This window comes from Dasypus novemcinctus, chromosome 11 (assembly GCF_030445035.2).
Source record: "Dasypus novemcinctus isolate mDasNov1 chromosome 11, mDasNov1.1.hap2, whole genome shotgun sequence".
Classification (NCBI taxonomy): Eukaryota; Metazoa; Chordata; class Mammalia; order Cingulata; family Dasypodidae; genus Dasypus; species Dasypus novemcinctus.
This window is the reverse complement of record NC_080683.1, coordinates 100,322,012-100,394,100: the sequence shown is the minus strand read 5'-3', so window position 1 is coordinate 100,394,100 and position 72,089 is coordinate 100,322,012. Positions and strand designations below refer to the sequence as shown.

Sequence of the window (72,089 nt, the reverse complement as noted above, 5' to 3'; positions counted from 1 at the left end):
TCCAGTCCTAAGAGCCCCCGACAAGGGCCTGGCCTCCCTTGTCCCCAGTTCCGCCTGCTTCTCTGGGTGACCCCCTCGTCGCCGGCTTCGCCGGGCGACCCCATCAGCCATACCGCGCAACCCCTGTGAGACCGACCCCTTGTCTGCTGCCGGACCGACCCCTCGTCCCAAGCGGGACCGACCCCTCGTCCGCAGCCAGACCCCACCTCTACCGACTGAGCAAACCGTCGCAACATTTATGTAATCTAAATCCTTAAAAATAAAGAAAAACTGTGCTTGTTCATTTTTCACTTACACTTTTATGTATGTCTTTGTCCATGAATATGGTTTTAGAAGACAATGACCTTGCATCAGAGGTTGGGAAATTGAAGGGAAAAAGTGAAAGAGAGACTTAATTTTTGGTAACCAACAATTACTGCCATGCTAAAAGAAAAAGGCCAATTATAGGGCAATATCCAAATGTTGTGCTGAATCACCAATCAAGCACAGTCATTGCTATTTCACCGAAAGGAGACATCAGCAGATGCAGTTTATTCAATCCTCAGACATTCTTCAATCTGCTAATAATTTCTGTCACCACCCTTGAGGTCATAAATCTGAATGTCTTCATCTTCTGCTCTATTACTACTGCCTTTTATGTTTTTGCTGTTAAGCTAGCAATCCTTATCTGACTCTGCTCTCTTCTTGCTTTGACTTGGAAATGAGTTTCCCACTCTTTTGTTCTTTAATTTATTTCCTGTTTGCTATGTGCCCTTCCTTAGGATCCCATTTTCTGTATTCTGGTCATAGTCTATGAATATATCCTGACTCCTAATTTATCCATCTGAGAAATTAATGTTGTTTGTATTGCTGATATATCTGACTTTTACCTAAAGCATGATGCTCGTTTACTGCCTTAGTTTGCTCTAATATTTGAACTCACAAATCCCAAAATAAATACTTTATGATAACTATCTAAATTAGTCAGCCAAGGAGGTGCTGATGCAAAATACCAGAAACTGGTTGGTTTTTATAAAGCGTATTTACTTGGGGTTGGAGCTTACAGAGCCAGGCCATAAAGCATAAGTTACTTCCCTCACCAAAGTCTATTTTCACGTGTTGGAGCAAGATGGCTGCCAGTGTCTGCAAGGGATCAGGCTTTCTGGGTTCCTCTGGGCTCAGCTCCTGTTTTCTCCACAAGGTCAGCTGTAGACTATCAGGCGAATGGCTCTGTCTCTTTCCCTGGGGCTCCAGCTTAAGACTTCAGCATCAAACACCAGCATCAAAATTCCAACATTAAGAACCCCCAACTCTTCCTTTTCATGCCTTTTATCTGTGAGTACCCATCCCCCAAGGGGTGAGGACTCAATGCCCTAATGATGTGGCCCAATTAAAGCCCTAATCATAACTCAGTCAGGCCCAGGTACAGATCAGATTACAAACATAATCCAATATCTATTTTTGGAATTCATAACCATACCAAACTGCTACACTATCTGAACTAATTTTTAAATGAAACTATAACCCTCCTTTAGGAAATAATGTCAGTGTATAAATTTTTACTTAGATATCTTTTTTACAGCCCATGAAATAGATTGATCCAGCTTTCCTATTTTGCAATGAAAATGTTGAACACCTGGCTACTACATTCTGAATAACAGTATATTTTAACAGTGTTTCCCCAAGTATGATATATGGGATGTGATATATGTTAATTGTTTTGTTTTATTTCAGGGTATAGAAAGTTTTGAGATCATTTAAATTTGAGAAACTTTGGTTTAAACAATGTTAAAAATGTCTTTTTATCACAGGGTTTCTCAGAGCATTTAAAATATAAGTTGTGTTATGAATCTCTAATAAGGAAAGTATAAAACCTATTTGAAAAAGATTCCTTTACTTTAGGACTGCCCCTTTTTATTTCAGGATTTTCTTCTTTTAACAGAGAAAAATAGCCCTGTCTCTTGTAACAGTTCTTCACAAAATATATTTTCAAAAATTTAAATCAAATTTATTCTTTATGGTTGCCTAGGTACTAAGAGTTGTTGCAAATGAATCAGTTAAGATATAAAATGGACTCATTTCTATGGCAAAACCCACTTCTTTTAAAGAAACATAATAAACTAAGTAGTTAAAATTATTTTATATGTTTGAGTTTGTGTTTATATTGTTTTCTTCACTTTATGTTTTAGATATTTGATAAAGGCAAATAATCTTAGAAATTTATTTAAAAGTGTGCATGTATATTTGCTGCTGAAAATCATATGAAAAATGTTCAATGCATGAGCAAATGCATTAATGCATTCAGAATTGTTCATTGAGCCCCTCTTTGGTTTCATGCACTGGGCTAGAAAATGGCAGTAAAATAGTGCACAAATTAATTTGGCCTCTGCCCTCATGGATCTTCTTATGCAGATGCATTCTATTGCAGCTATATACCCAAAAATTTGTCTGAGGCATCAAGGTATTTGACAGATCATTACAAAAAATGATTTTTTCCCTTTTTAGTCATGTTGAATCTAAAGCATTCATGGGATGTTTCAACCTGTATTTAAGCATTATTAATCTCCCACAATTAAAAGTTATATGGAAAGTAATATATTTATATTTTTGTAAATGTTTTTTCAAATTGTTTGCAATTTGGGAGTTGAACATAATCATCATAATTTGTTAATTATATGACCATAAATGCTAAATGGTCATTTTCTATCTGGTTTTACTTTAAAAATGAAGAACTACAAACCAAAAAGAAATAACTTCTTGAAAATTTAATAATTCAGTCAATAATCATTTCATTCTTTTAGATAATGTGTAAGTTCTGGTGTATTGGGAAGAGTTAAGATACAATAATTCATTTAATTCTCATTTCTTTTCTTCTTAATTTTCTTTAAATTGTTACATTCAAAAAATACGAGGTCCCCATATACCCCCTACCCCCCTCACCCCACTCCTCCCACATCAACAACCTCTTCCATCATCATGGCCCATTCATTGCACCTGGTGAATACATTTTGGAGCACTGCTGTACCATACGGGTAGTGGTCTACATTGTAGTCTACACTCTTCCCCAGTCCACCCAGTGGGCCATGGCAGGACACACGATGTCCAGCATCTGTCCCCACAGCACCACCCAGGACAACTCCAAGTCCTGAAAATGCCCCCACATCATATCTCTTCTTCCCTCTCCCTACCATCAACAACTACCGTGGCCATTTTCTCCACATCAGTGCTACAATTTCTTCCATTACTAATCACAATAGTTCCACAGCAGAATACTAGTAAGTAATTCTCATATTTTTTATACCAGTTGACTATGGTTACAATATGAAACCACAGCAATATTTTTTCAATTTTCTTTTGAACTAATTTCAGACTTGTAGAAAGTTACAAATGCCACACAAAGATTTTATATATATCCTTTGTTTATTATTCCCCAAATATTAACATTTTACTGTGTTTGCTTTTATTTTTTATTTTTTTTACTTATTTAAAATTTTATTCTTTAATCAGCAACCTTGGGAACAAAATATTCATATGAGGATTCACAGAGGCAACAGTAGAAGCCCCCAAACAGTTGTTTTTTTCACTTACTTTGTCAGCCTGGAACAGCATTTAAACCAGGCCTGACCCACTCCACAACCTACTCTACTTCCTGGTATCAGTCGCTTTGGCTGGAACTTGGCTTTACTGTGTCCACGGGCCTAGTTCGAGGGCATTCATGGCTTCCTCAAGTCTGAGCATCCCTTGCCGCTGGCTGTGCCGTTTGGCCAGGGACTGGAGCTTCCACTTGTTCCGAAGCTTGTACAAGTAGTTGCCTTAAACCACCACCTCAGTGAGATCAGAGGATTCCAGAACCTTCACCTCAAGCATGGTCTTGCTGACTTGCTCAATGTACGGGATTCGAGATCCATGTGGGCCAAACACGGCTTCCAGCAGCTGCATCTGGACCTGGAATACCTTGGGATCTTTCAGGTCTTTGGGAACTTTCACCCACAGTGGGATATCTTTCCGTTCTGGGAGCATCCCCATCTTGAGTTGCTGGAAACCACCATGCTGGCTGAAGAGAGGCCTAACCACACCATCGGGTGGCACCGTGCGGTGGTAAGTCTAACACCTGGGAGACCCTGCCCCCCGGGCCGCCCTGCCTCTATGTTTGCTTTTATACTCTGCATATGTGTGTATGTGTGTGTCTCGGTTTGCCAGGCTGCTATGACAGACCATATAATGGGTTGGCTGAACCAACAGGAATTTATTTGCTCATGGTTTCAGAGACTAGGAGGCTTGTTCCCTCCAGGAGTCACTAGCATTCTGGCTGGCTGGCAATCCTTGGGTTCCTTGGCTTTTCCATCACCTTGCAATGACCTTTCCTTTTTCTTCTGGTGCCATTGATCCAGCTTCCAGCTCCTCTCCGTGGTTTTCTTTTTATAAGGCTTCCAGTAATCCAGTTAAGACCTACCCTCAGGGAAGCAGACTTGGCCCAGTGGATAGGGCGTCCGTCTACCATATGGGAGGTCCACGGTTCAAACCCCGGGCCTCCCTGACCCATGTGGAGCTGGCCTATGCGCAGAGCTGATGCGCACAAGGAGTGCCATGCCATGCACAGGTGTCCCCCGTGTAGGGGAGCCCCACACACAAGGAGTGCACCCCATAAGGAGAGCTGCCCAGCGCGAAAGAAATTTCAGCCTGTTGAGGAATGGCGCTGCACACACGGAGAGCTGACGCGTCAAGATGACATAACAAAAAGAGACACAGATTCCCGTGCCGCTGACAACAACAGAAGTGGACAAAAGAACACACAGCAAATAGACAAAGAACAGACAACCGGGGGAGGGGGAAGGGGAGAGAAATAATAAATAAAATAAATCTTTACAAAAAAAAAAGATCAACCACCTACCCTCATTCGGTTGGAGCACACCTTAACCAAAGCCAACGTCTTCAAGAGGACTTATTTACAATGGTTCACAAGCACAGCACAAGGATGCAGATTAAGGTTAAGAACATGTCTCATTGCAGTACATAATTCAATCTACCACAATGTGTGTTATATATACATATACATATGTACGTATTATTGTTTTCTAAACCAATCACATAAATTCCAAATGTGATACCTCTGATTTCTAAATACTTCTTTGTAGGTGACAATATTCTACCCAATCACAGTACAACAATCAAAGTCAGGAAATCAGTGGGGCTAGCTACTAGTGATCCTTTGGTTCATGGCTCCTCTTGTCTCATCATCATGTCCTCTCCTTTCTCTTTCAGGTTCCATTGTCTTCCAGCTACTCCTCCATGTGGCTTTGTCTTACTATTACTAAATTTCTTCTACTTATAAAGGACTCTAGTAATCCAGATTAAGAGACATCCTGTTTCAGTTGGACGCATCATAACTAAAATAACTTATTTAAACAACCCCATTTATAGTGGGTTCACACCCACAGATATGGATTAAGATTAAATATGTTTTTCCAGATTATGTAATTCAGCCTAATACCACCCCTTAGATCAGGAATAAGAGAAGGATACCTGCTGTCACTACTTTTATTCAACATTTTCCTGAAACTTCTAGCCAGAGCAATCAGGCAAGAAAAAGAAATAAATAGCATCCAAATTGAAAGTCCCAAATAAGCCACAATAAATCTACTTGAACTAATAAATGACTGCAGCAAAGTTGCATGGTACAAGATTAACATGCAAAAATCATTGTGTTTCTATACACCAGTAATAAACAACCAGAAAAGAAAGCATTTCCATTTACAATAGCATCTAAAATAATAAAATATCTGTTAATAAATTTAACCAAGGAGATGAAGGACTTTACACTGAAAACTATAACACATTGCTGAAAGAAATTAAAGACCTGAATAAATAGAAAGACATCCTGTGCTCATGAATCAGAAAACTTAATATTGTTAAGATGTTAACACCACCAAAAGCAATACATAGATTCCAGGAAATCCCTATCAAAATTCCAGCAGCTTTTTTTACAGAAATGGAAAATTCATATGGAAGGGCAAGGGACCCTGTATAGCGAAAACAATCTTGAAAATGAAGAGTGAAATTGAAGGGCTCACACTTTCTGATTTAAAAATCTTACTACAAAGTGACAGTAATAAAAACAGTGTAGGGAAGCAAACTTGGCCCAGTGGTTAGGGCATCCGTCTACCACACGGGAGGTCCGCGGTTCAAACCCAGACCTCCTTGACCCATGTGGAGCTGGCCCATGCACAGTGCTGATGCGCGCAAGAAGTGCCATACCACGCAGGGGTGTCCCCTACATAGGGGAGCCCCACGTACAAGGAGTGTGCCCCATAAGGAGAGTTGCCCAGTGCGAAAGGAAGTTCAGCCTGCCCAGGAATGGCCCGCACTCACAGAGAGCTGATGCAGCAAGATGACATAACAAAAAGAGTCATAGATTCCCATGCTGCTGACAAGAACAGAAGCACATGAAGAAGTACACGGAGCAAATGGACAGGGAGAACAGACAACTGGGGCGGGGGTAGGGGGAAGGGGAGAGAAATAAAAAAATAAATAAATCTTTAAACAAACAAACAAACAAAAAAAAAAACAGTGTAGTTCTAGCATAAGTTTAGACACATAGACCAATGGAGTAGAACTGACAGTCCAGAAATAAATCCACACATTTAGGGTGTGATAAGTTGAATTAAGTACCCCAAAAACCACATGTTCCTACTCTGTGTTCCTGTGGGTGTGAATCCATTGTAAATAAGACCTTTTAAAATATTATTATTAGTTAAGATGTAGTCAACTGAATTGAGGTAGGTCTCAATCCACATTACTGGAGGCCTTATAAAGAGAAGAAATTGGGAGCCAGAAGTCAGAGAAACATAAAAGGGGTGAGTAGCCAGCAGAAGAGTGGAAGAAAGGAGAGGACACCACCATGTAACTGGAGGGAGTTATACAAGTCAAGGAACTCCAAGGATTGCTGGCAGCCAACATAGGATGCTAGACATTAGGAGAAGGCAAATTTTGTTTATATCTTGATTTGGGACTTCTTCTAACCTTAAAACTGTGAGCCAATAAATTCTGATGGTTAAGTCAGCCCATCGTGTGGTACTTGTTATAGCAGCTGGCAAACTAAAATACATGGTCAGCTGATTATTAACAAGGGTGCCAAAACCACTCAATGGAGAAAGAAAAGTCTCTTTAACAAATGGTAATTCACATGAAAAAGAATGAATGTGAACCCCATACTCTCTACATATAAAAATTTTAATTCAAAATTGATCAACAACCTAAATATAAGAGCTGATACTATAAAGCATTTATTAAAAAATAGGGAAATAGCATTTCTCTATTTTTATATTAGGCAGCAGTCTCTTAAATTTTGCACTAAAACACAAGGAACAAAAGAAAATATATATACATTGTGTTTCCTCTAAATTAAAAACTTTTGTGCATCAAAAGATATTTTCATCAAAGTAAAAAGATAGCCTACAGAATGTAAGAAGATATTTGGAAACCATTTATGTGATAAGGTTTTAATAATCAGGATTTGGGAAGTCCTACAACTCAACAACAAAATGTGGCCCAATTAAAAAATGGGCAAAAGACTTAAATAGACATTTCTCTAAAGAAGATATACAAATAGCCAATAAGCACATGAAAAGATGCTTAATATCATTAGCTGTTAGGGAAATGCAAATCAAAATCACAATGAAATACCCCCTCACAACCACTAAAATGGCCATTATTTTTTAAATGAAAATTATAAGTATTGATAAGGATTTAGAGAAGTAGGAACCCTCATACCTTGTTGGTGGCAATGTAAAATGGTATAGCCACTGTTGAAAACAGTTTGGTGGTTCCTAAAAAAGTTAAACTAAAAGTAGCATATGGTGTGGCAATCCCGCTTTTAAGCATATACTCAAAAAAATTGAAAGCTATGCCTTGAACAATATTTGCACATCGATATTCATAGGAATATTGTTCACAAACAGCAAAAGATGTAAGCAACCCAAGTGTCCATCAGCTGATGGACAAATGGGTAAACAAAATGTGGTATATGTATACAGTGGAATATTATTCAAGTGTAAAAAGGATTAAGTTCTGATGCATTCTACAGCATGGATGAAACATGAAGATGTGATGTCGAGTAAAATAAGCCAGACACAGATATAGTATATAATCTCTCTTATATTAAATACTTAGGATAAGCAAATTCATAAAGACAGAAAGCAAAATAGTATTTCCAGGGGCTGGGGGAAGGAGGGAATGGGTAAGATTGCTTAATGGGTATGAGTTTCCATTTGGGATGATAAAAATGTTCTGGAACTAGTGATGAGGTTATGCAATATTGTCAATGTCCTTAATGTCATAGTACACTTCAAAATCGTTAATATATTTTTATGTTATGTTTATTTTGCCATAATAACAAAAAGAAAAAAATCAAAGGTATTCTTTAAAGAGAAAAGGAGCACAGAAGGGAAATCTGAAGGTTGTGCAAGTGACAAGAACAGGAAATGACTGGATTTGCATGACCCTCAGATGCTTTTTAGGCTCCCTCTGTATGTAACCATCCTTTCTGCATTCATTCCTCCACAGCTTCCCTAATTTTATTCCTACCAGCTATATTTAAGGCTCACTTTTTGAGTCAGGATTTGGCTGTGTATAACAGAAAGCATTGGAGCTATTTTAAGGAAGCAGGCATTTAACACAAGAATAGTGGTCCTTTAAAAATCACTGGGAAGCTTAGAGTGATATTATAACAATAGCTCCCAGAATACTACCCCAGAGCTGGCCCCTAAGGCAACTGCTACTGCTGGCACTATCAGGAAGCAGAAGGGTTAGAACTACTTCCCTGCTGCTGCCTCCACGATCACACCTCCTTTTTTGTCATTTGCGATCAGAAAGTTACTGTAACAACTATTAGTTTCAGGAACACCAAGTCTTAGCTCTGCTGTGGGGCTCAAGAAGCTGCAGCTAGAACTGGTAGTTCCTGGAATACATCTTGGCTGCAGTTGGGGGAAGAGGAAGGTGTCACCAGAACTCTTGGTGTTAGGGCCACACTGCGCCTGCTTAATAGGCACGAATAAAGCAGATGCCTTCCAGGTTGCACCTCCCCTGCCACGTGAATGAGTTCTGAATTCAGGGCTAAGGAGAGTACATCAGAATGGTAAAACCTCTGACCTCTCTAGAACAATAGTGTATTAGTCAGCCAAAGGGGTGCTGATGCAAAATACCAGAAATTGGTTGGTTTTTATAAAGGGTATTTATTTGGGGTAGGATCTTACAGTTACCAGACCATAAAGCATAAGTTACTTCCTTCACCAAAGTCTACTTTCACGTGTTGGAGCAAGATGGCTGCTGACGTCTGCAAGGGTTCGGGCTTCCTGGGTTCCTCTGGGCTCAGCGCCTCTGTTTTCTCCACAAGGTCAGCTGTAGACTACGAGGCTCTCTAGGTCAGCTGTAGACTATCAGGCGAATGGCTCCGTCCCTTTCCCTGGGACTCCAGCTTAAGACTTCAACATCAAACTCCAATATCAAAATTCCAATATTAAAAGCCCCCAACTCTGTCCTTTGCCATGCCCCACCCTTTGGTGCGTGGGGACTCAATGCCCTACTGGCACAAGAGGTTTACATAATTACTTAGTCAAATAAACCTATGAATCCAATATAATCTAACATGCCCAGAGGAAAAGATCAGTTTACAAACATAATCCAATATTTCTTTTTGGAATTCATCAATAATATCAAACTGCTACAATAGCTTTGCGATTCTTTGGAAAATATGGTTTTCGGTTTTCCAATCTTTGTATTAATAGTATAGGAAGACCCATTAGAAGGACACTGGAATAGATGGTAAGCAAGGCAATAAACTATATCCTCTGCAGCATATTATAACCTAAAATTGTTATACTTTGAAGGTGATGTATAATAATGAAAATGATGCTCACCTTTCCTTTTTCCTCAGATTCATATTTTTAAAAATTAAATGGTTAGTATTTTATTTCATTTTGAAATTGTTTTCAAACAAATATTCAGTAAGTTGGTGACTGTATCCTTCAGCAACATCAGTTCTATTTAGGAAAATACAAGTAATTGGCAAAGTAATGGCATGACTGGCTATCCTGATAAGTTTTAGGCAATGGAGTTTTCAGCAATGGGTCTCTACTAGTAGTTTCACATTAGCTTATTTAACTAAGACAGAAATCAATCCCCCCAAAAATTACATTTTTTTTTACACACTCAGATGTCTATAAAGTTAATATAAATGTGTGACTTGGCTTAGATGCAAGAAAAACAAAGTACCAAAAATAAAATCAAAATGTGTTTTATTTTACTGTTATTTCATCTTAGCAGATAACATAATATAAACATATATGGTATTAAAAGTTTACATTTTAAATTTCAAACTCAGGAAGCAGATGTGGCTCAAGTGATTGGGCTCCTGCCTACCACATAGTAGGTTCCTGGTTGGGTTCCCAGTGCCTCCCAAGGAAGACTGTGGACTGGTATGATGGGCAGATGCGGCAAGCTCATGCAACAAGATAATGCAACAAGAGACACAAGAAGAAAAACATAATGAGAGACACAAGAAAAGCAGGGAACAGAGGTGGCTCAAGTGATTAGGAGCCTCCCTCCCACATCAGAGACCAAGAGTTTGGTTCCTGGAGCCTCCTAAAGAAACAGGTAAGACGAATGGACACAGAAAGTACAAATGATGAGGGGATGGGGAGAAATAAATAATTTCAAACTCAGAAGTGAAAAATAACGGGAATATTGTGTTAAATTTTTTCTTTCAAAATTTGTTACTCGACATATTTAGAGCACTCATCTAATACTTCCATATGAGGATGTCGATGACAGGTCTTCAATTTTCTATTATAAAATGTAGTACAAATTCAAATATGAATTTTTATATAGAGAAAGATACTTTGCTTTATGCAATTTCATAGAAGAAAATATTTACAAATATGACTACTTCCATGAATGGATAGAAATGTTACATGGTCATTTTTATATGGAGAGCATATTTGAGGCAAAAATGTTTGCTAAATTCTGGTATTCCAATTGTAGTCACATTTAATTTTCCCTTCTATGATGCACTGCAGTTCAGTAAAATTCCATTTTGGTTTTTCAGCATGCTATCATTATTAATTGAGAGAAATAACATGAACAATATTTATTCGAGAATGTTCTTAGGAATTCAATCTTCAACTTTAAAATCAGGAAATTGTTTTGAACATAGAAAAATGGGCAGGATTATTCATTGTAAAATAAGTTTAACAAAGGCTGTATCAAAAATAATTACATGTAGAATTATTTGTGAATGCCTATATATGAAAATAAATTGGGAAGCCAAGAGTAGGCAAAAGAATGAGAAAGAGTCAGTTGCAGGTTCAGCAAATAAAAATACAGGACATCCAGTTAAATCTGAATGTCAAGCAATGGATTATTGTTTAATATATATCAAATATTGCATGGGACATTGACTAAAACTTATTCATTGTTTATCTGACATTCAAATTTAACTGGGAATCCTATATTTTATTTGGCAACACTCATCAGGAAGAATAAGGAAGAAAGAAGATCCAGAAGAGGGTATGTGTGTGTGTACAGGAGGAGGGAGTCAGTTAGAGGAAGAAAGCATCTTCTAAGATGAGTGAGAAATTGGAAAGATGGAAAGGTGGTGAGGAACTTAGAATCATTGCTTCGTGCTGTTCCATGTCATTTCCCCTTTGTCATCTCCTCAAGAAAGCTGCAGTAAAAGCCTACACATGACTTTTCAATGCCTTTTGAAGTTGAATTTGTATTCTTTTGGATTGGTCATGTTTCTCAGATGGGATTAAGAATTCCCAACATAAGAACATTATACAACCAATATCCATCGAATTCCTGTTATGTCAGACACCAGGAATGCAACAATGAAAAAAGCAGATGTGATGGTGTGGTCCTAAGCTCAAGGAGCTTATAGTTTGGAAATAGGGTATACAATAAAACAAATAATTATGCAAATAATCAGACAATTATCATTGTGACCTGCAACCCATTCCAATAAAATTTGCATCCTAAAACAAGCAAGGAGAAGAGGTGTGCTTGGAAGAGAAGAGAAAAGGCCCTAGACAGGAAAGAGTTCAGCATCCCAGAAGAACTAGAAAATATTAATGAATAGAAGAGTGTCATGTTTGGAGGGATGGGGGGGATAAAAGGGTTAAAGTGAAGTCATAAGTCATGGTACAGCCCACCTTCATCATCATTTCTGTTTAAATCATACCTAAATATTTACATCTTGCCTAAGAATGGCAACATCCACAGGTTTGTTTTTTTTAACTTTCAGACCTTAAATGCCTGTATTAGACCAGGAGCTCCTTGAAGGCAGGGATAATTTCCTACCAATTTTTTAATTCCCCTGAGTATTTGGCACATCTGAATCAAAGCCTTTGAACATTCAGGAAATTGTTTCAAATACATCTTCAATAGCCTAGGCACACATCCTTCTTGGCATATTAATGTATGCCGTGGGTAGAACTTACCCAAAATTACATATTTCAGGGTTAATCATAATCAGTGTAACATGTCTCATACAAACACAGTCATCCACCAGGAAAATACATAAGATCAAATTCTCAAAATAACAACACAGGGTTTACTAGCAGGCGGTCATTAGGCGTGGGCACTCTGGAGTCAGGCTACCTGAGGTTCTGCCACTAACTGGCTGGGTGGCCTTGGAAAGTCACTTGATTTCTCCAGGCTTCAGATTCCTCATCCAATATTAGTATAAATACTAATAATATTTTCCTCATAGAATTGTTACATGGATTGAACGAGTTAAAATACGTAAGTACTTATAACAATGGCTGGCATATAGTACATGTACATGTGTTGGATTTATATATATATATATATGTATATATATATATTTAGAATTATACTTCATCCTACATAGTGTTTCCTTTACAAAGGCTTTATCCCAGGTAATGTACCTAGGAGCATTTGTGTTTCTTCTTTTTTTTTTTTTTAAGATTTATTCTTTTATTTATTTTTCTCCCCCTCCACCCTCCCCCGCAGTTGTCCACTCTCTGTGTCCATTCACTGTGTGTTCTTCTGTGACCGTTTCTATCCTTATCACCAGCACCAGGAATCTGTGTTTCTTTTTGTTGCATCATCTTGCTGTGTCAGCTCTCCGTGTGTGCAGTGCCATTCTTAGGCAGGCTGCACTTTATTTCACACTGGGCGGCTCTCCTTATGAGGTGCACTCCTTGCGCGTGGGGCTCCCCTACGCGGGGGACACACCTGCGTGGCAGGGCACTCCTTGCACGCATCAGCACTGCGCATGGGCCAGCTCCACACGGGTCAAGGAGGCCAGGGTTTGAACCGCGGACCTCCCATGTGGTGGGCGGACGCCCTATCCATTGGGCCAAGTCCACTTCCGGATTAATATAATAAGTATCATGAGTATGTTAAAAGTCAGATGGAGGAAGAGGGGCTAGATGATTCCTTTCCTTCCTTTCCCTTCCCTGGAATAAATGTCTGTGCCTCCAAATTAAATGCAAGACCAGAAGAGATACTTGGAAGATGGATAAATAGCTTATTAAAATATTCTTATTTGCTTTTGCTTCTGAAAGGGAGTATCACCCAGGACTATCAGTTTTCTTAATTTGATATTCATGTTTGAAAAATAAATATATGAAAAGAGTCACTAATAGGAAAAAAACCCCACACCATTAATTAAAGCACTACCTAGATAGAGTAATCAGAAGAAAACCAAGCTGGTTATCATATAAAGCCATGATTCATGTCTAATTGCCTTGGGTAGAACGAAATCTCACTACCACAAAAATAATATATAAGAGAGACAGCAAGATGTCAGCGGAGTAAGGAGTTCCTAGAGTCAGCTCCTGATGCAGGGCAGTTAGCAAACTTCAGGAGGCCAGAAGGGCATCCTGCAACATCCTTGAAGGAGTGGAAGAAGGAGACTGCCCATCTGCAGAGAAAACTCCTAAGTAGAGTGCTCCACGCCGCAGAGGCCAGTGTCCATCCTCCACTGGAGGCACAAGCCGCTTGGGAGCTGTTCCGCGGCTGGAATTGAAAGCTCCACATCCCAAAAATGGGGGACAAAGAGACAGTTGGGCACTAACTTCAACTAATGATGAGTAAAATTCAGTGGGCTAAAGTATAATCCTGAGAACAGTTGAAGTTTGAGCCTGTCCAAGTCAGAAAGAGGCCAGGAACCGCCATCTTATCTCCATGCCTGGCACAAGGGGAAGCAGGGCGGACTGAAAATCCCAGTGCTGGTGGGGACGGACTTCTTTCCATCCAGGTCAGACTGCAGGTCTCGCCTAGGCCCCAGTGCCACTTCCGGCAGGGAGGAAGCTGCAGGAACCTGCACCAGCCTCTCTCGGAAATTTCCAGACAAGCTGTGGAGGCCGGTGATTGTCCTACTCTGGTGTCACGAGCCACCGCAGGAGCTATTCTGTAACCAAAATTGGAAGCTCCATTTCCCAAAAACAGGGGAGGAGGAGACGGTTGGCTGCTGATTTCAGATACTGATTGGTAGACTTGGATGGCTAAGGAATAACCCTGGGAACAGCTGGGGTGTGAATTTGTCCAAATCAGAAAGGGGCTCGTTGCTGCCATTTTAACTCCACTCCCAGTCTAAGGGGAAGCCAGCCTGACCAAATATCACAGTGAAGGTAGGAACCAGTTTCTTTCACCTCAATCAGCCTGTAGCCCTAGCCTAGGCTTCAATCCCACCTTGGCAGGGAGGAGGCTGGCTGGCTCAGTACCACTCTATCCAAGGTAACTGAGGGTACCTTTGGCTGGCACAATCTGAATAATTTAAAGTCTACTGGGGCAACTGCCGTCACCTTGGACCCACACTACATAGATTGCTGCCCACACCTACAGCTCCATCCATGCCCCAGGCAGGGGAGAAAGGGGCATGAAGCTTCATCAGTCTCTCTGGGCAACTACAGTCTAGGCCTGCATGACTTGGATTGTTCCATACAACTGTGACTCTGTCCCTACCTCTGGGAAAGGAGAAAGTTGGGAGAAGCTTCTTGTGTCCCTGGGGCAATGAGGGCAGCTTGAGCCTCCACAGTTTATAGCACCAATTACATCCTTGGCTCCTACTTTACAACCAGCAAGGGAGAAAGGGCAGAAAGCCCTAAACTAAAGAGAAAAACTGCACCCGAATAAATTCTCTAGTAAGCCAGATGCCAAGACACTAAACAAAAAACTACAATCCTCCCCAAGAAAGAAGAAGCTATGACCCAGTTAAAGGAACAAGATAAACCCCCAGATGACATAAAGGAGTTGAGACAATTAATCATAAATGTTCAACCAAATTTCCTTAATAAATTCAATGAGATGGCTAAAGAGATTAAGGAGGGAAACGGACTTGGCCCAGTGGTTAGGGTGTCCGTCTACCACATGGGAGATCCGCAGTTCAAACCCCGGGCCTCCTTGACCCGTGTGGAGCTGGCCCATGCGCAGTGCTGATGCGCGCAAGGAGTGCCGCGACACGCAGGGGTGTCCCCCGCGTAGGGGAGCCCCGTCCAAGGAGTGCGCCCCATAAGGAGAGCCGCCCAGCGTGAAAGAAAGTGCAGCCTGCCGAGGAATGGCGCCGCCCACACTTCCCGTGCTGCTGAAGACAACAGAAGCTGACAAAGAAACAAGATGCAGCAAATAGACACAGAGAACAGACAACCGGGGGGGGGGGGGGGGGGAATTAAATAAATTAATAAATCTTAAAAAAAAAAGAGAGAGATTAAGGATATTAAGAAGACACTGAATCAGCACAAAGAAGAGTTTGAAAGCATGCATAGAAAAATTGCAGATCTATGGGAATGAAAGGTGCAATCAATGAATTAAATAAACGTTGGAATCATAATAGCAGATTTGAGGAGGCAGAGGAAAGGATTGGTGAGCTTGAAAAAAATGGCCTCTGAAAGCGAACATACAAAAGAACAGGTGAATAAAAGAATGGAAAAATTGGACAAGGTCTCAGGGAATTAAATGACAGCCAGAGATGTTCAAACATACGTGTCATGGGTATCCCAGAAGGAGAAGAGAAGGGAAAAGGGGCAGAAGAAGTATTTAAAGAAATAATGTTAGAAAATTTCCCAACCCTATTGAAGGACATAGATATCCTTGTCCAAGAAGCACAACATATTCCTATCCAAAAAAATTCAAATAGACCAACTCCAAGACACATACTCATCAGAATGTCAAATGCCAAAGACAAAGAGAATTCTGAGAGCGGCAAGAGAAAAGCAATGCATAACATATAAGGGATTCCTAATAAGATTAAGTGCTGATTTCTCACCAGAAACCATGGAGGCAAGAAGACAGTGGTCTGATATATTTAGGATACTATGAGAGAAAAACGTCTAGCCAAGAATTTTATATCCAGCAAGACTGCCTTTCAAAAATGAGGGCAAGAGTAGAATATCACAGATAAACAGAAACTGTGAGAATTTCTAAGCAAGAGACCAGATTTTCAGGAATACTAAAGGGTGTGCCTGAACCTGAAAAGAAAAGACAGGAGAGAGAGTCCTGGAAGAGAGTCTAGAAATGAAGATTATATCAATAAAAGCAATTAAAAGTGTCAAAAGAGTGGCGAAAATAAAATATGACAGGTAAAACTCAAGTAGTCAGGAATAAAGTTAACCAATGATGTAAAGCACTTGTATTCAGAAAACTGCAACCCAGTGTTGAAAGAAATCAAGAAAGTCCTAAATAATTGAAAGAACATTCCATGCTCATGGATTGGAAGACTAAATATCATTAAGATGTCAATTCTACTCAAATTGATATACAGATTCAAAGCAACCATGATAAAAATTCCACCAGCATTTAAAAAAAAATTGAAAACACAATTAGCAAATTTATTTGGAAGGGTAAGGGGTACTAAATAGCCAGAAACATCATAAAAGGAAAAACGAACCCTTATCTCTGAACTTTAAATCATACTACCAAGCTACAGCGGTAAAAACAGCATGGTACTGGCATAAAGACTGATACATAAACCAATGGAACCAAACTGATGGCTCAGAAACAGACCCTCACATGTATGGTCAAGTGATTTTTGGCTAGCCTGTCAAACCCACACAGCTAGGCAGAACAGTCCATTCAGCAAAATGGTGCTGAAAGAACTGGATATCTATAGCCAAAAGAAGGAAAGAGGACCTCTGTCTCACACCTTATCCAAAAATTAACTCAAAATGGATCAAAAACCAAAAAATAAAAGCAATAACCATAAAACTTCTAGAAGAAATTGTAGGGAAATATCTTCAAGAACTGGTGGTGGGTGATGGATTCTTAATGGAGATAAGAGAAGGACTGAGATGGACTACTGTTGTTTAATATATGTAGAAGTGTTAATCAGCTTTACTGTAAAAGTGTGGAAATGTATAGAATGGATGGTAAAAATAGTTATAGCTAGTTTATAAATAGGGATGTGACTGAAAATGGTAGTCTAGGGATGTTAATGCCAATTGACAGAATGCTAGAGAATAATCTAGGAACTGAATAGCACAGTAAACCAAGAGGTGTTTGAGAATTGTGATTGATGGTACAGCTGCAAGAGTGTCCTTTGTGAGCCAGAGCAAATGTATATCACTACTTCAGAGTGTTGGGAATGCATGGGAAAAATACAACTGGAATGACCTATGGACTGTGGTTAGCAGTAATAAAATAATATTCTTGCATCTATGCCAAACATGTACTGTGCTGATGATAGGGCAGTATGGAAAATGTGAGCCAGATGTATACTATTGACATGGTAACAATCAGTTGATATCGTCTTATCTGTAACAAATGTTCCACCACAGTGTGGTGTGTTGATAGAGGGGTATTGCTTGGGAGTTCTGCATATGTGCATGATTGCTTTATAAGTTTATAACTTCTGTCATAAAAAAAACATTTAAAAAATAATAATAAGGTATGTTGGGGGGAAAACACACCAATGTAAGATAAGGACTATAATTAGTAGTAAGATTTTGACAATATTCTTTTGAAATTTGTAACAAACATCTCACGACAATACGAGGTGTTGGTTGTATGATGTTATGCATGTTTGCTTTTAAGTTCACAACTTTTACTATATACTTTTTTTTTTTTAATTTTTTTATTTTTTATTGACTTTGTAATAATATTACATTAAAAATATATATGTGAGGTCCCATTCAACCCCACCCCCCCATCCCCCCTCTCCCCCCCCCCCAACAACACTCGTTCCCATCATCTTGACACATCCATTGGATTTGGTAAGTACATCTTTGGGCACCTCTGCACCTCATATACATTGGTTCACATCATGGCCCATACTCTCCTCTATTCCATCATGTAGGCCCTGTGAGGATTTACAATGTCCGGTGATTACCTCTGAAGCACCATCCAGGGCAGCTCCATGTCCCGAAGACGCCTCCACCTCTCATCTCTTCCTGCCTTTCCCCATACCCTTTGTCCATTATGTCCACTTTTCCCAATCCAATGCCACCTCTTCTATGTGGACACTGGATTGGTTGTGTCCATTGCACCTTTATGTCAAGAGGAGGCTCAGATTCCACCTGGATGCTGGATGCAATCCTCCCATTTTCAGTTGTAATCACTCTAGGCTCCATGGTGTGGTGGTTGTCCTTCTTCACCTCCATCTTAGCTGAGTGTGGTAAGTCCAATAAATCAGATTGTAGGTGCTGGAGTCTGTTGAGGCTCAGGATCTGGCTATCACATTGTCAGTCCAGAGATTCAAATCCCCTAAATATATCTTAAACCCCAACATTAACTGCACCTCCAGCACATTAGCTACTATATACTTTATTGTTTACATATGTTCATATATAAATGACATAAAGATAATAATAATAGGGAAGGTTGGGGGAAAATACTTTCATTGTAGTAATGCTTTGACAATGCTCTTTAATCATTAGTTAAAAAGGTTTAACAGCAATGTAAGGTGTTGTTGGTAGGGTGAGTTATGAGAGTCCTGCATGGCGTTACATATGTTTGTTTTATAAGTTCATAACTCTTACTATACACTTGTTTTTTATGCATGTTTGTGTGTGGTTGATATGTTTCAATAAATTAATTTTAAAAATAATAATATATACAAACTTTACACAATCTCTTTTAAATGCAGGAGTCTTAGACTTAAACATTCTGACCCAATTTCCAAGTATTTAAATGTGTAGTTTCAAGACAAAATTTGAACATCTTTGTCAAATAAAACTCTTACTTGGAACTGAACAATTCATTCAAAGATAAAGATATACAGATCGATGACCTATTTTTAGAAGAGATTGTTAACTGTTCTACTTTCTCAGACAAAACATTGATTTTATTTATACAAAAGCTACCATATTTATTGGTCAGCATAAACAATGCCTACACAAATCTCTCAAACATTATAATGCCTCCTTTTTATGAAGCCTATATTCTGGCTTTAAATGCAAGACGAAAGTCAAACTGTGAAAGTCAAAAGAACTGATGACATTGTTCCAAGACCAGGGCATAAAAAGAGGGTTATGAAAGAAATATTTAAAAGTTGTTAAAGAATAAAAATTTGATCAGTTTTCAACTAATATTAGCTGCAGGCACCTTTGGAAGAGGTTTCAAATACACTAGAAATATTTTAGTTTTTCTTATAAGTAAATACAAAATTAAAATTCCTCTGAGAGTTTGGGAACAACAAATGACAAATGAAGGTGCCTATCATGATATAATTATTTGCAATCAGGTAAGATGTTTCATTTTTTATTCATTTAATTAATATTCACAACCAAGCTTTCAGTTCAATTTATTTTTCTGCTTCTCTCCTCGAGACTGCAAGTGTAGATGAGTTTTGTTGTTAAAAACATCCATACTTTCTACAAGACTTTCTTCCTTCTTCATCTCTTTAGTCCCAACTTTTTCAAGTAAAAACTGATACCGTGTACAGGATGATTTATATGCTGGAAATGCTAAAATTAAGCTTGATGGATATTTTTAAAAGAGGAAAAACATTTTTAAGTGTTTCAAGGCTGCAAGATATTTCTTACAATCTAAGATAAACCACAGATTCATGTTTGGTTTCTAGGACAGTCACTTGTTCTACCCACTCATGTACAAAAAAGGGCAAATGTTTTCAGAACCCATTCATTAGACAGGTGGGGTTTTGTTGAGGTATTTGCATCATACTGTACCTTTTAATATTTATATAACCATACTTATTACTCTTTCTATCACTGAGGAAGAAAAAATAGAAAAATGACATTTTGCTTGGTGAAATATAGTTCAGTTTAATATTGTTTTGCACTAAAGCCCTTCTATTTTGCTGGAATTGGAGGACAGCAGGATGGAGGTAGGAATGAAATCATCAGACAATTTCTCAATAGATAATGTTACAGATTGCTTTTCTCTAGACTTAATGAGTTTAAATAATAGCTACTCATTTGGGACTATCGAAACACCTGCTGGGGATTTTTTCATAGAAAATAATAGTCAATCTAAGCAAAAATAAAACTGATTTTCAGATTTTGGTATTTTAGACTATTGCAGAGAAAATAGCTTTGAAAGCGGTAAGAGCTTCTGAGTTTTCTAATTCTTCATCACCAGGATCAAGAAAAGGTTAAAAAGTGACTCTGTGGGGAAACGGATGCAGCTCAAACAATTGGGCTCCCATTTACCATATAGGAGGTCCAGGGTTTGATGCCCAGGGACTCCTGGAGAAGGCAAGCTGGCCCTCATGGTGAGCTGACCCACACAGAGTGCCAGCCCATGAGAGAGTGCCACTTCATGTGGAAGTGCCACCCTGTGTAGGAGTGCCAGTCGACATGGAGAGCTGGTGCAGCAAGATAACACAACAAGAGACACAGAGGAGAGACAATAAGTGACATAGCAGAACAGGGAGCTGAGGTGGTGCAAGAGAATGATCACCTCTTTCCCACTCCAGAAGGTCCCAGGATGGGTTCCCAGAGCCGCCTAATGAGAATACAAGAGGACACAGAAAAACATACAGAGAATGGACACAGAGAGCAGACAATGAGGGGTGGAGGGGAGAGAAATAAATAAATCTTAAAAAAGAAAAGTGACTCTGTGGTGGTTTGAAGCTGTATGTACCCCAGAAAAACATGTCTGTAAGTGTAATTCATTCCTGTGGGTGTAACCCATTATAAGTAGGGCCTTTTGATGATGCTACTTCAGTTAAGGTGTGACCCACCCCAACTAGGATGGGTCTTAATCCTCTTACTAGAATCTTTTTTAAGCAGAATGGAATTCATACAGAGAGACAGAGAAAGCCACAGGAAGCAAGAAGCTGAAATAGAACCTGGAAGAGAAGGAAGAAACCAGGAGACACCCCATATGCCTTGCCATATGGCAGCAGAACCAAGGGTCACTGGCAGCCTGCCCCAGAATGCTGCAGTCTTCAGGTAGAGAGTATCGTCTTGATGATGCATTCGTTTGGACATTTTCCCCGACCTCAAAACTGTAAATGAATAAATTCCCATTGTTTAAGTTGAATCATATCATGATATTCGCTTGAGCAAACTAGGAAACTGAAACAGACTCTAAGTAACTAATCATTGTCCTCCAGCTCCTCCCTCATTTATTTCCCCCTCCCATCAAATTCACTCTTACATTCATTCATTTATAAATACTTGTTGACTGTAGATTATGTGCAAAGGCATGCTCAATACTAGCAGAGCATAAAAAATAATCCTTATGGAATAACTTCATAGAATTTACACTGTAGATGGAGATTAAAGCAAGGATAATTCATGGAAATAGAACCAAAAGGGATGGTAAAGCTCTTCCAGACCAGCTCCATAACTCACTAATTAATTTAATAGACCTTATAAAATTTAATAAACACCTACTATGTAAAGGGCATGTTTTCATTTTGCAAATGCAGTAATCCTATAAGTATGATGTATTTAACGTTGAGTATAGCGTTTTGGGCTTGGTGGGGACCATACATTAATCACGTGCGGTAGCAGTATGCTTCTCCAAAGTAGGCCTTAAGAAAAGAAACCAGGCACTGGCCATTTTATCCAGGTCGTGCCCGTTCTTGCAAGATCATTAATAAAATTCTTTTCTCCACCACAAAAAAAAAGAAAAAAGAAAGAAAAAAAGAAACCAAACATGTCATTAAAAATTTCAGATAAATACCTTTCAATTAGTTATTTATCTTTGAATAATATTGATATTTTTTTCTTAAAAGATCATGTGATTTTCCACAGACAAAAATTAGAGAGATTAAAAGAGTCAAAATTCCATTACCAAGCAATGATGAACTCTGTAATTGTTGTAAAAAATCACAGAACTTTAACAGACTGAATAATGGTCCCCCAAAGATGTCATGTCCTAATCCATGGAACTTGTGAATGTGTCACCTTATTCTGGACAGTCAGAGTGGACCCAATACAATCACAGGGAAAGAGGGAAACAAGAGAAAGAGCATGACTATGAAGAAGTCAGAGTGATATGGGGCCACAAGGCAAGTGATGAGGGAAGCTTCTAGAAACTAGAAAAGGCAAGGAAATAGATTCTTCTCCCAAAGGAACACAGCCCTGCAAATTACTTGATTTTAATCTAGTGAATTCTGTTTTGGACTTCTGATCTCTGGAACTGTGAGATAACAAATCTGTGTTGCTTTAAGCCACTAAATTTATGGTAATTCATTACAGCAGTAATAAAACAATTTACCATCTTTCTGGGCATTTTCTGTGTGTCACTACACATTTTAAATGTATTATCTCATTTAATCATCTTTAAAACCCTATGAAATACATACTATTATCTAATATAATTATTATTCCTATTTCTCAAATGAAAAAATTGAGGCAAAACCATTTAAGCAATTTTCTCAAGAGACTTGTCTTCTTGTCAAGGCTGCTATAACAAAGATCTATAGACTAGTTGGCTTAAATAACGGGGAGTAGTTCATTGTCCCAGTTTTGGAGGCTAGAAGCTGAAAATGAAGGTATCAACAGAATCATTCTTTCTCTGAAGTCTGTAGTGGCTGACAATCTATAACTCAATCTCTATTTCCATCACATGCCATCTGTCTCCTTCTGTCTCCTATTACTGTGTCCAAATGTCTTCTGTTTCTAAGGACTCCTGTTCTATTGGATTAAGGCCCACTGTGGCAATTTGAGATTATTTATGAATTCCAAAAAGAGAAAGATTATGTTTGTAAACTAATCTATTCCTCTGGGTGCAATACTCTGTGACTGTATTAAATTCAAAGGATTTAAGTTTACTTGATAAAATCAGTTTAGGACTTTTGATTCGACCACGTCAGTAAGGCGTGACTCAGGTTGAGTCCCCGCCCCCTTGGTGGGCCTATATAATGGACAGTCACTCAGGAAAACAAAAGAAGAGAGAGAGAGAGAGAGAGAGAGATGGCTTTGTCCTATTTGATCCTGGGGCACTGGGAAGAGATGAGTCATTTGCATTTTAGTTTGCAGCTTAAGAGAGCAGAGCCCTGAGCGGCTGAGAAGGCCAGTAAAGAAACAAGCCCTGTGCCAGAGACTGATACTGGAAGCCCTGAGAGACCAGGCAGAAATCAGCGACTATGTAGCTTCAGCATGTGGCAAATGACTTTGGTGAGAAAGCAACCTGATTTGGACTCTTTACGGCCTTGTGACTGTGAGATTTTACCCCGAATAATTACCCTTTATAAAAGCGAACAGATTTCTGGTACTTTGCATCAGCACCTCTCTAAAATACACCCACCCTGATTCAATTTGTCCTCAATTAATAGGATTGAAGATCCTATTTACAGATGAGTTCATTCACAGGACCAGGGAGACATGATGCAGTCCATAACGGGACTGAACTCTTAATCACCACTAGAATGCTTCATGAACAAGCAAGTTAATGTGGACACATGAAACAGGAGAACATTAACGAGGGAGTGATTTTGTTGTTGAAGAGTTCTACCAAAGTGCTCACAGCTTTCCTTGGATTTTATTTTCTATCTTGATAAAAAAAGGCTGTAAGTCCACACTATTGTCGATTTCAATGATAGCTTGCATTTCACAAGTGCTGTAGTTGCTTTGCTTTCTTTTTGATGGCTGTATCCCATTTCAGGCTATTTTTTATTTGTTCTACTTCTGGGAATTTGGTGGGATATCTGCCCACCATCTCCCCCCCTCTCTGAATTGTCTCAAGACCACCAAGTATCACCATATACATGCCATATTTAAACAACTTAAGGTGAAATGATTTATTTACTCAAGGTAGAGCTGGTACTGTTTAAAAATAGAAATATTGAAGCAGAATATATACACCAATTTTATGGTAAAGTAGAAGCTTTAACTCAATCTTTGCTCTAAACTCAATCTTTCTCTAGGAGTGAAATATGGAAAATTATTTTCCAGCATATATACCAGCAAATTCCTGTTTAGGCACCATATGTATTTGGCAAAACATGTAAAACCTACAAATTTAGCTTCTATTAGTCTACACATAAATGAAGATAAAGGAGGCACTTGTAAACATATTAGAACTTCTTACTATGTAATTATCATGCAACCTAATTTTGGCTACTCAATAGCTAGGTTTTGGTATATGTTTTATTTAGTTAAATATTAAAATGTGTTCTTTTTATTTACTGTTTACATTATACAGTACTACCTTCTTCTCAAAACAAAGCAAAACAAAAAATGAAAGATTATATGATCGTCTTTTTCACATACCTGCCTTTATTTCCAAAGGGTTTATAGAACACAGTTCAGTGCAGTTTTGCTCGTGCACTACTAAGAAAGCTACACATCAGGGATATGTATTCCAAGAGATTAAAAGGGAAATGCTGTACCCTTAAACTTGACATTAAGATATCAGTCTATTCTATATGACAGTAATACTTGCTTTTTTTTGCTTGAAAACTTTTTCCAGTTTATTGCAGAAAGAATAATAGACTATTTCTCATATGCTGCAGAATAAGAATCATCAGCTAAGAGCCAATTGCAGTAATTATTAGTGATGAGGATGCAAAAGACAGAAATAGTACTACTTACTGGCATATCACAGGTGGAGCATGAGTTACTGGCAGCTACAAAAATCACATCTCAACTCGTAAAGCAAACCAACTTTCTATGGAAATCTCTGACAAATAAATAGACCTACTCATTGGATTCTCTTGCACCACCTCAGCTCTCTATTCATTAGATTCTTATTTATGCAAACCTATATACTTCTTGAGCCGAATCACTAAAGTTTTTTTATAGTTATATCTATTTAATACACAAAATTTTTCTAAAAACCTTATATTACAATTAACATTTTATGTTCAAGAATGTGATGTTACTGATTTCCAGTGCACCAATATTTTAAGTGTTTTTAAATTTTCATTTATTTATTTAGTTAGCATTACTGATCATCTATCAAAGACTTAGCATTTTTCTATCCCAAGAACACAGAAGTCTACAGGGACAAGACACTGTCTAGTTTTGGAGACAGAAACACAACTGAATACAATACAGTGAAGTGCAGTGATAGAAAACTGCACTGGGCACACAGAAAGTGGATATGCAATGGCATTTCATTTTAGTGGAGAGCCAAGGGAAGAGGGGAGGTTGTTAAGGAAGTTTCTTAAAAGAGAAGCACCTAAGCTGAGTTTTCATGGATGAGAAGGTATCAGCTAGATAAAAGAAGTTATGGGGGTTTGTCCTGGGAATATTTCAGGTAGAAATTCATACTTGAACAAAGGAAGATAAGGAAGTTCATGAAATATTAGGCAAAACCCAAGACGTGTGCAATAGTTGAAGCCTAAAACTAAAGGTAATTTACCACAATGGGGTTCCAGTTTCAAGATGGATGTGGAAGTTATCATTTTCCCCATTTTGTTCCTGGAAGTCATTCCATAGAATGAGGAGGAAGAAAAATAAGACCACACAATCTCATTTCCAGTAAAATTAGGAGACAGATGAAATTGCAGAAGGACTGAAAAAAATTATTGGGCAGGAAGTAAAGGTCCATTCAGGAGAAAGCAAAAGGGAGAATTCCTGGGCTACAGATCTCAGAATGAAACTGCAAAATCTATTTCTCAAGGGGAGAGGGCATGCCTTGGGAAGGAAACCTAAATTCCTCACTTGGAACAGGGAAATCCTAATAGTAAGCTTCTCTGGATCTGATTTGAATGTGAAAAGCAGAAGTAGGATTAATAGAAGTATTATGCAAACAATCCATATATGAAAGAGAGAAGCTGTTATCTCTATGTTAGCAGAAGAAAGAGAAACTTTGGAAGGGTGGTGATAGATGGGGATGGGTACATTCTGCACTGGCTAAGGAGAAATAATCTAAATTAATCTCCACCCAAAATTAAAAACCCTAGGTCAAAGAGAAGCTTCAGATAGGGTGGAATGTGGTCCTGGCCATTTCTCTCTATTAATCTCCTTTAATTTCGAAGACCAGGAAAATATCATTATTTAAAAGTAGGTAAATAAAAAAATTATGAGTACAGAATCTATATAAAATATTATAAGGAATACATAAGAAAAAGAAAAAGAAATGGCAGGTGTTGATCATGTATCAGAAAAACAGTGCCATGGAAGAGAGAAAAATGTCAACTATGACCTTAAACAAATAAATTAACTTCTATGAAGCAAGAGCACAAAGCAAAGTTGGATACAATAACTTAGTGAAAATATGGGGAAATAACAGGAAGAAAGGATGTGTGAATTAGAAGAGGCACTAAGTAGAAGAAAGCTGTGTAAAATAAAAGGTAATTAAGGAATTAAAAAGCATTATTAAGAAGATACTACAATATAGAAAACAGTCAAGTGAGATCTAAAAGGCAAAAAGAAAATCATGGAAAATGGCAAATAATTAAAAATACAATTCAAGGCAACTTTCCTGAAAAAAAAAATCTTTGAATCTACCCATAAAAGGTCAACATGCTGCCAGGAAAGTTGGATATGCAATAATAAGATATATCTTAGTAAAGTTACTGGACTTCAAATTAATAAAATCATTATTTAGAGACAAAGGTAAGAAAGATTAGGTCACTTAAAGGGATAAAAATCAGACTGACCTCAGACTGCTTCGCAGAAACATTCCCTTAGAAAAAGACTTAAGAAACACCTAAAAATTCCTTGAGAAAAGAGAAGGCAGTGCAGTAATTTCATTTCATTCAAGTATAATATTCTTGAAATATTGCATTATTTATATAGCACTCCTCTCAAATACTTTTATAGCTTTTAGAATATATTTAGCTGTGACAATATTATCTGTCAGTGGAAAAAGGAGCTTCTTGAAAATAAAACTTATTAGCAACTAAGGTATACAATATCACAAGGAAGACAGTTAAATCTGGCAATCATTTCTGCAGAAAATAAGAAATTTGTAAGCTTTAACACTGTCAAAAGTACTTAATTTTCCTAGAAAGGAAGATGAGTAGTGGTTTTATAATAATTTAATGAGTTCTAGTGACTTGAGTTCTTAGTTATTTTAAAGAAAAAAATTCAAATTTTCTTTTTATTGTTTAACATTTTGATTCATATAATCTATAAAGAATGACACTTTTATAGTAACTTTTTATATTGAGAAATAGATAATACCCCAAATTTCAAAATGTCTTGGAAGGAGTGCCTTCTAGAATTGAGGAGCCGCAGTAACAGAATTTGAATTTAGTTCAGGTATGACTCAAGACTTTTTCCTTCAGGGGCCTGTGAGAGAACACCAATGAGAAAGTCATAATGATTGTTGCTCTCCCCCTCCCATGGGGAGGACACAATTCTTTCAATGAGGCTGAAGATGAGACTGCTGGGGGAGGGGGAAACTTCTGGGAAACATTTTCTTCATTAAGGAAAAGAAATAACCACTCTTGCTCTCTCAAAATCATCATGCTTAAAGTAACTAACCCCAAACTTCTGTCCTTCCAGGACAGATTCTGTATACCATCATCCTCACAAAATCCTGAGATGGTGTCTTTGGTAAGATAAATAAACAAAAGAAACAGATTTTCTTAACAAGACAACTCATTGACGTTGTACTTTCATAACGAACAAAAGAAAGTGTTTTGATATTGTAACTGCGTCACTTAGAGGTAAAACCCAAAGCCCCACTCTGTTACATCGTACATTCCATCTAGGAGAAAATTAGATATAACCATTTGACTTAGAGCCGGATATAGGTTTTACAAGATTAAGAGAATGGGGGAAGGAGAGGCAGATTAAAGAACAAAGACATCAAAAAGAAAGAAGTCTCTAGATTTATCAAAAAGTAGTAACTAATATTTGTTGGAGACTTACCATGGGCCAGGCACTGTTTTGTGTACTTGGCTTATTTTCATTTAATCTTTACCGCAACATTATGAAGAAAGCTGAGGAAGCTGAAGCATGGAAAATAGAACTTGCCCAAGATTGTTACACAGCTTGGGGTGGATCTAGCATTTAAACTGTGGCAGACTGTTTCCAGATTTAAGCTTGTCTCTAAGACACTAACCTCTATTGACATCTAGCCCAAGTGTCTGTATGGAGATAGAATGGAAAAAATCCATACTCTGGACTCATTGCATATGTGATTACATTAAACGACTTTGTTTATATATATATAAATACAGATCCATATGTGTATATATATATTCATATGTATATATATCCATATACATATATACACACACACACACACACACACAGATCCATAGAGGATTCACAAACTAAACTAGTCTACTGGAAAGACTGGACTCTGCTATACGATAAAAATCAGGCAGACCAGTTGAGGCAGAAAATTCCCTGCAGGTTCATACACAAGCTTCATCTGACACTAAATATTAAAAGTAGGTAGTGGGGGAGGGAGTAGGGCATATGGGAATCCTCTACATTTTTTATGTAACATTTATGTAATCTGAAGTTTCTTTTGTAAACAAATAAATAGAGTAAAAGATAAATAAATAAGCAGGCAGGTAGGATTGTTTCAGGAGTAGAAGCATAGATCCATGAGAAGTATGGTAGAACTAGGGGATGCCACATTGAGCTAGCTACACCAGGATTCCAAATGAAACCTTGAGAAAATCAATAGAACAAATGGCATAGCTGGATGCTGTTATATTCAGTGGCTAAGACTAGAAGTTTTACAGGTAGTGCAGAATGGATTCGAGAATATGCAGATCTTAATACTAGGAAATTTCGGCTCATTATGGAGAAATTAAGACCCTACCAGTTAGTGCTTGGGTTGGATAAAATCTGGAAGCCTTTCTAAATTTCTGTTTTAATCATTGTTGAATATAAGCAAATCTTCTACAGGATAAAAGTGGTGAAGAAAGAGTACTCTAAAGTTTTGATCACTCAGTAGAAGAAGAATGAAAGTATCTCAGTTTTATGGAAAAACGTGCAGAGGTTTTATATGCTCTAGTGGAGAATGAAGGCAGTGGAATGAGGTGAAGAGAACTGGGTGAGAACCAACAAGCACTGGCTAGAGTCAATTGAGATCAGGCTGCATAAAATATCGAAGGCCTCCCAAGATCACCCTGTAGTAACAATTGATTTGGAAAGAAAGAAAACTAAGACAACAAAGCTCAAGTGAAGAAAAGGATTAGGATAAATTGACTAAAACTGAATTGTGGAATATTTGGGTATCTTTAAAATAAAATAAATCTGGCAAATTTCACACATATAAAATAGCAGTATGGAAGACTAAAAATTATAAGAACGTACCTCATACAATTATTTGTAACATACATTTGCCCTTCTTATAAAACTTTTAGATTTGATTTTTATATAAAAATCAATTGAGATAAAGCATTTTAGATACCTGAAGTAACTGTCACAAGCTTAAAACTTCTTTATCCTGAAATATATAAATAATGAATGTAAATAAAAAATGTTTACTTGTTTGTTTAGCTTGGATCATCTGGAGAATTGCCGTGATTTTCTCCTTCAGCATTTAGACCAGTGCTGCCCAACACAGCAGCCACTAACTGGCCATCTATGGCTACTGAGCACTTGCAAAGCAGTTGGTCAAAATTGAGATGTGCTATAAGTGCAAAATATATACCAGATTTCATATGAAAAAAAAAGAATGAAAAGAATCTCATTAATTTTTATAATAATGTCATGTTGAAATGTTAATATTTTAGACGTGTTGGGTTAAATTTGATATACTATTAAAATTAATTTCACGTGTTTCTTTTTCTTTTTTTTAATGTGGTTACCAGAAAATTTTAAACTACATATGTGGCTCACCTTGTATTTCTCCTGGAAAGTGCTCATGTAGATATTGTCTTAATAACATGTTTAGGCGGGGGACTTGGCCTAGTGGTTAAAGCATCCGTCTACCACATTGGAGGTCCGCGGTTCAAACCCCGGGCCTCCTTGACCCGTGTGGAGCTGGCCTATGCGCAGTGCTGATGTGCACAAGGAATGCCCTGCCACGCAGGGGTGTCCCCGCGTAGGGGAGCCCCACGTGCAAGGAGTGCACCCCATAAGGAGAGCCGCCCAGCGTGAAAGAAAGCGCAGCCTGCCCAGGAATGGCACCGCACACAAGGAGAACTGACACACAAGATGACGCAACAAAAAGAAACACAGATTCCCATGCCGCTGACAACAACAGAAGCGGACAAAGAAGACGCAGCAAATAGACACAGAGAACAGACAACCAGGGTGGGGGGGAAGGGGTGAGAAATAAATACATAAATAAATGTTTTTTTAAAAAAAAAATATTTAATAAGAATTCCAAAATCTAGTGTCAAAACAGAAGTAGTTGGCTTTCTGTAGCATAATAAATAACATTTTTGACAAATGAATGCTTTAATAGAAGTTCTTTAATATATGACCCTATTACATTTTAACAACTCCTAAGTGAGGCCAATATCTTTTTTATTATTATTAAATTGTCTTTTTTTTTTTAGAGATACATAGATCACAAAAAGTTTTACATTAAAAAATATAAGAGGTTCCCACATATCCCACCCCCGCACTCCTCCCACACCAACAACCTCTTTCACAATTGTGTGAGGCCAATATCTTAACAAATATATTTTAGCTTACTGCCCTTGAGATGCAAAGTTTTACCAATGCCATTAATATTTCTTCAAGTAGTCACTCCCTTCTCAGTGATTAAAAAACAATATATTAAACGTTAGAAATACATCTGAATTTTCTAACCATTTTCATTATTTAAAAATGAATATTTGCTTTTTTTTCCTTAAATTTATAACTGTTCTTCCTGAAATAAATATATTCTTTCAGTCATTTACTTTACCAGCATAAACATTGGTGGTTGTCATGGGGAGCTTAGACTTCATGGACAAAAAAAAAAAAAAAAGAAAATTTGTGTGGAAAGAAAATTGTTTACTTGCTAACTTAATAGTAAGGTAAATAGTTAAAAGAATTTTTGTACACTCATCCAGTGTACCTTTAAGATTATATCTCAGTTTCTGAATTTTTTCCCAAATAGCAAAGTTTCTTCAAATTGACAAAGGCCAGTTTTTAATCAGGAAATGGTCTCTTTCAATTGTAAGTTTATACTGACCCCTATGGGTTATTATCAGCCAATCTATTTCCAGTTAATTCTTACAGAACACATGGTAAATATTTAAACATTTTTACATTTAAGATTTAATTGTTTTTGGGTTAAAACCGTAATATACTTCTTATAGGTCCTTTCTCTCCTTAAACTGTACAATTTAAACTATGGGCAAATTGTATTCATTCTGTAAAACAATTTATCTCAGGGATTCAAGATGTTTTAACCCTCATTAGTTTCAGTGTTGGCCTACTGAGATAAAGAAACTGTCTCAGTGTAATTCTAATTTCCAGCAAAATATGATCAGATCATTTTCCTCAAAATCAGTATTTATGGGTATAGTACACTAAAAATTATCTTTAAAGTTCATACAGAAATGTGTATAACGGCACAATAGACACAGGAGCAAGGATAAACCTGATTTCAGTCAAGCCCTGTAAAGGGACACTGTTTCTACATTAGAGACTGGGAACATCTAATTCAGACTATTTCCCTTTTTTTTTAAGATTTATTTTTTTATTTATTTCTCTTCCCTCCGCCCCCCAATTGTCTGCTCTCTGTGTCAATTTGCTGTGTGTTCTTCTGTGTCCACTTGTATTCTTGAATCCCTGAGATAAATTGTTTTACAGAATGAATACAATTTGCCCATAGTTTAAATTGTACAATTTACAGAGAGAAAGGACCTATAAGAAGTATATTACGGTTTTAACCCAAAAACAATTAAATCTTAAATGTAAAAATGTTTAAATATTTACCATGTGTTATATAAGAATTAACTGGAAACAGATTGGCTGATAATAACCCATAGGGGTCAGTATAAACTTACAATTGGAAGAGACCATTTCCTAATGGCACCAGAAATCTGTGTCTCTTTTTGTTGCACCATCTTGCTGCGTCAGCTCTCTGTGTGTGCAGTGCCACTCCTGGGCAGGCTGCACTTTTTTTGCACAGGGCAGCTTTCTGTGTAGGGGTGCACTCCTTGCACGTGGGGCTCACCTACACGGGGGACACCCCTGCAATGGCACAGCACTCCTTGTGTGCATCAGAACTGTGTGTGGGCCAGCTCCACACGGGTCAGGAGGCCCTGGGTTTGAATCTTGAGCCTCCCATATGGTAGGCGAATGTTCTATCAGTTGAGCCAAATCCGCCTCTCTCCTTATTGTTTTGAATGAGGAATGACAGGAGCTGGTAAAAGGCTACAGAACATTGACTTCTGGGCACAAGCCTCTCCAGCAACAAGTAGTGGGGAAGAACTGTCTGTGGATGACCATTAGCATAGAAAGGAGCATGGCAGCAGCATCTAGCAGAGGTACCAGGGAAAATTGTCCTACAGGTCATCGCTGACAGCTTGCAATGGGAACTCTATACACTCTACACAACTTCCTAGAATTGTTAGCTCCTGCATGAATACTGTATTAGATACTTCTTCCTAGTCTTCTATACTTTGTAGATGTGCCAGTTTGAGATTATTTTCGTGAATACCAAAAATAGAAAGAGTATGTTTGTAAACTATTCCTCTGGATGTGACACCCTTTCATTGTATTAGATTCTGCTGAGATGGCATTGCTTAAATTACCTCTTAAGATTAAGGCTTTGATTTGTGACTCAGGTTGAGTCCCCACTTCCTTGGTGGGCCAATATAAATGGACACTCACTCAAGAAGACACACAGAGGAAAGCGGATCTGGCTCAAGTGTTTGGGCTCCCATCTACCATATGGGAGATCCCGGGGTTCGATTCCTGGGGCCTCCTGGTGAAAGTGAGCTTGCCCACACAGACAGCTGGCACAACAAGATGACTCAACAAAAGGAGATACAGAGGAGAAACTAAGGGAAATGCAGTGAACCAGGGAGCTAAGGTGGCTCAAGTGATTGAGTGCCTCACTCCCATACCAGAGGTCCTGGGATCGGTTCCTGGTGACCCCTGAAGAGAAGACAAGTAGACACAGAGAGCACATAAAAAATGGACACAAAGAGTAGATAGTGAGCACAAAAATACAATGGGATGGGGGGTAAGAAAAAGCAAATCTTAAAAAAAAGAAAAGACACACAGAGGAGAAAACTTTGTGTGTTTTGATCCTAGTGCCCCAGGGAGAGATGAGCCATTCATCTGATAGCTTACAGCTGACAGTGGGAAGAGAGTCAAGACTGATAGAGGAAGCCCTGAGAGACAAGCCCTATGTCAGCTCACAGTTGAAATCAGGAAGAGGCTGGGCCCATGGAACCCTCAAGAGGAAGAGGAAGCCCAGAGGGGAAGCTGAAGCCCTGCAGATATCATCTGCCATCTTGCTTCAACATGTGGCAGCTGATTTGGTGAGAAAGCAACCTTAAGCTGGACTCTTTAGGGCCTTGTAACTGTAAGCTTTTGCCTCAAATAAAAACCCCTTATAAAAGTCAATAGAAATAATGTAAACTATTATCCATGCTATGCAAATAAATAAATAAATAACAGGGAGAAAGTATTAAGACAACCCAAATGTCTACATAGGGGTTTACAGTTAAATGAATTGTGATGTGTGGTTATGAAGTATCAGATGGACAATAAAATGATTTGTAACAAGATAAAGGACATGTAAATAGTTTTCAATATAATACTTAGTGGAAAAGGAATGATATATAATGGCATATATATTATGATCTTAAGTCTAAAAATACATATATTCATAGAAACAGATATAAAGATTATACACTAAAGGCTAATAGTCCTTACCTGAAACGTGGGATTAAGAAGGATTGTTATTGCCTTCATTTATAAATTTTCTGATCTGATTTTTCTGTAAAGAGAATTTATTGCCTTTGTAGTCAGCAAGATTATTTAATAAAATAATTTTTATTGCTTGTCTCAAAAACAAAAGTCACTAGATTTCTGGTACTTTGCAGTGGCACCTCTTTTGCAGACTAATAAAGCAGGAAGATAGGAAGAAAGGAAATTTCTGGCCCCCTAGGAGAAAAGAAAATTTTCAGCAGTGCCAGTTCTCAGGGAGCAGGAACTGGAGCAACCCAGGAGTAAGTCTGAGGCAGCTCCACAATGCTACAATGCCATGAAGTATAAAATGTTGTCTCCATTTTTCTCTATGATAAATCTTTAATTAAAAAAAGATAATTACTGTGAAGTGTTATAACCAATTTTTAAAAATCTCTCTCATTATTCACACTTGTTCTGTAGAAAGAACCAATTATGGACTACACTATATGTATCCAATATGATATGCGGGGGACCATTGTTCCCTTAAATTTGTGTTTTAACTATAACCTGAAGATGATAGGAATAGGCTCCTTACAAATCACATTGTAATGCCCAGGGCAATATAAAGCAGATATGTTTTTGGCCTTTCTTATGATTTAAAGACAGGTATGGATCACCATAGAGAATATAAATCTAAGTTTTCTTTTACACTGAAATATGGTTTTAACTGCCATGCAGATAAATTCTAAAACCAAAATTATTGTTTGTGGTACGTATTCCATCCTCTCCCCACTCCCCCCCCCCCCCCCCCCACATAAATGACTGATATCCAACATTTCAGAGTAATTCATTTAGTTTTGTCAGAGTAAATTTTGTACTTAAACTGTTCTGGGATAAATTGGTTAAAATTTATATTTTTTTAATGCATTACTGAAACTTTTACTAGGACTAGGATGTACTTAGTAATACTGCTTTAAATATTTCTCAGGTTAAAATTATCACAATCATGCTCTACTTGGAGCATCAATTCTTCATTTATTCATGTGTTAGAATGAATCCACACTATTTTCTGAGGAAAATCTTTAGCTTGCCCACAGAATTCCAGCATTCTCTCTCAGTCCACTTCCCTGCATATCCATTCTGATAAGTATCTTGGTCTTATTCCTGAATTTCCCTTAGAGATTATTAATTTTGAGTCCTACTGATGTCATTATTAAAATTATATAAAATTATTATTAAAGCTTACATATCATTCTTAATTGGCAACATAGGGCTTATGTATAAAATTCTAGCCAGAAAATATAACCTTGAGTTCTCTGATGCACCACACTGATCACAATTTTAGTTATGAAAATTATTTTCTTGGAGGATTGCCTGAAGAATATACAGTTCAGCCTTCTCTCTATCAATATTTCTTAAGCCATGTTCCACAGGATAGTAATTCTAAAAGACATTAATACATGTTTCATGGGAAAGGAAAGGGTTTTCTGCGGTCAAATAAGCTCAGAAAACAATGGGTATGCAGAAATTCTTAGGTAATTCAAAATACTGTAAGAAATAGCCTGAACAAACAGTTCCTACTCAACAGCTGATGTGTACTAGAAAAACCATGCTGTGGTTTATGCTTGGGTTCAAATCTGAAAAAGCCACCATTTAAATTTTCTTACAAGTCTGCAAGGAGAAAAATAAGGTTGCTCTTTAAGACTTTCTAATAAAAGTCTCCATGATTTATATGTTGATATATATTGAAAATTAATATTTTATATGCAACAACTTAAATGAGCAAATTCCACTCCATATAATAAGCAAAGTCTATAGATTAAATGAACAAAACAATGTTTTATGTGTCTCAAGGATGAACGTGACTTTTCAGGGAGATTAATCAAGACTTTTGTATTTAATACTGAATGAAAGTATATAACAGGAAAACAAACAACAACTCAGTAGCACAGGAAGAACTTACAAATATTTCAGGAACTTTTTTGAATGGAGCCAGATACAAGATTCTGTACAAATTTACACTGAAAAAAACACATAATTCGTATGGTTTAACCAATTTGTTCCTTACGATCCTAAAGTTATCAGCCTATACATGTTTTCAATTAAGAAGTTTATAGTCAAACTTATGACATCTCTAAAATATGGGCAGAGCCTTATGATTACAGTGACCACGTAATTTATCATCCAAACTTGATCTTGACATCCTGACTCTAAAAAAATATACAGAAGAGCAAGGGTCCAAGAACAGCCAAAACAAATTTGAAGAAAAGAACAAGGTAAGAAAATAGACCCTACCAGGACCAAGATTGATTTTAAAGCAATTAAAATGAACATTATGTATTAGAGATGCAAGGATATCCAATTCAACCAACAAAACATACCAGAGTCCAGAAACAACTGTGTCTGAAAACATGATATAACAGCAACATTGTTGCAGATCATAGAGAAAGGATGGATTTTCTCTAATTCATTTTGGGTAAATTGGCTATTCACATGGAAAACTAAAATATAATTGGATGTAGTGATTAAATAATCAAGAATTTCATGTCATGTTGTTAAGTGATTGGTGGTTTGAAATCTGCTATGGTGGGAATATTTACACCACAGAAATCAGCAAATTCCATACATATATCATGCCTTTTTTTTCCTCAGAGAGTCTACATTCCAGCACATCACTGATTGGATTTCTACTTCACACCATGAACAAAAATCAGCTAAAGGCTAGTTAAAGCCTAAGTGTGGTGTTCCCTGGTGGTCTAGTGGCTAGGATTTGGCGCTTTCACTGCCGCTGCCCGGGTTCAATTCCCGGTCAGGGAAAATCTTTACACACACAAAAATTATTTAAAACCTAAGTGTGAAGAGAAAAACTTTAAAACTTAGAAGAAAATACCTAAAGGAATATATCTTTACAATCTTTGGGATTGGGAAGGAGTACTCAACAATAAATAAAATAATAAAACTTAAAGGACAAGTTATCTAAATTTGACTACTATATTATGGTAATAATAAAAAATCATAAGGTGTCATCAAAGGATACCAAAAAAAGTAAAAAAAATAAGCTCAGATTGAGGGATGAGTTTTTCTATGCATATAAAGAATTCATATCCAAAAATATATTAAGACTATCTCTAAATCAATAAAGAAGAGATGGACAACCCAACTGATAAATGAGCAAAAGACTTGCATGGGCACTTTTTACATAAGGGGATATCAAAAGTGGCTGATAAAAAAAGAAACATTCTCTACTGGTTATTGGGAAATGTAAACTAATAGCATGAGACTTTTCTCTTCTACTATGTGGGCCAAATTAAGGTATGATAAACTCAGGTATTGGCAAGACTGTGGCGCAGCTTTCATCCACTCCTGAAGAAAGAGTATATTGGTACAACCACTTTGAAGAGCTATTTGGCAGCAGTCAGTAAATCAAAAACCCTGTAGCATAGATTGTTAATTGGTCCCTAATATTTGTTCATTTTTTAAAATCAAATCAATTTTATTGATCCATATTAATAAAGCATACAATGCATCTAAAGTGTACAATCAATAGTTGTTTTTGGTTTTTTGGGGGGGAGGGGTTGTCTCTTCATTTTTTAAAATGTTTTTAAAGATACTTAGATAACATAAATGTTACAGAGAATATATAGGGGATTTTCATAAGCCCTGCTCCCCACACCTCCCACATTTTCCCACATTAGCAACATCTTTCATTAGTGTGGTACATTCATTGCACTTTATAGACATTTGTTCATTACGAGAATCTCTTGGAGGAGAAGGAGGAGCAATGTAATTAGGAGCAATTCTATTTGTAATGTTTTCTTTCTTAAGGACAAGTTCCAGTTATGAAATTATTTTCTTTACTGTTTTTGTAGGTCTAGAATATTGCAAATTTTTTAAATGTTTGCAGTTTGTGAGTAATACACTCTTTATTTTTTGACATGTTGCATTTGAAGTGCATGCTAGGCATCCAGATGGATCTCCTTATAGAGATGAAAATGTGGATCTGGTACTCTTTTTTGAAATTCTCTACTCTATGCACTCCAAAACTTCTTAATTGGTTTTCCTAGATCCATTTCTGATCTTCCATAATTGGAGATTCCCCCGAATGTCTTTCCCAGGCTTGTGATGGAACCAAATTTGTTGTATGGAAGAAACGATCTTTAGGTTTATAGTATAGCTAAATTGTTGGGTCTGTATGTCCGAGGTAGATCTCATATGAATAAGGTTTGTCAATTACTATATGACTGTCTGAGGAAAAGACAAGTCTCCCAGATCAGGAATTGCAACTGAATAGGAGATCTTTAGATGATCAACAAAATTTAAAGTACTATGTGAGACTCACCCATGACCAAGGTACCTTGGGAGCAAATTTCCATGTTGTGGATCACAAGATGATATCCTTCCAAAGGATATAGACCAGAAAATGTTAGGGAACGTAGGGAAATCATTTGAGAAATAAAAGTAGCCCTTTGGGGCTAGACTATGTCTGTTCTAAATTGTCAAGCCACAGGAGCTAATCTGTCTTGGTATCAAAAAAGGAAGGAAAGGAAGTGGATTTGGCTCAACTGATAGAGCTTCCACCTATCACAGGGGAGGTCCAGGGTTCAAACCCAGGGCCTCCTGACCCGTGTGATGAGCTGGCCCATATGCAGTGCTGATGTACACAAGGAATGCCATGCCACACAGGGGTGTCCCCTGTGTAGGGAGCCCTACGCACAAGGAATGCACCCTATAAGGAGAGCTGTCTCATGTGAAAAAAGTGCAGCCCACCCAGGAGTAGTGCCGCACACACAGAGAGCTGATGCAGCAAGATGATGCAACAAAAAAGAGATGACGTTTTCCAGTGCCACTGACAAGAATATAAGTGGACACAGAAGAACACACAGCAAATGGATACAGAGAGCAGACAAGTGGGGGAGGAGAGGGAGAGAAATAGCAATCAATCAATCAATCAACCTTTTAAGAATAGAAAAAAAGAAAAGGAAGACTGTACTGATTGTCTACCATATGCTATGCAGAGTGATATCATTTATAAGGGCATGCCACATCATTTAATCCTCACCCCCCTATAAGGTACATATACTACTGATGAGGACACTGAGATTCTAAAGTCAAATACCTTGCTAAAGACATTTTCATAACTCACACTGGAGCAGAGTTTTATCTCAGAACCTGGAGAGTAAGGGAAGTTGGGGAGATGACATTGACATTCTAAGTAAGAAGGTAAAATTAAGTCAGTAGATTCTCCCTACCTGATAATTCTTCCAGTGTTAACATTTTTTGTTCAGTATTAAGTTCTCTTGTCGTTGTACATTGCTCTTTGGTTATCTTCCTTAATCCCACATCTCAACTATAACATCAATGTAAACTACTTAAAATTTTGCATCTCATTAACTCCTGGTCTTCAAGGTTGTATTTTCAAGGCCTGAGGGATAGCATTTCAGAGATTTTAAATTCAACATCCTCAAACCCACTACTTTTCAAAATTTCTTTTATTTTGCCTTTGGAAGACTTCAACTTATTATTGTTGCTAATACTTGAGATGCTGTTGACACAACATTAAATTTTAAAGTGAACAACTCAGTGGCATTTAGTTCACAATGTTGTGTAACCACCATCTCTATCTAGTTTCAAAACATTTCATCATCCCAAAAGGAAATGCCCCCTATACCCATTAAGCAGTTGCTCCTCACTTTCTCCTTCCTCAGCACCTAGCAACCACCAATCTGTAATGTGTCTATGGAAACACCTATTTTGGATATTTCATATAAATGGAGTCACATGACATGTGACCTTTTGTCTGACCTTTTTCACTCAGCATGTTTTTCACATTCACCAATAATGTAGCACCCATCAGTTGCTTTTTATGGCTGAATAATATTCACCAATAATGTAGCACCCATCAGTTGCTTTTTATGGCTGAATAATATTTCATTGTATGTTCATTCCTAAACCCATTATATTTATCCAATCCAATTCCTTCTCTTTTACTCCCTATCAGTTAATGGTTTTTGTCTTCCCAGTTGCCTAGATGTTAAGCACCTTTACCCATCCAACTTTTGTAGATTTTACAGGGCACTTCTTGGTATTAATGTCAATGATATTGTATTCAGGAGCAGCTCATTATAAAAATAAGAACTTCTACGTGAACATAATCCTCGCAGATGTCCACTATCACTTAATAAGGGTTCCAAATGTCTCTACAGATGAGAACATTTAATAAAATCCACGTTTGAGTTCTTGTAATTAGCATGATTTCTTACCTACTTTAAAATTTTGACTGTGCAAACTTCTTGCAACATCTTAACAGGAAGAGAAATTAAAATATACGTCATTATCAAACACAAGTGACCCAGAGAAATAAAAGCACCCACATGACTAGAAATTTTACTAATAAAACTGGTCCCGTCAGCGGGCTGTAGGAATAAGCTGCAAATATAAGTTGAAAAATAAATATATGGAAAAGATGGGGGGAGGGGAGAAGAGGGGGTACAATGGGAATTAAGTGGAGTAGATGGGTTGGATGAACTTCAGGAAAAAGAAAGCAATAAGAGAGGAGGTTCCTCTGGTGGCGTTGGGCAAAATGCCAACCCCCAACTCCGCTCTACTGACGCCCCAATTCAAGCACATAGTATGAGTTTTGCTCTGATCGTTTACTTAGTTTGGCAAACCGAAGCCAGTCCTACAGCAGCCGGACGCTCTGGACCAGGCTGTCTCCTTTCCCCCTGGAGCAACCCCGCTCCGCCGTCCCGAGCGCGCAAAAGCAACCTCAGCGACGGACTGTCGCCCACCAGGCCGGCTCCCAGGCCTCGAAGGAAGTGACGTGCGACTGAGGGGCGGGGCAGGCTCTGCGCCGGAAGTGGCTTGCGGATGGTAAATAAGCCTCGCAAGGCAAGAAAGGCGCCGTCTCCATCTTGTTGGGGCCTCCTGCTCCTGCGACGTCTGGAAGATGGGGAGTGTCCTGGGACTCTGTTCCGTGGCGAGCTGGGTAAGTTACCTTCTTGCGACCAACGGGGATTCGGCGTGAAAGGAGAAAGAGAAAGGGCGCGAGCCGGGCAGGGTGAGGCCCGGCGCGAGCGTTGTAGCCCCACCCAATGGGAAGTGCCTTCTGTTCCCCTTTTTTCCCCCATCTCCCCTGGCCACTCCGACGCCGTTTCGGGGCTCTCGGTCTTGCGGAGAACTGGCTAGGGTGGTGATCAGGTGCAGTGGGTTTGGTAAGACTCCGATGCAAGAGGTGAAGAAGAGACCCGGAGCATCCTTCCTTCATCCCTCCTTCGTAAGAGGTGCTTATTATTCTTCCAAGGCCCCTTTTTGTTTTCTCTTGTGTGTGCCTCGGCCATTTCTACAAAGATCTTCGGCTCAGTTCTTTCTGTGGTACCCCATATCTTCTCGTCACCTCTTCCCTGCGGCCTCAGACTGCAGCACTGTCATCCCTGGAGGCATGTCGGACTCTTTGTTCTGTCGCGCAGACTAATTAAAGTGCTAGCAGTTTTCGTTTATTCGCTATGTGGGACAGCCTGGCAGTAACACTGATGTATTGGTTTTGAAGTAAATAGTCCTAGGTCTGCAGCTAGATCCCTTAAAGATATAAAGGAATTTTACTGTACTGCTCAATAATTAATGTTCCTGGTCAGTTCAGTGATATCGAATATACTGTCTTTCGAAAGAGAGCATGCATGTATAATTTGAAATTTCATGCTAAATTAGGCAGATGTTGCATTTTTATTATATACCATGTTGTATCAGTGGGACCATTTTCATCATAGTGGCATGATTTCTTATTCTGGGTGACACAAGTAAGCTTCAGTTTAATTTGTAGGGGGATACCATCCCTTCTCCAAAAAAAAATAGGAAAAACATCGGCCTTATAGAATAAAAGTATTTTAAAATTTTGAGTTAAGTAATCTGTGATTTCTAAATTCTACATCTAACAATTGAGTTTTTGATTGCCCAAATAATGATTAACTGGCATATTTATTTTACTTGTCCCACCTCTTTTAAAAAGGTTTTGATGTGACTTGCACAATAAATGTTAAATTCTAATAAGATAGTAAGTGCATGTTGTTCTTCCCAACCCCAGGCTTAGTTATATTGTACTCTTGCCCCTGGCGATGGAAACCTGCCATCTTTTATATAAAAATAATAGAGCGCTTGCTTGAATAGAATAAATAGTCAAATAGGTTTTTCTGTTGACTGTTGTGTCAAAGGAGACATTTAGTGTTAGCAGATATAAAACTATTGCAAAATAATAAATGATTGTCATTAGATTGTGTTTATTTTTTTTTCCTGGAATATGTATAATTTAAATTTTACTGTCATATTTTGTCCACTTATGAAGTTGACATATAATTCGCAGAGTTTTAAGAGGAGGTATAAACATTTTTCATTTTGTTGTCAGTATCCAGATTAGTGATAAGCAACCTTTTTTACCTCAGGGACAATTATAGTAAAATAAAAAATGTTTTAAGGATTTTTAAAAATATGCATATTGTGTTTTAAAGCAAAACAAAGGTAGCTTAAATGAACTTAAAATGGGGGAAATTATAGTCTTAATACTATTCTTACAACTTTGATCACCATCTGTATTGACTAGAAATATGTCAGTGATAAAATTGTTACTGCTTATTAGACAATGTTTAAATATCAGATATACTGGAAAGGTAGCAAGTAGGAGGCAACTTTTTTTTATCTTCCAATAATTAGATCGCTGGCAGAAAGAGAAGCAAGGAGGCCCAAGATGCTCATCACTGCTCTAGGTCATTGTGTCCAATTTAGGAATTGATTTATTTTTTTTTTAGATTTATTTTTTGTTTATTTCTTTCCCTTCCCCCCTTACACACACACACACCACCACCACCACCACCACCACTCTTCCCCCTTGTGGCACTGGGAATCTGTCTCTTTTTGTTGTGTCATCTTGCTGCCTCAGCTGTCCATGTGTGCAGCACCACTCCTGGGTAGGCTGTGCTTTTTTTGTGCAGGTCACACTCCTTGCTTGCCACAGCACTGCACATGGGCCAGCTCATGACATGGGCCAGGAGGCCCTAGGTTTGAACCCTTGACTTCCTGTATGGTAGGTGGACGCTCTATCAGTTGAGCCACATCTGCTTCCCTAGGAATTGATTTTATACATGCAATTTGGGTCATCTTTCCCCCTTTTTTTCCTTTTGCTCTGTCTCTTTTTCCCCTGAATTTTTCAGTGTCAATGCAAGTGAATAACAATATGAAAGAAAATAAGCCTTTTGATAGACAAATCCATATCTTCAATATTCTGGGTTTTTTTCTTTTTTCAAAAATCAGCTTTATTGAAGTATAATTTACTTATCCCCCTACCAATTTTACATGTACAATTCAGTGAGATTTTACAAAGGTCTACTGTCAAATAACCACCACTTGAATCATGGTAGAGTATATTTCTGTAATCTACCATTAGGTCTTGGAGTATTCATCCGTCCTCCTTCACTAAGCGCTGTCCATGTACTTTAGAGGTTCTTGCCATTAGAGAATGTAGCAGTACTCCCCGGGATGGGAATTCAATATTCCATAAGTTATTGTGTGGGTTCACTATCCACCAAGACAACAGCCCATGACCACTTGAACACATTCATTTTCCATAGAGACATGTTCTAGGTCCACCCCTCCCACACATCCCCCCACCACTGACACCCTGCACTGGTATTCTTCCCCTGCCACAGTTGCAACCCTTCTGTAACTAGAGCATCTCCCAAAACAAAGCCAAAAAATAATGAAAAAATTTTAAAATAAATAATTGTTTTTTTGCTTTGTTCCTTTTGTCACCATAAAATCCGTTCTCTTTTATGTGTATTGACAATTTCTTCTCTGTTCCTCCAGTGTCTTTTTTTTTTTCCCTTTATTTTCCAAGAAGCCTTAGGTTACAGAAAAGTCACGTGACATATGAGATGATTTACCCCACCCAACACACACGTGAACAAATATTGAAACATTGCTATTAATCATGGTCAGTAGTTTACATTATAGTTTACATTTTGCAATTTTGCACTGTACACTTTTATAGATTCAGACAAAATGTATAATGGTCTATATCCATCAATACAAGATAATGTGGAACAATTCCAGTGCTCCCAGAATGCCCTTTGCTCCACCCATTCTTCCCTTCCCCTCCCCTGGAAGCTATGGCAACCACTGAGCTTCAGTTTTTAAAGAATAAGGTTCATAGCTACATGCATTAGTATTGAGGGCTGAACATATACTGGCCTGTTTTCTTTTATTAGGCACTGCCTATGTACTTCTGACATTCTTGCCCCTTTCTTTGAGAATATGGCAGGACTCTCCAGGATGGGAGTTTAGTATTTTCTTGTTTATTGTGGGTCTCCACCTACTGAGATGACAGCCTTTGACAAGATGAATACATTCATATTCCATAGAAGGATGTCCCTGGTACACCCTTTCTCACATATCCCCCCACCACCAATGCCCTGCACCAGTGACCTTCCCCTGCTATATTTGCCGAGAGAACATTCCCACCATTGTAGTTTCAACTACAGACCTACAAATCCCCAGAGTTTACTGTTCCTTCCTCCAGCCCTCCCCCCAGTTTCTGGGACAGTCTAACCCAACCCCCTCACTGTGTTCACTCTCACATTCCAGCACCATCGAACCCAGTCACATCACTGTACAACCATTTCCCTCATCCACTGCCAAACCACTCCCTTCCACCTTATCGTGGGTTTTGCCTACATTGGGCATGGGCTCATCACAACTCTACTCCCTTTCTATCTCCCAATTACCTATCTTGGAGGCTTTGTGAGTCTGCTCAGTATGCTTATGTCATATCAGTGATCATGCAATATTTGTCCTTTAGTGACAGGCTTACTTAACATAAGGTCTTCAAGATTCATCCATGTTGCATGTTCCAATACTTCATTCCTTCTTACAGCTGAGTAATCTATTGTATGTATATACCACATTTTGCTTATCCATTCATCTGTTGATGGACACTTGGGTTGCTTCCAACCTTTGGCAATAGTGAATAATGGTGCTATGGACATTGGTGTGCATATATCTTTTCATGTCCCTGCTTTCAATTCTGGGTATATACCCAGCAGTGGGATTGCTGGATCATATGGCAGTTCTGTAGTTAGCTTCTGAGGAACTGACAAATCATCCTCCACAATGATTATACCATTCTACGTTCTCACCAGCAGTGGATGAGGGTTCCCTCTTTTATATCCTTAACAAGCAGTATTCTCATTTACTTTAAGAGAATTTGGCAAATTTATTCAAATTTTTCAAAAATGGCACTTCATTTAAAAATTGTTAGATCAGTTAAGCCAGAATTTTTTAAAAATTTAAGAAAACATTTTTCATTTGCTTAAGTTTCTGCCCGCTTTATCTAATTTTTAAAAATTTTGTTTTAAATTATAAATACTTGTAGAAAACTTCTGATATATGAAAGAATATGAAAGAAAGCATAGGTTACATTATTATGAATTAAGATGTGTACATTGTTTTTATAGGCATGCTATTGCACATTTAATAAACTACAGTCTTATTGTAAACATAACTTTTCTATGCACTGCAAAACCAAAAAATTCATGTGACTTGCTTTATTGCGATATTTGCTTTATTGCAATAGTCTGAAACTGAACCCACAGTATCTCTCCAAGGTTTACCTATAGTATACATATTACTTCAGGATTTTGCAGCCTTTTCCCCATTGTGCTCTATCTTACTTACATCAGCCTGATGTCACTCCTCCACCACACCCCACACATATACAAGTAACTTATTTCTTCTGCATGAATATCTGAAGATTTTTTATTTATCTTTGAAATTAAGTAACTTAACCAGGATATGCCTGAGCTTAAATCTTAATCACTTTCTTTTGAGCTACATATTTAGTTCTTTATCTTGTATCTTTGAATGCTCTTTTGTTTTATTTAGAGTGTTCCCTATTTTAAGGACACCAGTTACCGTTTTAATTGTCTTTGTTTTCCTTCCATGTTATTTTTTTCTTCTGTATTCTTTTTTGACTTTTAAAATTAAGGTATGAGTTACATACAGCAAAATTCCTGGCTCCCCTTGTATACCTTAAAATTTTGCCTTTTCCAGAATGTCATAAAAATGGAGTCATTTAGGTTTTGAGTCTGGCTTCTTTTTCTTAGGGTAATTCATTAGAGAGATACATCTATGTTGTTTTGTCTATTAGTAGTTTGTTTCTTTTTATTGTTGTATTCCAGAGCTTGTTTATCCATTTACTAGCTGAGACATTTCCATGTTTTGATGATTACAAGTAAAACCACTATTAGCATACACATATAGGTTTTTGTATGACTGAGTTTGTATTTCACTTGGGTAAATATCTAGGAGTGGAATTGCTGGGTCATATGGTAAGTGTATGTTTAACTTCATAAGAAGCTGACAGTGTTTTCCAAAGTATCTGTACCATTTTGCATTCTCATCAGCAGAGTAAAAGTTCTGGTTACCCAGTATTCTCATCACTGCTTTGGTATGGTCAGTGTATTTGATTTGATTTTAGCCATTGTAATATGTGTGCACTGATATCTCATTGTGGATTTAATTTGCACTTGTCTAATAACTACTCACTGAGCGTTTTCCATGTATATATTTGCCATCTATATATCTTCTTGGGCAAAATGTATGTTCTCAAATATTTTGGCTATTTTTTAATTGTTTGTTTTATTTTAATTGTTTAATTGTTTGTTTTATTAAGAATTCCTTGAAGAGTCTAGATACAAATGTTTTACCATGATTTGCAAATATTTTCTTTAAATTTGTGGCTTGTCTTTTCATACTTTTAGAACAGTATCTTTTGAAGAGCATTCATTTTGATGAGGCCCAGTTAATCAATTTTTCTTTTTTGGAGGTTGTGCTTTACATATTATATCTAAGAAACCTCAACTTCATTTCACATATGGTTTGATTATAGCTCTAGGTTCAGCTTTTACAAATATGTATGGATATCTAGTTATTTTAGCACCATTTGTTTAAAAAGATTGTACTTTCTATATTGATTTATTTTGGGTCCTTTGTCAAATCATTTGAACTTATTCGTGTAAGTCTATTTCTGAACTCTATTCTGTTCCTTTTATCTGTATGCCTGTTATTTGCCTGTATCACTGTTTTGCTTATTGTAACTTTAGAAATCAGGTATTATGAGTCTTATAATTTCTTTCTTCTTTCTCCTTTTCTTTCTTTTTTTCCGCTCTTCTTTTCCTTTTCTTTCTTTTCCTGTGTCTTTCCATATAATTTGTAGAAGCAACTGCTTTATTTCTCTAAAACTTCTGCCAGACCGGTGATTGCAGTTTGGTTGAATCTGTTAAGCAGTTTGGGGAGAATTGACATCTTAACAATATCCTCTCCATGGTCATGCCCAATACATTTTGCCATTTATTTAGAACTTTCATTTCTTTCATCAGTGTTTTATAGTTTTCATTGTTGGATATCTTGTACCCTCTGACCTTACTCAACACGCTTGTTAGTTCTAGTAGCATTTTGTAGATCTTTGAGATTTTCTGTTTAGACAATTATGTCACATATGTATAGAGACAGTTTTATTTCTTCCTTTCCAATTTGTCTTCCCTCTCTCCCTCATTGTATTGCCTAGGACATCCAACATGATGTTGGATGAGTGAGAGCAGATACCCTTGTTTTATTTGGAATTGTAGGGGGAAAGCATTCAGACTTTTGTTGTTAAACATGAATACCAGCTGTGGATTTTTTTTATAGATGCGCTTTATTAATTTGAGTATGTTCTTTTCCTTGTTTGCTGAGAGTATTTATCATGAAATGATATTGAATTTTATCCAGTTGTTTTTTTCTGTACCTATTGAGAAGAATGATGATCATAATGGTTTTTCTTCTTTAGTCTACTGATAAGGTGAATTTAATTGATTTTCAGTATCAGACTAGCCTTGCTTTCCTGAATTAAATCCCACTTGGTCATATACTTGGTTATATATTGTATATATTATTGGTGTCAACTTGCTAAAATTCTATTAAGAATTTTTATGTCTCTGTTCATGAGAGATACGGTCTTAACATTTATCTGAATGAGTTTGGTTTTATGCTGGCATCATGCAAAGAAGACTTGGGAAGTGGTCCTGCCTCTTCAGATTTTGGAAGAGTTTTTATAGAATTGGTATTATTGTTCCTAGTGTAGAATTTATAAGTCAAGCCACTTGGGCCTCAGAAGGTTTTTAACTACAAATTCAAGTCCTTTACTAGTTTGGGTCTTTCATGACATTTGTCCATTTTATCTAAGTTTTTAATATAGTGACAGAAAGTTATCCATAATTGGCTCTTTTATTTCTTTTATGTCTGTAGGATGTGTAGTGATTCCATCTAATTACTGATGTTGGTGGTTTGTATCCTTTTTCTCACTCTCTCTCTCTCTTTTTTTTCCTGATCATTCTGGCTAGAGGTTTCTTCACTGTGATGATCTTCCAAAAGAACAAGCTTTTGGTTTCACTGATTTTCCTCTTTCATTTTTCTGTTTTCTATGTAATCGATTTCTCCTCTGTATTGTTTTCCTTATTCTGCCTATTTGGGGTTTAATTTTTTCTTTTAATAATTCTTAGGTGGAAGTTTAGATCATTGATTTGAAACTTTTATTTTTTTTCTGATGTAGCCCTTCAGTGTTTTTAATTGTCTTACTTCATTTTTTAAAAATTTGGTTATTATCCTTGCTTCATCTTTGGAAAGGTTTTAGGTCACAGAAGGATCACACCTGTGGCAGGGGAGGAACATTGGTGCAGGTTGTTGATGGGGGGTTATACTGGAGGGAGATCATCTGGGGCATGCCTCTAAATATTATGAATTTCCCTTTAATCTCTGCTTTTTTATAGCTTTATTCCACAATTTTGATGTGTTATATTTTTATTTTTATTGCATTCAAATTCTAATTTCCTTTTTTATATCATTGATTGATCTGTGGGATTGGTCTGTGGGTTACTGAGTTTCCAGATATCTTTCTGTTATTGACATCTAATTTTATCCTGTTGTGGTCAGAAAATACACTTTGTATGACACTAATCATTTTCTGTTTATTGAGAAATGTTTTATGACCTAGAATATAGTCTGTTTTGGTGCGTGTTTCATTTGTTCTTGAAATAATCTATACACTGCTCTTATTAGATGGAGTGTTCCCTAAATGCCAGTTTGGTTGATAGTTTTGTTCAAATATTCTACAGCTTTACTGATTCTTTGTTCTTTTTCAATTTAATGAGAAAGGGTTATTGAAATCAAGCATAAATGCGGATTTGTTTGTATCCTTAAAGTTGTATTTACTTTTGCCTCATGTATTTTGAAGTTTTATTATTAGGTGCATAAATATTTAGGATTGTTATGTCCCTTGTAAATTGACCTTTTTTCTTTATGAAATGACTCTCTTCATCTCTGGCAAGATTCTTTGTTCTGAAATCTGCTTTATCTTATAGTACCATAATATGGTATATATTTTTTCATCCTTTTACTTTTAACCTATTTGTGTCTTTGTGTTTAACTGGGTTTCTTGTGGGAAAGATATAGTTGGATCTTTTTCTTGTCCAAAGTGATCATTTCTGCCTTTAATGGAGGTGTTCAAACCATTTACATTTAATGTGATCATTGATAATATTTAGGTTTAAATCTAACATCTTTTATTTGTTTTCTGTTTGTCTTATCTGTTCTTCATTCTCCTTTCCCTACTTTTTTTTTTTTTTTTTTTTGCCTTATTTTGGATTAATTGGTCATTTTTAAGGTTCTGTTTTATCTCCTTTGGCTTAGTAGCAGTACCTCTTTGGTTTTGTTGTTTGTTTTTCGTTGTGTTTTTTTATGGGCTCCTTTAGTGTTTACAGCATCCATCTTTATTAATCACAGTGTACCTTCACGTGTCATCATACCATTTTGTTTATAATTTAAAAGCTTTAACAATATTTAGTTGAATTTCCTCTCCCAGCTTCTGTGCAGTGACAATAGTTGTCATACAGTTTACTTTACTTTTGTTTGAAAACCCCACAATATGCTGGTGTTATTTTTGCCTTAAAAGTTATGTTTTAAAGTAATTTTATTAAGTAAGAAAAATATATTTACCATTCCTGTTTACCAATTCTTCATTCCTTTGTATGGTAGATCCAGACTTCCTTCTGGTATAATTTTCTTCTTCCAGCTTTTCTAATGATTTAGCCTACTAAGTCTGGATTCCTTTGTTTTCTGTGTCTGTAAAGTCAATATTTTTCCTTCATTTTTGAAAGATGTTTGTGTAGATTTCTAATATTGACACTTTTTTATTTCTTTCTATACTGATTTTTGGCTTGTACTGTTTCTGACTAAAAGTCAGCTGTCTTCTGTATGTAATGCATCTTTTTTACTCTTGGCTTTTACGATTTTCCCATTTATCCTTGTTTTTAAGCAATACAGTTATGACTTGACCTGGTGTACATTTTGTCATATTTATTTTATTAGGGCTTCATTGAGTTTCTTGAATCTATGAGTTCATAGTTTTCATCAAATTTGGGGAAATTGTGGATTGTTTCCTCAAAAGGATCCTCCTTTCCCTTCTTTACTGCAGGGACTCCATCTCACTTATATTAGGCTTTTTTAAAAAGGTGTCCCACAACACACTGATTTTCCACTTTTTCCCCCCTCAGTCTTTTTATCTCTCTCTCATTTTGGATTATTTCTGTTGCTGTCGTCTAGTACATTCATTAAAACTTATGAAACTTATGAAAGTTTTTCCACTCTGGCTAGTGGGAATACCAGATTTTCCCAGTATTGATTAATTTATTCAAATATCTGCTGATTCAAGTTGAACTCTGCATATTTGCAGAACTGTGTATAGTTTTCTCCTCTCTAGGATTGTGCCCTATGAACTCCAGCTGTTTCCATCTCCCCAAACATTCCACTCCATCTCTTCAATTCATAGAGATTGCCAGGCTCTTGAAATACCTTCTCTGTATTGGAAATTCTCTGAGGAGAAAGATGGGTCAGTCATAGAGCTTATATTTTTCGTCTCTCTCTCAGAGGTCATTGCCATGTATTACCTGCCATTCATTGCTGAAAAACCATTGTTTCATATATATTTTCCTTTGTTTTTCGTTGTTTAAGGCAGGAGGTTAAGTTTGGTCATGTAGTCCATCTTGGTCTGAATTTATGGTAATTATTTCAAGCCTTTTTCTGTCAATTTTATTTTTAGTCTTGTCTGCTTTGTTCCTTACTAATTTATTAATTAGTTCTTTAGGTTTGTTCTTCTTCTCAATTCTTTCTTTAGTCCTATAATCCCATTTTCTATCTTGTTTTGTTCTTTTATCATTTCATTTTTTATCTTTTTTATTTTCTTTTTATTTTCCTTTAGCACAAATAAAGCACTTGTGGGGCATATCCTCAGGTTTTATTTCAGACTAGACTGGATTTTTCAAATATCTTCTCCTTTTTTCCCCATACTTTTTGAGGGGTTGTGTTATTTTTTGCTAGAGTATGTTTGCATAGTTGCTGTGACATTTATTAATATTATGGTTTAATAAAGGCCATGCAGGTCTGTCTCTACCTTATATTGGTTGCTATGGTTTATCTTTTTTTCCATTAATATGCCCTTCCCACAGAATCTGAGACTCTTTTCCCCTAGAGCTGTAGTTCTAAGGTGGACTATCCTAGCCTGTTGAAGAAATGGAAGAGCTCAGCTCAAGTTATGTGCATTCCTCCTGAGAAGAATATTGTAATATCCCTGTACCAGTGTTCACCAGAGAGAGACCCTGTTCCCCTGGAGTATACTACTAGTTTATGTGAAACTCCTTTGGAAAAAGTCAGCACCAGTGTTCAGCTATTCTTGTACTAGTTTCCACTATTACTACCACCCCATTAGAAAAGGGAAGAGATAAGAATAACAATTCACTTCTTTTTTTCTTTGTGGGTATTTGAGAATTCTCAAGTTTTTGTGGGACTCAACTGTATGCTGGGGGCTGATGGGTATAGGCTGGATTTGGTCTTAGCGATGCTATTCATGAATATTTTTATTTCTTTTCTAAATTTCTTTTGCTGCAGGTGATTTCTTTTGCTTTTGTTGTTTTAACTAAGTTTATTCATTTCAGTTGATATAGAGGGAAATGGCTTCTTTGTTTGAATTTGCTCCATCTTTACCCACACGTTACTAGGTTTTATAGTTTGGAGATAATGCATGTAAAAACCAAATACCTTTTGTCCCCTGGTATTTACTTTAACTTAAGTCTTTTTTTTTCTTTTCTGAACAGGTAGAATGTAAATTCTCATTGTATTATATCATAAACTCTACTGATTTCAATACTATTTTTTTTCTCAGATACCATGTTTGTGTGGCAGTGCCCCATGTTTGCTATGCCGATGTTGTCCTAGTGGAAACAACTCCACTGTAACTAGATTGATCTATGCACTTTTCTTGCTTGTTGGTGTTTGTGTAGCTTGTGTAATGTTGATACCAGGAATGGAAGAACAACTGAATAAGGTTAGTCTTTTTTCTTATTTATTGATGAGCTGAAGCTGTAGGATATATATGCATAAATCTGATTTTTGTATTTTGGAAATAGAATATGTGTACATGGCATATATATAGAGTTAAGAGCATATGTGATCACAATTTTAGCCATTCACAGTCTTTTAGTGAAAGCAGACAAAAACGGTAAGGCAGCTTGTTTCGTTTTGTGGTGGGAATACAGAAAATACTCTGTTTAGTACAAGGAAATAAACAGTTTTACCTGGGAAAATGTCAGAACATCAGTGGGCCTCTTGAAGAAAGGGTCAATCTAAGAATGAGTAGGACTTTTAAATGCATAGATTAAGTAATAAGGACAGGGAGTGGTGCAGCACAGTGGTTGAACGCCTGCTTCACATGTAGGAGGTCCTGAGTTCAGCCCCAGTACCTCCTAAAAAAAAAAGGACACACAATGGGATAAAGCTGGAAAGTTAGGAATGGATCAGATTGTGGAGGGTCTTAAATGTCTTGCTTGAGGATTTTCTTTAGATACTTGGGAGCTATCAGAGCATTTTTGTTTATTTATTAGAGCTTTTTGAACATAATATCTGTGCTTTAGGAAGAATAATCTGGTAATAAAGACTGGAAGTCAAGGAGATAAGTGTGGGGGCTATTGCAGTGGCATAAGCAAAGAGTATAGAGGGCCTGAAGTAGACCTTCTGGACATAGAGCTGTTTGTGCCTTGCATTTATAAATGTTGACAGTGATGGAATCATAAATATTAACCATGTTCTGATCCTAGACAACTGAGAGGAAAGTGTTGCTGTTAATCCAGAAAGAAAATTAAGAAAGGTGGTATTTTGTTTATGGGGTTTATATTTTTTCAGGGAGTTGGGGGAGTGAAAGGAGAAGGGGTTTGTAATTGACCTGGAAGTACTGTATCGCATACATGTATGAGTGTTCAAGGGGAAGTAGAAAATGTAGGTGTATAACTCAAGAAATAAGAGAGATTTTGTTTTGAGGATTGTATACATGAAAATTTGAAGGTTGAAACAATGGGGGAATGTATGCTGAAGGGACCATTCAGGGTAAGCAGAGCTAGAACTTTGACAAAATCTCTTACTTAAGGAGTTGGTAGAAAGAGGTAAACCTCTGAAGGAACAATGAGAAAAGGAGAATCAAGAAAATGTATTGTTGGACAGGCTTTAGGTGAAGAGAGTGTTAAGAATGACAGGACACGGGCGGCAGACTTGGCCTACTGGTTAGGGCATCCGTCTACCACATGGGAGGTCCGCAGTTCAAACCCCGGGCCTCCTTGACCCGTGTGGAGCTGGCTCATCCGCAGTGCTGATGCGCTCAAGGAGTGCCCTGCCATGCAGGGGTGTCCCCGCGCAGGGGTGCCCCACACGCAGGGAGTGCACCCCATAAGGAGAGCCACCCAGTGTGAAAGAAAGTGCAGCCTGCCCAGGAATGGTGCCACACATACGGAGAGCTGACACAACAAGATGACACAACAAAACGAAACACAGATTCCCGTGCCGCTGACGACAACAGAAATGGACAAAGAAGACACAGCAAATAGATACAGAACAGACAACTGGGGTGGGGGGAAGGGGAGAGAAAGAAAGAAAGAAAGAAATCTTTAAAAAAAAAAAAAAAAGAATGACAGGACAGTATCAGTGTTAGTGACCTGGATTCTTCAGAGTTCTGGAGATGAAGGAGTGGAGGAAGAAGGAAGGACAGGGAAGAGAGGAATTCACGTGGCCACGAAGTGTATCCAAAGGCTCTAAACTGCTAATATGAGGAGTTTTGTACTGAAGATAGTAGCTTTAGAGGGAAACTGGCTTAAGGAAAGGATTTTAGAGGAAGAAAAATATGAAAGCTAATCTGTGAGCAAGAGAAGTTGATCAGGAGAAAAAGTTTTAGAAATTAGCTTTCCTTCAAGAAAAGATAAATGATAATACAGAGAATGCGAGGATGTAAGAGCATATTTATGTCAGTCACATAATCTCAGTCTTAATAAAATAGAAAGTATAGTCATCTGCTTGGGGTTGGCTTCAGGGTAGGGAATAATGGTAAAAGTTGGGGGAGTGAGATTATGATGATGTCAAAGCAGTTAAAATGATTCTTGACATATAGTAGATATTCAATGAGTACTAGTTACCAAAAGCAAAAGACATACCAAGAGGTGTTATCGTGGTTTTGTCATGGATTCAGTTAACCATAGTTACGAATGCTGTTATTGGTAGACATTAGTTCTTATCATCATATATTTATATGCTCTGCTTTCTGAAGTCATCACAGAATTGCATTCCCTGTTATTGGAGACATGTCATTTCCTCTATAAAGACACATTCAAATCTTAGTCTGAGTTTCTGTAGGTGTGACCTGATTTGTAAATAGGATCTTTAAAGATGTTATTATTCATTACAGTGTGGACTCACTCACGAACAGGATCTACAAAGGGATCCTATGAGGTCAAAGTGAATCAGGGTGGGCCTTCATCCATGGAGCTGGAGTCCTTATGAGGCAGAGGGAATTCAGACACAATAGAAGCCAGAGTCAGCAGAAATCAGAGGATCAGGCAAAGGGAGAGAGATCATGTGACGGCGGATTGCTGGAATGCTACAGAGTCCAAGAGAAAGCAAGCCCAGGCAGTACCTTTCTAGCCTCTCCAAAACTGTGAGAGAGTAAATTCCTGTTCAAGCCAATCAGTTGTGTGCTATTTGTCATAGCAGTCTTGGCAAATTTACACCTGGCCTACTTGTGACTAGTTCTGGCCAGTGACTTGTGGCCAGTGAATTGTGAGTGAAATCATACACATCAACCTTTACTTGCTTGTCTTTCTGTCACAACTGGGGCATCATTTGAGATGGTGGCTTCTCTACCAGCCTGGATTCTGGAGTGACTACTCAGGATGAGTGATATATATGTAGGATGATCAAGAAGTATATACCTTGTCTGTTTTAATCCTCTTTTAAGACTTGGGGGTTGTTTGTTACTGAACCAGCTTAAACTGATAGATATAGATGGTTGGATTAGTTTAATGCTAGAAATTGGAAAAATGGTATGATGCAGGCATATAAAGGAATGGAATAATTAAGGATGCTAATAACAAGTGAGTATGTGTATGTAAATACTGCTGTGGATTTTGACTGGTTGTTAGGTAGGATTTAAGTGAGACTTATAGACTAGTAAAAGGACTTAAGACCTACATTAGCCTAAATATAAGTTATTGGTTTTTAAAAAGCAAATTAGTTGTATTTTAGCATAACTTTAACATTGCCTTGAGGAAATAATTCATTCTAGTATGTGTAAAGAGTATATGTAGTTCTGACCACTACTGACAATTACTTCATTTAAAAATATTTTTTTTTGCACTCTGATTTCAGTGTGACTCTCTAAGATGATCACCAGGATTTTCAAGATTCTAAGTTAAAAAATAAAACCACCATCACTTAATTATGTCATCAAGCCAAAACTAGTCATTATCAAAAATAGACTTTAAGAATAAGGGACCAAAAATTGAAAACGGATTTAAGTAGCATTGGCTTTGAAAAACTATTGTGTTGTTTACTGCTTAGATACAGACTTAGTTATCTCTCTGATTCTTTAAACTTTTATTGATTTTTTTTCTCTTATATATGCAATTCAGGACATCACAGAAGAGTGCAAGTTTTAAAGTCTGCAAGCTTAATAAAATAACCATCCAGTTTAGGGTTAGCATTCATTGGTAGTTTATTATTTACTGACATTATCTTTTTGTTGCTTTAGCTGATTAAAATTTAGCAGACTTACCTTGATTACGTATTTATTGTATTAAAGCAAACTTCATTTTCTAAACTTTTATTTAAACTGATTACACTCAAGTTTTCATTTTACTTACTGGTGAAAAACTTAGATCACAAACTTGATTTTCTAGATTCCTGGATTTTGTGAGAATGAGAAAGGTGTTGTCCCGTGTAATATTCTGGTTGGCTATAAAGCTGTGTACCGTCTGTGCTTTGGCCTGGCTATGTTCTATCTTCTTCTCTCTTTACTAATGATCAAAGTAAAGAGCAGCAGTGATCCTAGAGCCGCAGTACATAATGGGTAAGTTTTTTTAAAAACTTCAGTAGAAAAGTCTGAGTAGCCTGTTGGCAGTAATTTTGAGTCTATCTAAAAAAAAAAAAAAAAACAGTGAAGTAAGCTTAACACAATTTGTAGAATTTTTTTGACTATATGTGAATGACAGGGTAACAAAATATTCTTGCCCTACTAGAGCATGTTGGACTTGGAAAACATAAATAATAGCTTTGTGTCATTTATTGACATGATCTCTGATTTATAATGTTTTCTTTATGCTAAAAAGAGGATTTCTGACATCTTTAACTATTAATGGGTAACTATTCCTCATTGTAGCTTTTGATGGATAGACTAAGCTCAGTTCCCAGACCTACAGTACTACAAAATGAAAAACTTTATTCCTAAACAGGGTGACTGATTTTCTAAATGGTTGGACTGGATAACCTATAAAGAAATTTCATGCTTCATTTTATCGTAACAGTCTCCCTTAATTTAGAGCACTACTTCTGGTATTGGCACTTTGAATGTTATCTCTGAGTTTTGTTTTTATTTTCCCCCATTTAAAAAAAAAAAAACATCCTGGAGCTGAGGTAGCTCAGTGATGAAGCACTTATCTACTACCCTGTGTAACCAATGACAGAAAGACTGAGAAAGTAGAATATAAATATTAATCAAAAAAATGTTTTAACAGGTTGACTTTATTTTGTTTATTTTGTCCCTTTTGTCATTGGTTGATTTAGCTTTATGATTTTTAATTATTATTTAGATTATTTTCAATAGAGGTATTTATTTTGTGTCTTTTTAAGTATTTGTGCAATGTGCCTTATACTTTTTTATAACACTTTCACATATCCTATTATGTAAAATAAACTTGTGAAATAAAACTATTTTAACATTAATGAATTGGTATTAAATATTTCTTCTTAAAATTGTCTTAAAAGCAGGTGGTATAAATCTTTTCTTTCCATTTTCCAAATGGATATCCTCAAAAAGAATAGAACAATCATATAAAGTGTAGCTATTATTTAGGATGCTCTTAAAAGGATTTCATAAGTGAAATTGTTGAATGAATGTTTATTAGCAAAAAATTGTGTTTCTTTTTGTTTTAGATTCTGGTTCTTTAAATTTGCTGCAGCAATTGCAATTGTTGTTGGGGCATTCTTCATTCCAGAAGGAACTTTTACAACTGGTAAGAAATCTTTTTCCTTTTTTCTTTTTATAATTGTGTGATATTGGTGTCTTATAAGGAATCTGAAATAATGACTTCTAGGAATTATAACTATGCTTGTTTTGTTTTTTATTTTCTCCTGGTTGGCAAAATCAAGATGTATATATAAAATGTTATGTTCCCTTTTGTGTACTGTGATTGTGATAAGGAAACAATAAAAATTGAATCAGCTGCTCACTTGTATGTATACTTTTTTCTTTCAGTATGGTTTTATGTAGGCATGGCAGGTGCCTTTTGCTTCATCCTCATACAGTTAGTCTTACTTATTGATTTTGCCCATTCATGGAATGAATCATGGGTTGAAAAAATGGAAGAAGGAAACTCTAGGTGTTGGTATGCAGGTAAGCTCTTGTTTCACAACATTTTCAATATAGTTGAACTTTGAAAGTGGGAGCAGATACGTGGACTATAGAGAAATCACAATTTTTATGTTCTAATTTCCTGTGAAGATGATTTTAGTATAAAAATTTATGAGTGATGTCATATCACATAATATCATCAGTTTTATTTGTTGAGGAATCTTTTGGCAAGCCAATTATGAACATACACAAGAACCAGGAGAGACTCAAAAAGAACCTTGATTAGCTAAAGTAGATGTTCCAAAGCCTATAGCTGAAAATGGGCATTTTATAATTTTTTTCATTGCACATTTATTTTATGTTAAATATGTTTTTTACAGCCTAGTTTTCTAGCCTACAGTAAATTAAAATACTAAAGGGAAGAAAGGGCTATTAGAAATTCGTAAACATACAATGGTCTAATTCATCAGTGATAGTAAAGAGAAAAACTAAAAAAGCAAATCTAGAACATTTATGTAAGTGCAGAGGATGCCTTTACATGTATCAGTAGCAGAAGGGGATTCTGTAGTAATGTAATTAATGTTTACTTAAAACAAAGATCTCAAATCCTGTGGTTAAGTAGCAGAGATCAAAAAAACCCAGATGTTAACAGGGTCCAAAAAAGTAACAAAAATGAGGTAAGCAGACCTCATTGGGAAGTTACTAGGGACTGTAATTAATTTGAGAGCATGAATGTCCCATCTAAAAGGCATAACTGTGGTTCGCCTCCTTCTGATAGATTCCTTGAGGAAATGTGAACACAGTGTTAATCTGTCCTAATGTATTTTTTTTTAAAGATCCTACTAATGTGTATTTTTCTGAGGTTCTAACATATCTCCTGGCCTAATGTATCTCACATAAATCTAGCTGGTGATGGTGTTAACTATAGTGGTTAAATTGAAGAGTTTGGTGCTCAAAGAAATAACCTTTAACTGTTTGGAAAATTCACTTACATTCTTAAATGTAAGATCTAATGCAGGGATTGCTGTCTATTTTGTTCCCTGCTCTGCCCCAAGGCTTGGAACATTGTAGATGTTCAATAAATATTTGTTGGATGGATCCCCAGTCAGTGAGGCAAATCCAGATTAATACATATATATTGAGCACTTATTAGAACAAAGATTAAAATGTATTGTAAATGTTAAAATTAACATAGATGAAACTTAGATTATTATACTAATTAGTAATGCCTTACTCTTGTTTAATATGCTTCTTTAAAAAGATTTTTGTATTTAAAATAGGGAAAAAGCATTCTTGTTTTGTGGGCTTAAGAATTTACAGGGAAACTAAAACTTTTATGTTTCTTAATGCCCTGTTTAACTGAATAATTATGGTTCTTTTAAAACCTTAAGGAATATTCCCCTTCTAGTTATTTTTCTTTAATTTTAATACAATGGCTTATGTACATGAAAGTGTTTTGTAAACTCTAGAATAAAGATATTACTACTCATAAAAATCGTTTAAGTATGTTAACTGATTTCTTGTCCTTGATAATATATCTAATAGTGAGCTATGTGTAAAGACTATCAAATACTTCAGTTATAAATTTCAGAATTAATTTTCTTCCTTACATTTGTAGCCTACAGAATGCAGACAATGGTGGTTGCTTAAAAACATTTTAAAATGAAGTGATTATTTATGGTACAATCTAATTATTATCCAATTATATTTTTTCACAGCCTTGTTGTCAGCTACAACTCTGAATTATCTGCTGTCTTTAGTTGCTATAGTCCTGTTCTTTGTCTACTACACTCATCCAGACAGCTGTTCAGAAAATAAGGCCTTCATCAGTGTGAATATGCTCCTGTGCATTGGTGCTTCTGTAATGTCTATACTGCCCAAAATCCAGGTATGCACTTTACATCTTTAGTTCTTTTGAAGCCTCTGCATTTCTGAGTTTTCATAAATCTTGAATGACATGAGAATATTTTATCTGTGCTCCTTAATTCTCTTTGTAGGAATCACAACCAAGATCTGGTCTGTTACAGTCTTCAGTGATTACAGTCTACACGATGTATTTGACATGGTCTGCTATGACCAATGAACCAGGTATATTTTGTTTGTCTCAGTTTACTTCTTTTCTGTGAGTCCTGTATTTTTTCTTTATTTTGAAAATGTCATATTGTGAGATGAAGTTGTTTAAAAATTAATAAGCTCCTAGAAGAATAAAGAGTATGGAAATAACACCATTTTCATCTTTAATGTATTGCTCTTTTTTTCATTTAGTTTCTTCCTTTCCTAACAAAATTATAAGGTCTTAAGAAATATATCTAATTGGCAATAATGCATAAGATAGGTATATATAAGAAGAAAAAGCTGTTCAAATACATACAAAATTGTGAAGTATAAAATATTTTCACATTGTTATTCTTTTTATCTGTGACTGCCTTGCAATTGAATATAATTTGGCTGTGTAATGAATTTCTTTATACAATTACATTGTATTCCATGGAAATAGAAATCAATATATGCTCTTTGAAAGGAAACAGATTAGTGAGAAATTAATTATTTCTTTTAGGAAGGGAAGAAAACCTTTCCTTTTCCAAAAAAATAATATGATAAAATAAGTTATCTGAATCTTGAATTTACAAAATCTATAGTGCTTTATCACTAGTTGGAGTAAGGTAGGATTTTTAAAAAAATATTTATGGTTGAGAAAACTTCCGTACTGTTTTTTTCCAGGTAAGTAGTTAATTAGTTGTAATTTGCTTTAGAGTTCAGTCTTATATGATTGGCTTTCAGAATTTTTTCATAAATAATTGACATATCTGGCTTCATGGGAGGAAAAACAGTATTTTGGGAACACTTCAGTGAGTACTTTACCAACCCTACTTTAACTCTTTCTTACACAAGAGTAAAGGAAACTGAAAAAACATTAGGTCACTATGCCTCACTTAGTCAGTTCAACAATGTATTCCTAGGATTCTAAAAACTGTAGTATGCGTAAGCTATCTTTTTTTAACAATGTCCCCTTACAAATTGAAGCCTTTGGAAAGTCAATATTGTAACTTTAGAATATATAGTAGAAAAGCTCGTGGATTGTATTTTAGAAAGTCTGGATGTTGTTCCTACCTCACCTAGAATTTTACTTACTTTAGAAAGATGTCATCTGAATTTCACCTATTTTCTTATCTATAAGGAGATTATAATACCTGTCTTGATTACTGCACAAGGTTGAAAATGAAGTGATTTAATTTTTCCAAGCCCTTGTAGAAATCAAAAGATCTCATTGTTACAAAATATCTTCAGGTATTTTGTTGTTGTTGTTGTTGTTGTTGCATTATATTAGGTTCTTTTCCAGCAAAACCTTTTGAATTTGCAAGGGTATTATAGCATTTTAGAAAATTCCAGGTATGCCCTCAAAAAAAAAAAGTATTTTTTACATTATTCTACCATTTTAATTTGACCTTAATTCATCACAGAAACTAACTGCAACCCAAGTCTGCTGAGCATAATTGGCTACAATACAACAAACACTGTCCCAAAGGAAGGGCAGTCTGTCCAGTGGTGGCATGCTCAAGGAATTATAGGACTAATCCTCTTTTTATTGTGTGTGTTTTATTCAAGGTAAGAAAAACTATATGTATATATTTATTTTTATTTTTTTCCTAACAAGAGTTAGGAAACTAAAGAATTTCTTAATTGTTTAAGAAAATGCCTTTTTTCCTTCTCTTTTCCTCAACTCTGTCTCATGAAGCATCCGTACTTCAAACAATAGTCAGGTTAATAAACTGACTCTAACAAGTGATGAATCAACATTAATAGAAGATGGTGGAGCCCGAAGTGATGGATCACTGGAGGATGGAGATGACGTTCACCGAGCTGTAGATAATGAAAGGGATGGTGTCACTTACAGTTATTCCTTCTTCCACTTCATGCTTTTCCTGGCTTCACTTTATATCATGATGACCCTTACCAACTGGTACAGGTACTTATATCTCATGAAAACTTTGGATGGGGAATTCTGATGGCTTTTCATGACACCATTGTAAACCTATGTGGTATGAAGTACTTTTTATCCTCCAATGTTCATTTATTCATTTAAAAATGAATAGTAAGATCAGTATGAGAAATGCAGATTTTACTTCCTGCCTTAGCAATAAATACAGAAACATTGAAATAGTTAAAAATCATGAGTTTAAAAAATAAAATTTTATGAAACCAAGATATTTCTTACAGGAATGCTTTTGTATTACTTCTAAGCTAATTTATAAATTTTTTTTCTGTTAAGAGGTAGGCAGCAATTTATAGTGTTTATTTTGGAAAAATTCTGATTGTGTCCAAATGATTACTGAAAGATTTAGCCTAAGACTGAAAGTAATCTCTTGAGCAGAACTATTTTGAATTGCTTTTAATTCATAATCCCCAATTTTTAAGAAATCTTTCAACAGTAGCAAAAGATGTAGAGAAAACATTATTCTCTGCCTCATTTCTCTGAGAGCCCTCTTTAGTGATATTTTTTATTTAAAAGAATGTTTTTAAATCTCCACACTGCAGCATATCTAGCTATCAAGAGTCAAAATAGTTCTCAATAACAATAAGCTGTAGTTGTCAAGTAATAGAGATTTTAAGACTTTAGACGAAAAAGATTTTTGCTGTTTTATTAACACAGAAATCAGCTACTCTTGGGATGTATTTTCTTCCCTGTCTTTTAAATCTGAGAAGGCAGTGGAAAGGGGGAGAAGAAGGGAATTACATACACTTTGAATAGCAGGTTATGTTCTTTAAAACAGAATAGGGTTGGTAAGACCTTTATGTAATACTAACATATCCAGAGATCACATTTCATTTTCCTGTCATATAATGAACAACTACTGAGCCAGAAGTAATATAAAGAGCCTCTGAGTATTATGTAAAAGAGCTGCTTGAAAGGCCTGTGTACTTTACTCTTTAAAAGAAAATGACTAATTTTCACCTTCATAGTAGCCATTAAAGCAGTATGGAAAGCAAGGCGTAAATTAGAAGCAGCAACTATGTATCTGCTATCATAACTTGTATATAAAGAACACTTCTGACAAATGGAGCTTAATAGCTTGGTGACTGATGATCTACTCCCACTCCCACTCCCTTCATTTTGTTCTCTTTAAATTTTAGGTATGAGCCTTCTCGTGAGATGAAAAGTCAGTGGACTGCTGTCTGGGTGAAGATCTCTTCCAGCTGGATTGGCATCGTGCTCTATGTTTGGACACTGGTGGCACCACTTGTTCTTACAAATCGTGATTTTGACTGAATGGGGCTTCTGGCATGAAAGTCTCACTTGGATCATTGCATATTTGAAATTAACAGTATTCCAAACTTTTGTAAAGTTTGTGTGTGTGTGTATGCTTCCCACATAACTCTGCCTCTGCTGGTCTGGCATGAATTAGAGTTGACCACTGACATTTTATTCAGTATTTTCTTGCATATCCCATTGATAAGTGTGTTAGACTTAATTAGAAGGGGTGAGTTTTATGAATATAGTGGTGACTTAGGAAAGTTGAGCACTGTTAGGTTTATCCCCTGCTCTGTTCTAATGAAATAGAGTGAAAGCAAAACTATGTGCTTGGCATTTTGAATTTAAAACTATGTTAGAACTTAAGCTACTTTAGGAAGTATAAAAGGAAAGTTATGATTACTTTTTGAAATCTTTGATGTTTTCATTTACAAGACATTGCAGAGAACTTGGCTAATCTAAAATTACATGAAACAAGTTGCTTCAATACCACTTGTCTAAAGAACCTTATCTTTACCCCTTCATGTAAAGATAAGGGTAGGGAGTGTTCCCTGGACAATGAGTATAGGTTGTAGATGGTGACTGAGGTACAGAGCCTTCATAGAAAGTAAAATTTATGGCAGAAAGTCAGGAAGAAAGTTACACTGAAATCTTCTCCTGGTAGGATAACTGTATTTCGTGCCTATGAAGTGAACTTTGTTTGGATCATGATAAATACATGCACAAGTATGAATTTAATGGAGATGTTAGGAATTCTGAAGGATTTAGACAAAGGTTTTGAAAAAAATAATCATAGGTTAGAAGGAAGTTGTTTTAAAATCCTTTAAAGGTTAATTTTGAAAAACAGGTGGTAAACTTTTGACAGGGCAAAAAGAAAGTGCAAAAACTAGGCTTCATTGGTATTAAATGAAATGTAGGGCCAGTGTTCTCATTTTAAACTGAAGAAATTGAAGCACAGACTACAATCAATTATACAGCTAATTAGTGACAAAGCTAGGAAATTCCAAGTCTGCCAAAAATAGCATTCTTTCTGGCATTCAAAAATAGTTTCTATTCAAAATATATGTATAATAGATTTTATACCTCATTAGTGGTGGATAATTGATGTGATTTGGGCTGCTGGTTTCCAGCATGCCCTCTACCTGTAATCTGAAGCCAGAAGAGTGATGGAATGCTGTAGAATAAGCAGTACACTGTGTAGTTGAAAAGATGTTTAAAATGCTTTTGTATTTGCTGCCCTGTGATAAAAAATATATAGGTTTATTATAATCTGTCAACCTGAAAATCAAGCACTATGACAATTAATGTAGAAATGCTAATACTTGGTATATGTCATTTGTGTCTTAATGAAGCTTTTAAAATATTCATTTGCTTTTTAAAATATTTATTAATGTATATGGAATATAACAATTCAACTTAATTCCTCAGCCTTATTCTGTGTGTTAGTATTGTATTCCAAGATTTTGAATGGCTATGTGCTATCTCTAAATAAATGAATTCAGAGAAACCGTGTAGTGCATTAATTCTCAACCACTCAAATTTAGGTGACTGAAATACTAAGACTTTCTTCCTGTGTAAAACGGAACCTGGTACTAGAAGGATAACCATCCATTTTCTGTTCTGAAAATTGAATTGTTTTGAAGGTGATCTTTATTCCTTTGATCATCTGTAAGTAACTGCTGAGGATGGATCCCAAATGTTATAAGAGCAGTGTTCTCCTAAAGAGCCTTCAGTAGATGGACCAATTTAGTTTGGAGAGTATTTTTCATCCATTCAGTAGATACTGTACACCTATTGTGTCCTCCAGGCATCTTTGTAGTTGCCAACTGATGCTTTTCTTCTTTTTCTGACACTTAAGGTAGTATTAAACTTTTTCTTACTAAAAAAAACAAAACAAAGTTATGTAATTCTACTGATAAAGTATTCCACCCCATGGAAGAATCACCAAGTCTTAGTTCATTTTATTCAATAATTCATTTTAAGTGGTCTGAGCTTCATAAAAATGGAAGTTCTACGACTACATTTGTTTGCTTCAAAGTAAGGGGGAAATGAGTACAAACAAATGTTTATGTATAAGCAGCAATTCAAGGATATTAATGCTGGTGGCAATTGCAGAAGATAGGGATATGGTTATATTCTTCTATTAAAAAATATTTCATAAAAGCTACAATACAACCTAAATGTTTTTTCATTTTACTTACCTCATTCCTAATTCTTTTTTTTTTTCTTTTTTTTTTTTTTTAAAGATTTATTTATTTATTTAATTTCCCCCCCTCCCCTGGTTGTCTGTTCTTGGTGTCTATTTGCTGCGTCTTGTTTCTTTGTCCGCTTCTGTTGTCGTCAGCGGCACGGGAAGTGTGGGCGGCGCCATTCCTGGGCAGGCTGCTCTTTCTTTTCACGCTGGGCGGCTTTCCTCATGGGCGCACTCCTTGCGCGTGGGGCTCCCCCACGCGGGGGACACCCTTGCGTGGCGCGGCACTCCTTGCGCGCATCAGCGCTGCGCATGGCCAGCTCCACACGGGTCAAGGAGGCCCGGGGTTTGAACCGCGGACCTCCCATATGGTAGACGGACGCCCTAACCACTGGGCCAAAGTCCGTTTCCCCTCATTCCTAATTCTTGGAGTATTTTATTCTAGTTTAGAAAAAAAAAAAATAGCTGGTTATATGATCCTTCAAATAAAAGATTACCAGACATGTCAGGCATAAATTAGAATATTATGAGGAATATGATACCTTAGACTTCTTGGAATGTAGAACTTTTTCTTTACTAGTTTATGTCTACCCATGCTTGGTACTAAATAAAGGACAGTAGAATAGACTAACCCTTGGCTACCCTTATTGTAAGCTGTTGGTACAGGTATCTCATGTTGAGTTTCTAGATAGATTTCTTCAGTGACTATGTGAAGGAGAAATAGAACAGTCTATCCTTAAGAAACTTAGGGTATTATGGGATGTAAGGTAACAGGGAGAGAAAGTACTTCTGATCTGTGAAGTTTTAAAATATTTCATGGAGGTGCCTGAACAATAGGGTTGGATTATAACAGCTGGAATGGGAGGGGCCTGGACAAATGACTACATGGAAAAGGCACTGCAGGGGCTAAACAATAGACACTTATTTAACTTGGGCAAATGGGAGGAAGAACTAGAAATCCTGGAAAAAAATTTTAAAATGCATGCTCTACTTGCAAAACTGTACAGATAAAGGGTCAAAATTGGGAAAAAATGGGTAAAGTAATTTGATTTCCTGGGGGCATATTTCCTGGTCTCAGTAATCAAACGGCCTGGGTTTAAAAAAAGAAAAATGACAAGAAGCAAGATAGATTGGTTGAGAGGTGCAAAAGTAAGGATTCCAAAGAGCTCAGTGAAAGGGTACTCTAGATAATGGATTCACAACCAGCAGAAGGAAAGATGAGAGAATTTGTCAAGGTTTTCTTATGGTTGGGAAATGTCTCCACTGCAAATTTAAACAGACTTTCCCTCACATTGATTTGGGGTTTTAATATATAATTATATCTAGTACCTGAATGAAGGAGTGGATGAAGCTCAAGTGGTTGAGCACCTGCTCCCCATGTATGAGGTCTAAGTTCAATCCCCAGTACCTCCTGAAGAAAAGAAAAAAAAAAACAAAGATTCAAGACTTCCAAGTTGAGATATTCACTAGCAAAATGGTTCCAGTCTGGTAACACTAGTAGAATCAAAATAGATGAATGTGACTCCACACCCTCAACCTATGTCACACCCAATTCTAGCTTTCAATCCAAATTTTTACAAGCATAAATATTAGGGGGAAAAAACCACAGATTTTAAAATCAAATTACCATGAGTCAAGAGAAACCAGAAAAATAGAATTAGAGCCAAAAAATATTAAACCTTAAGATAGGAATTAGATACGTAATATAAAATAAAAGTGATTAGATAAAACGAAATGGAATATGAAAAGTATATTTTCAGCTTCAGGAGTCACTGAGTTGCAAGCAGTTCAAACGAATCATATTTAGTCTTAGAATACCCAAAGAACAACAAAACTAAAGGGGATATCTTAAAAGCCACCAGAGTTTCATTTCCGGATATAGAAGGTCAAGTCGACAATTACCCCTACAGTAAAAAACTAAAGAAGTCAGATAAACTTAAAAATTTTTAAAAATATGATCAGAAAGCTGTGGAAGTCTAAAGGAAAGTTTCTCGAGAGCTTGTTTGGAGGTTCTAGCAGGGGAGCGCAGCTACTCGCATTCCCATGACCCAAGAATGATCCTCCTCCGGTGGGGAAGGTCGTCCTTTTTGACCCAGCGCGCAGCTTCGGGAGGGCTGCACAGGGAGCCGTGAGGGATCAGCTGAATCAACCCTGGTGATCAGTGGGGTAGTAGATGTCGCAGTGTGATCGCCTTCACATCTGAAAGTTTCTAAAGAAGGAGGAACACTTTTCAGATAGCTAGAGATCAGAGGCCACATTCCCCTTGGAGGTGTGGGGGCAATTGCTAAGTCTGGACATGAACAAGAATAGAATTTGACTTGATGAAGACAAAGGGACTCAGCTGGGAGCAGGAGAAACCAGCTTGGCTTTTAAAAGTTCATATGACCAGGCAAGAGAAGATCAGAATCTGGAAGAGAACCCAAGTGCATCTGATTTTCCTGCCCATCAGTTTTCCCCATTTAGAACATTTGCTGAGGGCTAGATGGGGTGGGGGTGAGGGCCAGGGGTAGGCTAGAAAAACAGAGCTTTTGCAGCCTTAATGTGTTTGATAAAGTTGGTGGAGGGAGGGACCAGCAGGTAATGGTAATACCACTTGTATTACCATCAAGACATTGAAGGCAGAAGCAAATTGACTAAACTGGAATTTGATTCATTTTCCAGTCAGATCAAAATGACCAACACCTCAACTTGGCATCCTGACAGAGGAAAGGACTTGCCCTCTCTGGGGGAAAAGAATTGATTCAGTCATGAAAATGTTACCCATAATTATGAGAGGAAAAATATAGTGATTAAAAACAGTCCTATAGACAACCAGATAATAGGATTAGAAGAAAATGACTTTACACCACCCGTGATAAACCTATCAAAGAAAAAGAAAAGAACAAAATGAGTAAAAGGTTGTTGTAGTTCAACTGAGAGACTTAATTGCTAAAACAGAAATAAGTGGATATTCTAGAACTGAAAATATATGATATCTAAAATTAACTTGTAATCAGAAATGTAATAATATAAAAATATCTGACATTTCTTTTGAATATAGTACTAGAGGTCTAACCACCACAATAAGAAGGAAAAAAGAGGTATAGGAAGAAAGAAACATCACATAAAAATCCAAGTGCACCTAGAGTCAAATTATTAGAATTAATAAGAGAGTTCATCAAATTGGCTGGAATAAAGATAAGCATAATAATTATAGTAATAGCTAACATTAAGGATTTTATGTGGACTATTTCTTTTAATCCTCAAAGCAAATCCATTTGTTATAATCATTATTTCTATTTTATAGAGGAAACCAAACCACAGAGCAGTAAAGTAATCTGCACAAGAAATTGCAGGGGAAAGGGACGGAGATTAGGTTGTCTGACATCTGAACCAAAAATCAAATGTGTCTCTATACATCTACAGCAGAGTTAGAAAACATAAGGTAGAAACAACCCAGGTATCCATCAACTGAAGAACAGGTAAACTGGTTTATGCACATGATGGAATGTTATGCAGCTGTGAAAGGAATGAAGTCGTAAAGCATATAACAACACGCATGAACCTGGAGGACATTACAATGAGTGAAGCAAGCCAGATACGAAAAGACAAATACTGTATGATTGTGCTGTTATGAACTAAATGCATTGTCTAAACTCACAGGTAACTAGAATATGGCTCACCAGATAAGAGCATGAGATTAGAGAATGGAGAGCTGAGGGTTAACTTCTGCAGAACTGGTAAAAAGGTTGTGTGCTATTCTTTGGATATGAATAGAAAAGGTAAATGCACGACATAATGTTTGTAATTAGTGGTACTATTATATGGGTATGACAGTGGTTGAAAGGTGTAAAAAAAAAAAAAAAAACCCGAATGGACCTACTCTGAGACACACACTAATCATAATATCAAATGCCAAAGATAAAGAGAATTTTGAAAGAAGCAAGAAAGCAATTCATCATATACAAGGGATCTTCAATAAGGCTAAGTGCCAATTTCTAATCAGAAACTATGGCGGAGACAAGGAAGTGGTATGATATATAAGAGAAAAACTATCAGCCAAAGACTCTTTATATGGTAAAACTGTCCTTCAAAAATTGAGGGAAAGTTTGAAATATTCATGGATAAACAGAAACTGAGAGAGTTCGACAAAAGACCTACCCTACGAAGAACTGCTAAAGGGAGTTCTTCAGTTTGAAAGGAAAAGATGGAGAAAGTGGCTTGGAGTAGTGTGAAGAAGTGAAGATTTTCAGTAAAGGTAACTAAAAGGATAAATGCAAAACCCAGTAGTACCAGATCATCAATAATAACTCTACCCTTGAATTCCTATAAGGGTCAGAAAACAATTTAAGAAGAAAAAGAGTATTTTCTGATAATGGACATTCAAAATATAAAGAGGTAAAGTGGGACATAAACAACATAAAGATGGGAAACAGAGACATGAAAGCAGAGAATGTGTATGCTTTTGAAGCTAAGTTTGTATCTTCAAATTAATAGGTTACAGATGTATGTTGTATAATACAATGCCAAGGGTAACCACAAAGAAAATATTTAACAAAATATACAGAAACAGAAATGAGAAAGGGATCAGATACATCACAAAAGATCAATAATACAGAAAAAGAGGCTGCAATAAAAGAAAATAGGCAAAAATTTAAAAAGATATGACATATAAAAACCAAAGGACAAAATAGCTCAAGTATGCACTGCCTTACAATAGTAACAGTGACTATTAATGGACTAAACTCCCCAATCAAAAGACACAGATTGGCAGAATGGATAAAAAGCAAGATCCAGTTATATGTTTATAAGGATTCACCTAAGACCTAAAGGGCACAGATAGATAGAAAGTTAAAAGGATGGAAAAAGACAATCTATACAAATAGTAACATAAAAGAGCTTGGGTAGCTATACTATTACTGGGCAAAATATATTTTAAGACAAAAGCTTTTACAAGAGACAAAGAAAGACACTACATATTAATAAAAGGGTCCATCCACCAAGAAGAAATAACAATCATAAATATTCATGCACCTAACCTTTGTGCCCCAAAACATATGAGGCAAACACTGGAAAAACTGAAGGCAGAAATAGGTACCTCTATAATAAGAGTTGGAGACTTCAATACATTACTCTCATCAACAGTTAGGACATCTGGACAGAAGATCAATAAGGAAAGAGAGAATGTGAATAATATGATAAATGAACAAAACTAACAGACACATGCAGAATATTGCACCTCAAAACAGCAGGATATATACATTCTTCTCCATCATTCTTCAGGATAAACTAGATGTTGAGTCTCAATAAATCTTAATAAAAACTTCCTAACAAAGAAAAGTCAATTGTCAGATGGCTTCACAGGGGAATCCTACTAACTATTCCAAGAAGAATTAATACAATCCTGCTCAAACTCTTCCAAAATATGAAGAGGGATTGCTTCCTAACTCATTCAATGAGGCCATCATTACCCTAATACCAAAGCCCAATAAAGATACTACAAGAAAAGAAAATCACAGACCAATTTTTCTTGTGAAAATGGATTAAAAAATCCTTAACAAAACATTAGCAAATTGAACACGAGAGCACAGTAAAAGACTTTTACACCATGATCAAGTGGGATTTATCCTAGGTACGCAAGGGTGGTTCAACATAAGAAAATCAATTAATGTAATACATCAATTAACAAAATGAAAGGGGAAAATGACAATCATCTCAATTCATGCAGAAATGGCATTTGATAAAATCCAGCACCTTTTCCTAATTAAAAAAAAAACCAAAACACAAAAAACCACACACAAACTTAGAACACTAGGAATAGAAGGAAACTTCCTCAACATGATAAAGTGCATATATGAGAAACTCACAGCTAAATCATACTCAATGGTGGCAGATGAAACCTTTCCCTCTAAGATCTCAAACAAGCCAAGGATGCCCACTGTCACCACTATTGCTCAACATTTTACTCTGGAAGTTCTAACGAGAACAATGTGGCAAGAAAAAGAAATAAAAGGCATCCTAATTGGAAAGAAAAATGTAAAACTTTCACTCTTTGGAGATGACATTATCCTATATATAGAAAATTCCCTCAAATCTACAACAAGGCTACTAGAGCTAATAAATAATTCAGCAAAGTGGTGGGATACAAGATAAACACAAAAATCAGTAGGCTTTCTATATACTAGTAGTGTACAATTTGAGAAGGAAATCAAGAAAAATTGCATTTACAATAGCAACTGAAAGAGTCAAATATCTGGGAATAAATTTAATCAAGAATGTAAAGTTTTCGTACATGGAAAGCTACAAAATTTTGTTAAAAGAAATAAAAAAAATCTAAATAAATGGAAGGACAGCCCATGCTCAGAGCGGAAAACTAAATATTGTTAAGATGTCCGTTCTACTCAAAATGAGTTGCAGATTCAATGCAATCCCCCAAAAAATTCCAACAGTCTACTTTGCAGAAATGAAAAAACCTATCATCAGATTTATTTGGAAGGGTGAGGGGTCCCAAATAGTCAAAATCATCTTGAAAAAGAAGGACAAATTGGAGGGCTCACACTTCCTAACTGTAAAACCTAT

At 36.7% G+C, this 72,089-nt stretch overlaps 1 protein-coding gene and 1 non-coding gene across 2 annotated transcripts; both read left to right on the top strand.

Moving 5' to 3' along the window:
* Positions 1-36,821: 36,821 nt before the first annotated feature.
* Positions 36,822-36,893, top strand: TRNAE-UUC (transfer RNA glutamic acid (anticodon UUC)). Its single transcript has one exon. It is a non-coding gene; the product is annotated as a tRNA-Glu (tRNA).
* Positions 36,894-40,556: 3,663 nt separating this feature from the next.
* Positions 40,557-64,847, top strand: SERINC1 (serine incorporator 1). The gene is made up of 10 exons (XM_004469072.4): positions 40,557-41,061; positions 52,369-52,530; positions 56,420-56,589; positions 57,672-57,751; positions 57,994-58,131; positions 59,808-59,977; positions 60,087-60,177; positions 61,551-61,695; positions 61,826-62,056; positions 63,223-64,847. Exons 1-10 carry the CDS (start codon positions 41,023-41,025, stop codon positions 63,356-63,358), a joined length of 1,362 nt encoding a protein of 453 aa, XP_004469129.2. The 5' UTR covers positions 40,557-41,022; the 3' UTR covers positions 63,359-64,847.
* Positions 64,848-72,089: the final 7,242 nt, after the last annotated feature.

Coding starts and splice junctions, on each gene's coding strand:
- SERINC1 (XM_004469072.4), top strand. CDS start 41,023: ATGGGGAGTGTCCTGGGACTCTGTTCCGTGGCGAGCTGG. Junction 56,590..57,671: donor AGAGCCGCAGTACATAATGG/GTAAGTTTTTTT, acceptor TTTTTGTTTTAG/ATTCTGGTTCTTTAAATTTG. Junction 57,752..57,993: donor AGAAGGAACTTTTACAACTG/GTAAGAAATCTT, acceptor TTTTTCTTTCAG/TATGGTTTTATGTAGGCATG.